Here is a 69,585-nt window from a genome sequence, read left to right on the forward strand (position 1 = left end):
GACGCAAACGGTAAACGTAGCATCACACCCCCTGGAAGCATAGCAAAGCAAAGAAGGTGTAGCCGCTCGCCACGGTGGCGCGATGCTGCTGCTGGCGAGAGTAAACGCGCCCAAGGGGGACTGTGCGAAACGGGACTCGGCTCGGCGGGCACGCATCGGCACGTCCAAGCCGCTAAAAACGCCTTGCTTTCCTTTTGACGGGTCGCCCTTTCCGCACGCGTCTCTCGACCCTCAACCCGGCGCGGCGACGTCCCGATCACGCTCGCGCCCGGGCCGGCGACGATGGCGACCAAAGCTAGTAGATGCTCCGATGCCGGCGATCCCATCCCCCCAGCAAGCAGATCGGCTGGTCCGTCCTAAAGCTGCTGCGAGCAAGTACTGTGCCCTGCACGACGCCCTTTGCCGCAGGCAGCCGAGCAAGATGCTCGCTCGCCGGCGTAGCCCCTCCCTCAGACTCCGGCCAAAGCCCAAAAGAAGGGATGCCGCGGCGCAGGGCGGGTGTTGGAAAGGGACGGGGGAAAGAAAAGAGAATTCCCCATCTGCTTCCTAAAAGCCGCGTAAAGGACGGACCCTACCCCGTCGCCCTCGTCTCCATCTCCTTCCGGCGTCGCGTCCTCCATGCTCGCCCGACCCCAAAGGCCTTCCTCTCGAAAAGAATAGACACAAAGGAGGCCACGCCATCTTTTCACGAACCCTTCAACCTTCCCGTGCAAACACTCGTGTCATTGAATTCTCTCCTCTTGCTTTCGATCCGACGTGGCAGTGTCACCACGCTCATCTCAACATTTTCCTTGTCCCCTTTGAAATTCGAAACTGCTTGATTGAGTACAACGGCATGTCCTGACCGTGAAAGCAAAGGAGGAGGAGGAGAAAGACGCGCGCCTAGTCAAAAGAGTCCAAGGGGAAAGAGGGGATTTTGCAGGCGAGGCCACGCCCGCAGCAGCCCGCACGATGCGCCATGGCAGAGCCAGCCACGCTGCTGCTCTGCCTCTGCTCTGCCCACGAGGAAAGGAACGGGGCAAGTTTAACAACCCAAAGCCAGGCTTTTTCCTAATCCCACCCCCTTTTGTCAGCCCCCCCAAGCGCTCATGCCGCCCGCCGCCGACTCGCCGTTGCCGGCCTTGACCGCTCCTCCGGCTCGCCGGCCGGCGTCGCTTTCGCCCAACGGAACTCGGCCTCCACCGCCGGTTTCCGCTGGCCACCCACGCGAAAAAAAAACAACCGGGGGTGGTAAATGTGCTACTGCAACCACTCGCATCAGCAGCCTTTACTGCTGGTACGGTCGGGCCCGGCGCCTTGGAATTGGTACGGAGGCGAGGCGAGAGCAAATCGCGGGCCGCCGTATCGGGAACGCACGCGCCGTCCGCCGCCCAGCGGCGGCATTCGTGCCGTGCCACCACGACCACAAGACATCAAATCAGAAGAAGCAAAGCACGAAACGAATCGCTAATTACTCAGAACTTGATTCTCGCTAATTACTCGATAACTTGATGATGATGGGTCAGAGTCACAGTCGACAGGGCCACCCATGGCGGAAGAAGATCCCAATCCAATCCCACCACCACACCAACATCTCTCTCCCTCAAGTCTCGACTCGCCCCGTCCAAGGCCTCTTTCTTCCTCCTCGGCGGGGGTGGCAGGGCACTGGCAGCAGCTACGCTGCCATTGCCCAGCACTTGTTCTCACGCTCACTACTACCAAAAAAATAAAAAAAATGCTATAAGAAAACGACGGAATGCAAACAAAATTGGCCGGATTAGCAGCAGCTGCTAAGCCCGGTGTTTACAGTTGGTGGTGCTACACGACGGGCAGCGGGTCGATTTGGAACAGGTCGGTGATGTCTTGGAAGAAGTCGTCCACCTGCAGCCACCCCGCCGGCGACGCCGGCTCCGGCGAGGACTCGCCGGCGGCGCTGGTGCCGGCGGACATGGACGGCAGCGAGAGGGGCTCCTCGGGGAGGTCGGCGAGGAAGTCCAGCGACGGCTCCGGGAAGTCGGCCAGGAGGTCGAAGTCGGTGTAGAGGGGCGGGAACTCGCCGCCGAAGCAGTCGTCGCCGGTGAAGGGGCAGCCGAACACGCTGCCGTCGACGCTGGACTCGTCGGTCTCCGGGGCGCGGTAGGCGGGCTGCGCCGCCGGCGCCGGCTTCTTGCCGCAGGTGTCCTCGGCGACCGCGGACGGCGGGAATGAGCGGAGAACGGAGGTCGGGGACGCCGCGGCCGCGTGGGACTCCTCGCCGGAGTCGTAGGAGGTGGCGGAGGACGACGCGTTCTTGGACGCCGCCGGCGGCGGCGGCTGCGGGAGGCGCTCGGCGACCTCAGTGGGGACGGGGTCGTCGACCTGCTCGAAGTTGGTGGTGGCGTCGGGCCCGCGCAGCTGGATGGCCGCCGAGTCGTACACCTTGGCGGCCTCCTCGGCGGTGTCGAAGGTGCCCAGCCACACCCGCACCCGCCGCCACGGGTCGCGGATCTCCGCCGCGTACTTGCCCCAGGGCCGGCGCCGCACGCCGCGGAACCGCGGCTCGGCGCCGTCGGCCTTCCTCTTCCGCCCGGGGAGCACCAGCTTCGTCCTCGCCGCGGCGGCCGCGGCGGCCGCGGAGGACGCCGCGGCCTTCGCGGCCGGCGCCTCCTTCACCGCCCGCTCGAGGCGGATCTCCTGCACGTAGCGCTTGACCCTCCGGCGCGCGGCGGCGGCGGCCTCCTCGTCGTCCTCGTCGCCGGACGAGTCGGTGGCGTCGTAGTCGTCGCAGAACACCCTGACGGTCCTCGGCCCCGCGGCGGCCGCCGGCGCCACCTCCACCGCCCGGGAGGTGACCTCGACGTGCTCCGTGCGCCTCACCGCCACGAACATCTCCTCCTCCATGGCCCACATCACTCCACTCGCATTTGATGACTCCACCTCCAAGCTCCGGCTAAAACCCCTCAAGAAACCTCCTAGAAAAACCTCCCCAAAGGGCAGAGGAAGCCGATGGCCGCCAAAAGGCGCTCCACCAACACCGCAAGATGCCAGGCACCTCCCCGCCAAAACCCCGCGGAGAACGGCCGGGGAAAAGCTCGCGACTTTTGGAGGTGGAGACGAGGCGATGAGGTGCGGGGTTCGGCGGTGGAGGAGGAAGAAGGGGCGGTGGGGGTGGGGGTGTGTGTGTGCGTGTTTGATGCGCTCGCTTGTGTTTGTTGCTGGTAGGCTCCTCCAGCACAGCGTCCCCCCACTTTTATAGCATCTCCCACCCCATTTCGGGAAGCAAGGATTTTTGTTTATTCCCTCCCAGCATTTTCCTGCCGCGCTTTCTCGCCTCTGCCCCTTTCGCAAAAATTTCCTTAAAAAAAGAACTCATTTCGAATTTTGAAAGGGGGGCTCTGGTAAAAATGGCGAAAAGTGAATGCCCTGGCTGGCTGGCTGGCTGGCTGGCTGGTTGGTTGGGTTTACAGCAGTGAAACAGATCGAACTACCTGGGCCAGTACGTTTTTTCCTCGGGCAGTAATTCTCCGGCCCCACCTGTAAATGACAGCCAGCGCTTTCCCAGAGGTTGGTTCCCAACGGCACCGGCTCGTATCTCGGCCGGACCCACCTGCAGGCGACCGGGGACGGGGAGGGGGCGGAGATTCTAGCCGGCGGCCGACGTGTGAGCGCCGCAGGCCGCCGCATCCGCTCTACGGCCAGTGGACCGGCGACGCGTGTACGTGGACCCACTTGTCAGGGTGGGTCACGTGAGGCGGAGGGGCGTGGGGTGGGGCCACGCTACGGTCAAATCTTTGGGGGTGGGGAAAGGCCTCGGCGCGGCGTGCAGGAGTTCCGCTTTTTTTTCACCGCGGTGACTCCACCACTGCAGCCCGGTCAGGGGGGTCAGGCACGGTAATTTCGGGATTAACGAGGGTGTTTTGGTTGGAGATATTTTCTGCCGGTTTTTCTCTGCTGTTAGCCGATCCTATCTTTCAGCTCGGTCCCTCGGCCTCGAAACATCAAGCGGCTACTTGCGTGCCAAGGCAACGGGAGCCTACCTAACTCCGGCTCGTGATTTGATTTTCTTTTCCCTCTCCGTGTTTGAATTTCAAATCAGAAATCTTTTTTTGGGAAGTCCACCGTAGTGCTGCGTAGCGCAGGAAGATGAAAACGTGAACAATTAAAATCTCAAGATTTGCTTCGTCGATCTTGCAGCCAGAAACATGCTGGTGTAATAAAGTTTTGCCTCTTTTTACTCACCTGAATATGATCTGTGGGCAAGTGAGATTGTGCACATAACTAGTTGTGGTGAGTAATTATAACTAACAGCTCTACATTTGTTGTGCGGGCTGGAGATTGCCAAAATTACGTTACTCTAGATTTTGTCTATAGACTCACTCATTGACGAACCAAAGAAAGGAACTCAATGGCCCGCAAAAAATCAAGGAAAATAATGAGTTCTCTAGATGTAATTTATTCAGATTTTCAAATGTGAAGGGACCTCCGATTGCCAAGGCAATGCACATGTATCATTGACCAATGTGCTCCTTCCTACTAAATTTGAAGTTCAAATTAGGAATACTAATGGTAATTGTTGCAAAAAGAAATACACGGGCATAGTAGCACACGTGAATCATATTTTTTTATCTTTCGTAGAAAAAAAAGTACCTCCAAAATATGCATTATTGAACCATGCAAGTATTTTTTTCATGATAATTTTTCATGAAAATATATCGGATTTTCAATAATGTGTAAGAACAATCAATCAAGAGAACCATTACAAAGGAAATTGGGGGAAATTTTCATTTACCCCCATCTTATTTTCCACATTTTTCCTCGCAAAGGCAAACATATATGTTGATTGCCTACATGATTTTGATACATTGGATACTGCGGTAATGAGTTGGCACGGTAGATGACATTTGGTCTGTTGGAACCACCCACGCTGTCACATGTAAATTCTTTGGTGGTTAGTTTTGTCGCCATGGAGTAGGCTCAAGTCTTTGGCTCCATCCCACTGATAGAACGGGCTGAGCATGCTTCTAAAGGAATTTGCATGTAATTGAAGAAAGTAATCCAACTATTTTGCCAAATGCACTCTAGGTTTAACAAAATATGCACATTTTGTGCAATCATGTACTTTCTAGTTGTTTTAAAATTCATCTAAGTCCATCCATGTACGGGGAGACCAGAATTGCAAACATAACTCATTTGCAATTGCAATCATCTAGGAACAAAGCAAACCAATAGAACTGTCGTGCCCCATTTGGTTTTCGGTTCATGGACGTATTAGCAGGATGTGATGAGTTGGCTCGTGCAAGGTAAATCATTGTTGAAACGGACAATTCCGTTTCGCCCCAGCTACTGAGTTTTTGTCCGCTAGGATTTTACAGGCGGCACTGAATTGGCATACTAGACGACGTTTGGCGTTGCAAATTGATTGCGTTGTCACGTGCAAATTTGTTTCGGTGGTTAGTTTTGTTCTTAGAGTATTTGTCACATTTGGGATTGCAATCTTGATCACGGCACCTTTGTGTTGGAGGTACTCTAAAGTATTGTAAGGTGGATGACACAAACCTCCTACTCTGGTGTTTTATTTTCAATGAAAAACATCTTCTAATTATGGTTCATATAGTATTCGACGATGTATATAGGTGATTTTTTTTCAACGTTACCTGCACCTTTTACAACTATGGTGATTGCAATAGGTGATTTTTTTTTCAATGTTACCTGCACCTTTTACAACTATGGTGATTGCGTGGATTATTTGCTTGGAGGAAAGAAGACATCCGATATATTCTAATCGTTGTGGGAAATGCTCTTGTCACGAGTTAGATTTATCGTTTTCTCCTCGTATAAGGAGGACAGAGTAGAACCCACCTGAAGAGTGTTAGATTGATTTGAACATAGAACTTTTCCATATCCGAGGACCTCCCCACTTTTCAAAAATCTAATTTGTCACGACTAGGAGGAGCAAGGATGCCAAAGAAACAGGAAAAAGGATCAACGTGGTAAATATCCTTTGAGCATGCATTTTCGCCTCAAAGCATGATTGAAATTTACTGCCCCCCTTGCTAGTGCATGGGCAGCACATGAGAGCTCACGTGTTCACCTCGTCCTGGCTCTCCTATCCTCCCTGCCACTGCAAAAGTTCCTCTCCACTCCTGCCTGCTCGCCGCTGCCGCCGGCACCGTGGAGGAGGAGAAGACGGAGGGTAGAGTCTGAGACCGACACGGCGGGGCGCGTTGCGAAGCGTGCCCGGTCAGATTCGAGCTCGTACCAGCGCACCCACCAGGCCACCAGCTCAAGGCGAGCGAGCATTGCGCAAGCCATGTGGATCGGCAACGCCTAGCCACCGTTCCCCATGTAATTAACCCCGGGAGACGGCCTCGTGACGCGAGCCGGCGCGGTAAATATCTCCACCGGTGGCCCTTGGCCCTTGCATTGGTGATTGGTCGGCCCGTGGTTTGGTTCGTGCCAGCCGGCCAGTCAGTCAAGTCAGTCACCGGCCTCCCTTATCACTGGGCTACAGCTGCAGAGAGGGCATCACAGCGCAGGCTGGCTGGCTGTAAAAAAACTGGGCAAGGTGCTGCCGCCTCGCATCACTGTGTCCGGCCATGGTCTGATGCTTGCTGCCGCGTAAGAGGTTTTTTTTAACTTGGCCGCCCATGTTACCTGCTGTAACACAGCAGTGCAGGCCACTGTGTGCGGTAGTGGTACGGCAACGGCGCCTCCTGCGCTCTTTCACCTCGGTGGGGGGTAAATTTCGGCTTCCCTTCCTTCCCAATCCCATCTGCCCCCTCCCTCCTCTCCGTCGCGTCCTGTGAGTGACGCTGACGTGTACGAAACAACCGTATCTGAAGTTTCCTGCCGCCCCCCAGCACAACCCCATCCCCCACCTCGGGTTTGTACCCGCCGCTGGTTAATTCTTTCTTTTCTCCCATTTTGGTTTACCACCGATTTCCTCAAAGGACGCGCTGGTCTGCTGCGTTGGTTAACGGTGATGCTTGCAGTTGCACACTCCCGTCTGCTCCTCCTGCTACCCTTCTAAGCCAGTGCTTCGTCACAGTATTTGATAGTACCATATCCAAATGTTTCTATAACGGTTTTTGTTTCGAAAATAGCGTGCTAACGTCGCATTGGCTGTTTGAGCCTGTTACGGACGGTTGGCGTTCGTCGAGTAATACTTCGGATTTCAACTAAGGTAAAAGGAGCTAGCAAAAACACTAGTAGAATTTGAAAAGGCAGCTCGGTCAAATGCAGATATCTTCTTCAGTATTTGCACCCCGGATTTATATGCCATGTAGAAAAGGCAAAGCATGAGTGAGCGTGACCATATAAAAGAGAGAAAGAAATAGTTCGGGTCGGTGCTCGAGCTACTGTACGTGTATCAATGTTTCCTCCTGTGTTTGAGAAAAACAATGTTTTCTCTTTTTGCACGGACCTTACGATCGAATACGTACAAAAGCAGAAAGCGAGGGGACACTTTAGTATAGCAGTATGAATGTTTTTTTTCCCCTAGTTTTGCCTCTTTGGACGTATAGTATAAGGGATACGGATACGTACAAGGGGAAGGCAGCAGAAAGCACCGAGCGAGCACGCTGCACACGTCGTCATTAGGCCCCCTCTTGTCTTATTACTTCGTTCCCCCGGGGGGCCCCCCGCCACTCCCGGCCAATGATAAGCCGAGCTGACACGAATATACGCTGGAGATCACGGTGTGCTTATAGGTTGTCAAAAGAGACGGCCGCGATGCTCTCCCTTCGTGTACGGGGCTCTTTTGGATGGTCTCGATGGATGCTCCGCTTGCAACAGGGCCAAGCCTGGCTAGTCGCGCATGCACGGCACCAGGGCCGTGCTTATTACGTGCCCCCACCACAAAGCCTCGCCACTCGCGCATGCAACGGCACCTACTGCTTGGCTCCATCGGGTCTCTCCCTCGGTCGCGGCCGCGGCCGACGATATGATTAACCCCGCTGTTATGGATATCGCTAGTCTATATCCGATCGATTAACAAATTAATTAACCGGCATTATACATAACATAATCGTCGGTCGCGCACGGACCGGACCTGGGGATCGACGATGGAGCCAAAAGGGTCGGCCGTGGTGGCGCATCGTGTTCATCGATCGAGCCGATGTTTGGACACAGCGCGCGCGCGGCGGGCGACAGCGATCGATGGAGCGATCGAGCGACCGAGACCCGTCGGCGTCAACGGGAAAGGGCCGGGCTGCACAGCAGCGAGCACATGAGCCTCCTGCGCCGCGCCCGTCCGGCACGGCGTCTCGTATACGGGGGGCAGAAGCCTACAACGTATACGGCAGCATGCAGTCGCGGTCACCACATACTAAAACACCGGCGCCTCTCGGCTCGGTGCCGATGGTTTTAATTAGTCGGCACCCGCGATACGGCCACCGTGCAAAGCGACACAAGTACGCTGCTAGCATGGATGCATATACATACACTATATATACTAGTGGTAGCACACGGACACTGGCATCTATCAGTATATGCATTACTCTACTCTCCAGTAGTGTGGTGGCGATGTTGAGCGGGCGACTCGTCTGTCAGTATGCACGCACGCGATGTAAGGCTTGCCCTGCATGCGGCCGTGTGCCGAGCGCGTCGTTCGCGCGCGCGCGCGAGAGAAGCAGCAGCTTAGGGGGAAAGCGGAGCGGCCGGCGGGCTCGACAAAGCGGGGTGGCCACCGGCGGCCGAACTGCCCCTGCCCCGCTTTTGTATTCGCCCGACGCAACACCACCCGGTGCCGCCGCTACGCCCGGCCCGCGCATGGACAGCACTGGTGGAGTGGAGTGGAGTGGTGGGCGCCAACCTGCACGCACGCACGTCTCGCTTCCCGCCGTGTCCTAGCTCTCCATAGCTCCGTAGCTTTGCTATACTATAGTACTCCACAGGACGGGAGCAGTAGCTGTGTACTACTCGGCACCCGTGCGCGCTCATCGAGCGAGCTAATTAAGCTAGCTGCCCGGCCAGTAGTAGGCGATTATGTAAGCGAGTGAGGACAGGGTCAATGGCTGGGTCACCGCCCCCTAGATGTTCCTCCAGCTGCGTCCCCTTTGTTCTTGTTCGTTTCGCCGTGTGCCTTTCGGTTACGTTGTGGTGGCTTTGCATTGCATGCGCCTTTGCGTTCACCTTTGCTTGGCTGCTCTGCTAGTAGGATCTTTTCACCACCCTTCAGCTAACAAAGCTAGCTTATTAGCTCCGATTAAGCAAGGCACGCACGCACCACCTGACCCCCAAATTTTTTATGTGCTCCGCGCGTATCTCCGCTCTTTGTCCTGGCCCTGTTTCACCGCTTCACGGAGGTGCCCCCGTGACCATGTCTAGATACTAAACTAAACAATGTATTCGCTACCTAGCTCAATAGTGTCATCTCAGTATTTGACTACCGGTATTAGTTCGTTTTGGTCGACGCACCACTATTTTTTATATAAAAAAAGAGAATCAATATAATGTGTTTTTTTGGTGAGCATTTCCCCACCTTTATTCGTAGTAAAATACTCCGTCAAATGAGGTAGCCAGTTACTAGAGAGCATGCAGGACAAACGTATGTAGGTCACGTACGACAAACAGTGTGCTGTTCACGTAGGACAAATAATACCACCATGCGTGGAAGTATACCCCCCCTCGTCCGTACACCCAACCGTTTTCTTCAGTTCAAATTCAAACAGTAGTCAAACAAGTGGAAAACGTACAGTAAACACATAGATCCCCAAACAAACAAATCGAGAGAGGCTGGAAAATATGATTTAAAATAGCAAATATGGATAACTGGGTTGACAAAAAAGTAAAAGTACGGGAAATGATAGCAAGATGAGGAAAAAAGATATCCACATGCACTTTGCAAAACTGTATTTACACACCGTGCGTGGATGACCCTTAATTCCATATAAACATTCTAATCAATAACAGAATGTACACTAGCATATATTTTCTCAAAAAATACACTAGCATATATGTTGCCTCCAAGTTTTCCACTTAAGCCCTTTTTTGAAGTAATATTCATTTTTGAGATGAGTAACACGCGTTTAGGTCCAAATACCATTTATTTTTGACCGATTCTAACGTTCTCCACACATTTCGGAATATGGTACACTACTCTGCCCCTCTTCCTTCCTCCTCCTCCTCCTTCTTCTTCTTCTTCTTCTTCTTCTTCTTCTTCTTCTTCTTCTTCTTCTTCTTCTTCTTCTTCTTCTTCTTCTTCTTATTTTTATTCAATTTGGGAGCTCTACTACCAAGATTACTAAAATCTAAAAAAGATCCACATTTAAGTTCACAAAACCATGCATGTTTTCGCTTAATCAATTAATTTATAATCTCAATAAACGTTCTCTTGGTTTCTCCTATCCCCTTTTTTACTAATCATTTGGATCAATGCCGGGCCATACGGCACCTAGAGCCATGTAATTAAAGTCGTCTGAATGTCTGGTTTTGTGGTAGTGAGCAAGTAGTAGAGCCTTCACCACGAGTGGCAACACTACAAGTTACCTATCTTGGGATGCATGTACTGTAACCAAATCTTTTTTACTTGTCCTTGACATGGGAATGCACAAACCAATTAAGGCGCACATGAGGACTACAGTGGCCGGGCTGAACTTGGCCGCCTCCGCCTGTTCTCCAGCTTGATTCCGGACGGTTAAAGAAGTGCCACGGAATGAAGCACGATCTCGATTATTTTGACTGCATTCAGAGAGGTAGCGTCGTCGGAAGATGAGCTCTCGACAGCAACTAAACAACTCGTGATAGTTTTTTTTTTATATCTTGGAGTAGCACCGTACTACATGGTGATCAGAAGGACAAGATGGAAACAAGCAAAACCGAGACGTACTACTTTCCTGCATACTACTCTATCCATTTTATTTTAATTCCATAAGCGCATAACTATTTCAAGATGGCAAACTTTCTATTGCTTTTACCAATAAATTTGTCTATCGGTATGGGGAATTTGTGAAGCAAATGTTCGGTTTTTTATTTGAATTTTTTTGACAAGATTTTTTTTATGCTGTAAATTTTACTTATGAGAGAAATTGGTGGTCAAAGTCTTGTTTAGAAGCTTGGCCGATCGAGTCAAATGTGACGGATGGAGTACTTACAAAAAGGAAAAAAAAAACCCCCAAAATTGTGCTTGTGTTAGTGCTATGGTGGATTTGATACTTTGAAGAGAGATTTGAGAAATTAAAAGAGAAGCAAACAACTGTGCTAGCAGTAATGCAATCATGAAACCTTTTGAAGGCTGCTTGCAGCAACAAGAGCAGGCCAAGATTATAATAGCATATCCGAAGATAATAGAGATGAGCTCGCGGTGGTACGGCCGGCGACCAGATTCGGCGACTTCCTCCCGACAGAACAATTAGGCGTCGCGAGGGCCGTACTGTTAGCTTTTCTTCTCCTATATAAACAATCTTATATCACATACTAGTAACATTAGATGATTATGCGTGGCTTTCACGGTTGGTTGAAATAGGGCTTCGATCAATCCACTGCCAGTTTAATTTGCCTCAGCGCATGCATGTCAGTACTTCCTACTATGTAGCATCATTATCTGTAATTGCTCCTTTTTTTCTCCCTGTATTTTACCTTCTCTATCAGTACAATGACCGGCAGGTTACTTCGGTTAAAAAAAAAACTATGTAGCCTCATTCCCCGTTGCTTGGCAAGAGAATTTTGAAGCTTCCGGCCTACTAGTGTTGAAGAAACAAAGAAAATGAGACCCAAGATGAGGCGATGACCCAGCAACTGGTAGAGAAGACGAGTTAGACCACTGTGCACGAGCAGTACCTGGAACCGTACAGCACACAAGTAAATGATTGCTCGTACCGAGCGATCGAGCTCGCATTCGTCGTCTGGTCTGAGACGGCAGGGACACGTTGGGGAGGACCATGCATCCTTCTCTGGATACGCACGACCTCATGATCTCCTCTGGATACGTACGTGTACTCGCAATTTAAGTTCACTCTCGATGCAACGACTTGCATTGTGGATTCGTGGGGCGACAACACGTACAGGTACATTCTGAGCTCTGGGCTGATGGAGTGCAGTATACTAGGAGGGAGGAGGGTACGTACGTACTGCCCCTAGGATCTCGTCGTCTATATCTGGCGGATACCGCCATTAATGGTGGGAGCGAGCATCCAGCGCTCGTCGTCGTCAACAAACTCAACATGCGAGATGCGTATCTCGGTTGCAGGAGGATCGCCTCAGCTAGCTCGATCGATCCAACTGTGCTGGAACAGAACAGAGCTGCCCACACCGATCATGAAATTAAACACCGCGACATGTGGGCGATGTCCGTGGACCACACCGCACGGCGGGCCCCGCCGGCCGGCCGGTTGGTTCGGTTGGCTCGCCGGTGGCTGCCCGCGCGTCCGACGACTTCGCCGGAAAGGCGGGAGCTTTCCCACACGGCCGGCCACATCAAGTTGAGCCGGTCAGGTCCCGTTCCCGGTTCCCGTACGTACGTGCACAAATATTTCCGGCCACCGTGCATGCCGTCGTGCAGCAGGGCGTCGTCGGCCGTGTGTAGTTTAAGCTCGTTTAATTTCCACGGCGGACCCCCGGGAGGCTCGCCGGCATCGTCGCCGGCGCGCGCACGTGGACTGCGTCCGTGGCGGATTGCGGCGCCCGGTTTTCAATTTTCTTTTCCCCAGCAGGAGGGTCGGCGCCGCTAGCTGCGTCCGGCTGCTGGCGACACGAAACGCATATATGCTTCATGCTCGCATGGCGTCCCGTCCGTCTGGTCGCCGCGGCGCAGCTTCCTCAAAGTTTAGGCACTATAATAGGTCACTTTGGATTGTATAACACCGCATTACCTTGCACTACTCCACTAATAGGATACTGATGCAGCCACTGTGTCTTCAGTCATCGCCCTGATGGATTGACTAGCACAATGCAATGAGCCCTGCTGACAGTGTACTTGTGTGTACTGATTACTAGAACAAATCATGCATACAGTACTCATCAATCATAATGTAAAAGTTGCCCATCAAGATGCTCGGCAGAACCATGACAAGTTCTTCTTGCTCTCTTTCTTTGTTTCCCGGGTGATGAACAACAATGAAAAGAAAAAAAAAACAAAGAAACCCAAACACAGGTTGTTGTGCGCCGCATATGCACGCAGATCAATCAACGAGCATTTGACACCTACGGAAATAAACCCACCATCACCTCATAATTGCCTTTTTCTCTCCTCATTCATGTGACGAGAAAAAAAGGCAAGCAAACGCAAGGGCAGCAGCAGCAGCAGCATAGCATCTTCCAGGATACATGCAAACAACCGCTCTGCTATTAACCATCTTTTCATCAGCTTGCTGGATCATCAGTCAGCTAAACAAAACTAAACATTATCATTAGCATTTTTATTTGCATTTCCGGGGAGTGGCCGTACCAGCAGGCAGTACAGTACACCCCCCACGGAGGGACGCACATGTCCACGGGGACACCGCATGGCAGCGTCAGCAGTGGGATACGAAGCATAGTGGGGGCGACGCGGCTGTTTGGCGCCTGTTCTTGTCCGCATTACGCTCCAAATCCTCCTCCTCCAAATTAAAGCCATCTTTTTGCGTCCTGCCGGTGGGAGATAAACTAGTTTTTATTAAGCTAAAGGCCTGTTGTTCAAGTACTATCTGCATTATTAAAGAATTATTATGGAATTCGGTTCACTGGTGGTTAAAAGGTGCGATGCGTTGCCCGCAGGCAGTCACTGACTGTGCATTATCGGTTGATCTAAAGGGAACAGATTTACAGTCTGTGATTAACCCACTAGTTTGGATGGCCTGCGCAAAGCCTGTCTAGCTGAATCAAGTTGCCTCATTGATTTACTAGTACAGGGTTGCAGAGCAACTGTTACACTCCACTTCTTGCTTTTTCTTGCTTTTTCTAGAGCAAAAACCACAGATATATGATACTCTGTATGATCCTAAATATGACTCCACCGGGACATCGACATTATAGTCAATATCACACTTTGACCAACAATATCTACAAGAATATATAACTTAAATAGAAATAGTTGTATATTATGAAAACACGATTTCATGATGAACCTGGTAACATCAACCTCATGTTACCGATTTATATAATTTTATTTTTAGCTACTGCTCGTCAAAGTTAAATAAAAATTTGACTTATGACAAAACCAAATGAACATGCAATTTAGGATAAGAGACTTTGTTCCAAATGCTCTAAAGATTTCTAACGCAATTATAAGTAGCACAACGCAAATAAATCTGTCAATTGAATTTTCAGCTAATATTATATCTAGCTAGGTGACCCGACCAGTTGCCACCCTGGTGCGGCTCGTCGTATATAGCCGAAAGCCTTTTGCAATTTTTCAATTCCCCAGGGGACACCTGGTTTCCTGGGTCCGGCCGGCTGCCCACTCGTGTGCACGAACACCTCCCCTAAGAACCAGCCTTAGCTTTTTCCTCACCTAAACAGTGCTTTGATCTCACTTAGAACATGGAATCAGGGGCATGATTAGACAAACAAAAGCGATTGCTCGTGTACGCATATGGGCAAGTCGGGCTCGCAAACAGTTTCTTTACTCCTGTTCAATCAACTATCGTTGTCGCCTTGTCAACTGAGATATTTTTAAGCTCGCCATCCACCTTTATGCCTTTTGATTCGAGTATATAATTAATTAATTATAGGACTGGAGATTCCTAAACCTCTGGTTCTTAACGGTTAGTTTATTGGAGTTTCTAGACCTTTTTTTTTTCTATAGATTCTAGTAGATGAGATCTTCGGGTAGTATTTGTTTCTGCAGGCAATTTCAGTGTGTCCAACTGTTCTTCACTCTTCAGTATGGCAGAATTTTTTTTCCACTGATGGTGAAGGAGGTGATAGAGGAAGAAAGCTAGTACTATTCACTGCCACAATGCAGGGTGTCATGGTTAGCACTTTTGCTCAAGACTTTGTGTTCAGAAAGTTCACATTACAATCATATGCATGAAAATTAATCATGAAAAATTTACCTTTAAACTTTAACCTGTACAGGGAATAACAGAAAAGAAAAATACAGATTTCATTACGGTGTGATGAGCCCATTCTAAATAGCTGTTGTTTTTCTAGAAGAGGAGGCCAGTGGCAGAGCTTGAAGAGACTTCTAGCAGGGGCCAAGCTACTCAATTCAATTAACACATAATATATGGAGTGAAGTTCTCTGTAAAGAAAATTAGCTGCGAGAAATAAGGGATTAAACAGAGAAAGTGAAATATTTAGATGAGTTTTTTTTCATCCCTTTAAAGGCACACCAACGTTTTTGGAAATACCACGGTGTTGTAAACATGGTTCTTGGCGTTGCCATAGCTTGAAATACAGTTCTTGGAGTACTATCTTTTTTCTCCTCGTTTCTCTTACAGTATGAACTTTATGGGACGTTGAAACAGACTGTAGCAGTAGGTGGCTACACTACACTGGCGAGTGGCCAAGACGAAAGACGCCATTAAACTGGACTCACATCCCCATGCATTTCTGAAGGCGGCCGAAATTTTGACCTCCATTTTCATTCTCAAAAGACAGAAAGAATTTGACCTCTATTTCAGATTGTAGCGTGTGTTGTTGAACGTTGGCAACGCCACAGACACAAAACTATTGGGGCTCTAGGTAGTGGCAAGATACTCTGCTCCCACTACTCTCACACCACCACAAAACAACACAAGTTTCAGAGACATGCACCAGTAGCATCACACTACACCTAGTAGTTTCTCAGACTTCTGAGTGTGCTATGAAGTGTATGCCTTCAGGTTCAGGAATCAGGATATGCTACCAGACTTCTGAGTGTGCAACTGTGGCAAGTAATATTCAGTGCAAGCGATATGCTACGCGTTATGCATGGAAACAATGTCAGAATAAAATTCTACGCCAACACCTCGTCAGTTGACACCTGGAATATAATTCAGAAGGAGCTCGATTGTGTGGTGGAGTTTGTAGGCTGTGATCAACGGCAGCCTCGTGCTCAGAGTCCTTTACTGTAATTTGTTTCAGCTCCATGCCGTGATGCAGGCCATGTCGCGGCCTCAACCGAGATTCTTAATGTCGATGATCCCTTTTGAAACTTTTCACAATGCACCATAATGCTTAATACTATAGCCTGTGCTGAACATGGCTATGGAAGTATCCACAGATTGTTAGATACGTTTAACATATTGCAATATGTACATAATTAAATAAAAAATGTCACCCTCGCATTAACTGGGATGGATCCAAGGCAAAAAAAAATTTATCTGTTGAAATGCTTCTAATTGTGGTCCATCAGTCTACTGTGATCATCAATGCTAGCATTAGGAAGAAATGGGGGTGATTGGACAGCACTAACACCTGAAAATTATTATACTACAAAGCTGCCTCCTTTAGGTCAAACTTTCCATTAGCTTGGCTTTAAGAGCATGCTTAGAGCCATGCTTACTAGAAAACACTTGATATTGCAATCAAAGTAGAGTAATCTATAGTGTCATAATGACTGAAGAACATCTCCCGGTTTCCAAAGGCATAGGATGTATCAGGGTCAACTAATTGACCTGCATTCTTAATTTGAAGCTGCTGTGTCACTTGCTAGGTGTTCTGAGCTGTTGCACACTGTGATCAGTTTGCAACACTGTTCTGATGAAGGTATCTGAATAACCTCTTTTCTCTTTTGCCATTTTTATGCCATGAACGAATTGTAGTCACAGAGATGATCTCCCCTGTGCATCTGAATAACATCTTTTTTCTTTTGCAATTTTTGTGCCATGAACGAAATTGTGGGATCAGTTGCCTTAGAGGTCTGACCTGAACAAATTTCTCCCAGTTCTCAACTCCATGATTGTTTGCAGCCAGTGCTGCCTGGAAGTTGATGATAGAAACCAAAACATGCTTTCTGCAAAGACAAAATTTGCAGAATTCGCTCGCCTTTACAGTGCATGCAAGCTGCAAACCTATCAAATGGGATGAGCTGGAAACTGGCCTAGTCACTGAGACACAATTATTATGCTGCCGGTAAAAAGAACAAATGATGGCAGGAGCAAAAGAAAATCACAACGAAAAAACATCTCCCACAATAATTTGCTGCTCTTTATCGGAGACATAAAGATAGCAAATTTCTTCTGTGGCAAACAAAACAGGTTAAAATGTTTTAGCCACTGTCGATCAGAGTTCAGAGAGGCGAGCAGTTTACACAGCAAACGGGGACAAGAAATTCGGTGATCTGAAGGCTTTCTTGCATAATATATCTGAAACTGGCATGCCGCCATGCACTGAACTTTCAGGTTCCCCTCCACTCCGGAGCGCAGCCATCCTTGAGCTGCATGGACGCACATACAAATTGCCCTGGCAGATGATGGACAGTGCAGGCACTTGCACGCGGCGTACCCGCTGGGATCTGATACCCCTCGTTAGGCGCAGCAGCCTCCGGATCTAGAAAGGATGATATTGTAAGTATGACACGAGCTTGCATCGTATAAGAACAACGTATACGAATCTCTTATAAAACCGTAGATGACGACGTTGAAGCAACCACGACAAGAGAATGTGATTTTAGCGAAACCGACTGCAAATTCTTTAAGCACAACTTCAAAAGAGTACAAGTAATTGCCGCTCCCTCACAACCCTACTTGACCCTCTAGGACCCTCTGATTCTTGCCCAATATAAGAATCTACTGTTATAGAACTGTCTAACCTATCCCTCTTAAACGCTTCTAATTATCTTTCACAAAACTTGGATGAGATCTTAGTGTTTGCCTTTACCTTGATTTATTCCTAGAGGTTCCACCCTTTGTTTATATAGTTCCCTTCAAGATCCTCATACATACAAGTAGGAGTCCTACACCTAGTAGTATTCTACCCTCAAGTCCTAGTAGAAATAAAAGTCCTAATAGCACACCTCTATTGAGTTCTAATCTGAGTAGGATTTGAGTCACCATACAACAATCTCCACCTTAACTCTTAGTCTTTGAAGTCACCGTTCTCCTCCAAGAATTCGCTCCAAATCAGTTTCTTTTTTATTTTTTATACTCCTACCATAGGAGTACCCCCACCACAGGGGCTTATGCAGATCACCGCAATGTGCGTGTTAGTGTCTAGACTTGAGTCCTTGGACTCTCCACCTGAGAGCTCCTTCCTTGTGTAGTTTGGTTAACCACACCGCCTTCTCCTATAGCCCTCCATGCCATAGGTCGGTCCCACCATGTCTTCCTCCTTCTAACAGATCGCAGCTTTGCCTCTACGACTGTTAGATTTTGTTGGAGGTATGCCCTTGAGGCAATCATAGAGATGATGATATTCCATTTGTATCCATGATTTGTATATTGTGTTCATTGAATATCCATTAAAGGCTACTTGAATTGATTTGCAATTATGTGAATTGTATGTGAAACTCTTTACTTGTATGGTTATTCTAAAGTTGTCCCTAGTCGGTGTTCATGTGAGGACACACATGAATATTAGACTAGCACATGTATTAGTTGATGACTATGTTTCACAAGTCATGGACATGGAGATGTTGAACTAATAATGTGGACACATGTGGAGACATGTGTTAGGACTGACCCAACACGAGAAGTAGTTCTCTCTTTAAACAACATATACGCTTTGTCCTTAGACCTGAGATTGTCGCATGTATTCTAGATGTGGATTGACCTACTTAGGGGCTATCAAACGCTGCACCGTAACAGGGTAGTTATAAAGGTAGCTTTCGGGTTTGTCAAGAAGCATGCTATGAGACATGGTCAATCAAGATGGGATTTGCCCCTCTCTGATTGAGAGTGATATCTCTGGGCCCCTCGAGTGATTGGATCCGAAAATGCATGGCCATGCTACGTGCGGTTAAGAGTTAACCTACAAAGGGATTCCGAATCACAGGATCGAGAAAGAGCGGTCGGCTTGAAGCTAGACCAAATATCGTGAGGCAAAGGGAATAGCATGTATATTATGTTGTGATGGTTCGTCTGATATGATCTTCGTATGCGTATAGGAGTTGGCACGTCTTGCTAGAGGCCGCTACCGACTATTGGGCCGAGTAAGAGTACTCGGGCCATGTCTATACGTATCCGAACCCATAGGGTCACACACTTAAGGGGCTGGAAGCCCAATTCGGATCTGATCCGAGTTGGATTAGGTTTAGGAGTACTAATGGGCCTCGGATCCAGAGGCCCATCAGGAACCCCTATAAATAGAGGGGTGGGGGCGCCCTAGGGTTTCACACCTTTTGGCTGAACACACTTGCCGCGCCTCCCACGCCCTCACCTGTTGCAACTCGCGGATCTAGCAATCCGGCTTGCGACGCTTCCTCCCTGCACGTGTGGATACCTTGGAGGTGTTGCGCCTGCAGCACTTGGACGAGCCATCGACGAGCCGCCGACGAGCCACGACGAGCCGACGACGAGCCGCTGTTGGACGTGATCGACTACGTACGACTACGTTGTTCGACTACGTACGACTACGTGATCGTCTTCACTGCACCGACGCATATCTACATCTTCCGCACCAGTAGTGCGTCGAGTGGTAATCCCGTGATCCTTATACAACAGTTCTTCCTGGTTATACGCGGTAGAAATTTTGATTTGCGCTAGCGTAGCCTACCTCGTATCCCATCAGATTTTGCAACCGCCTTTGCAGCCTTGCACTTGACCACAAATGAGATTTGAGTACCGGTCGTTAACGAGACAACTTCCTTTTCCTGATCAGTATTTTTACCAAATCTCCTAATAGTTGCACCACCTTTAAGATTTCCTATCACTCGGTATCCTCCATGAATCCAGATAATTTTCATGATTACTTGCCCTTCGTAAGTAACTCACATGACTCCACATTGAAACGATAAGCCACAATCTTGGAGTTCTAGCGACCTCACAGATATCAGATTCTTTTCAAACCCGGGATATACCGAACTCTCGTCAGTGTGCAATGTGTTCCATTATGCATCTCCAATGTAACTGTTCCCACCTCAGTGACTGCATACTCCTTGCAATCCACCAAGTGAACAATTCCATTCGTCGGGCGTAGAGATCCTTCGTCAAACATCTCCCTCGCCGAACATATATGGAAGCAACTCCCCAAATCTAATATCCATTCATGAGTAGTATCTGGTTGACTGACGATAAGTACATCACCTTCATCCTCACTTACCATTGAGCATACTACTCTCATAGTCTTCAAATTTGGACAGTCTTTTATCATGTGACCCTCTTTGTCACAAAGATAGCATGTACGGCTGCCCTTGCTCTTGCCCTTCTTCTTCCCGTGATTCTTGACTTTTCCTGCTCCACCTGAAACAGTCAATGCTTGATCACCCGAGGATGAAGATTCCAGTAGGTATGCAACTGTCACGTTGAAGTTGAGAGTAGTTTCCCGACGAGAATATTCATCACCAATTGCTCCCACGATGACGGTAAGGATGAAACCAATATGACGACCTTATCATTCTCCTAAATCTCCTCAATGTTCTCATCCACACGAATCAACTGCGTGACAAGCTTGTTGAAGACATTCAGATGGTCGACGAATCATGCGCCTTCCTCCATGCGCAACCTGAATAGTTGACGCTTCAGCACCTACCGATTTGTCAGCGACTTTACTATATACAAGTCTTCTAAGCTCTTCCATAATTTCTTCGGCGAATTTTTCTTAATTACTAAGCACTTTACCTCATCAGAGAGACATAGTTGAATTGTACTGACAGCTTTCCGCTTCATCACCTTCCATTCTTCAGCAGTTGTGCTCTCCGGTTTGTTCCCCTCAAGAGCATCAATCAACCCTTGCTGGACAAGCACATCTCTCACCACGCATTGCTACATACTGAAATTTCCTTTACTATCAAATTTCTCTACTTGATTTAACATCCCTGACATTGTCTTAATTTCATGCTTCCTAGCACTGCCGATCTTCTCACAAAATCAAATTGATCGGACCTCGGCTTTGATACCACTTGTTAGAATTTGATACGCTCGTTCCTCGTTATACGCAGCAGCCTCCGGATCTAAAAATGATATTGTGAGTACCGCACGAGCTTGCACCGTATCAACAATACCAATGTTAGAGTAGCACACTTGAACTCGTCCCAATCAACCATCCATTTGTTTGATTTGAGTGCGGAATACTGAATTGGCAAACAGAACTGAATAGCTGGATAAAAAAGTGCAGGAGCAGCGTCGGTAAGTCTGCTAGTAGTCGATATCTGCGATCTGAGAATATTGATGTGTGGTCCGGTAAAGAACAACAGACAGATAATAAGACTGCAGTGATAATGACTGATATTTTGCCTGATATTTTGCAAAGAAACATCTCCCTTTGCCCAAAAGAAAGCACAGTTAGGGACACGGTGATCCCAGGCAAAAAGCTCTGAATTAGGTTTCAAACAAAGCTCATGTAGAAAAAAAAAAGGAACATGATTTCATGGAAAGAAGGGCAAACCCTCTGAGCACAAGCACCGCCCTGGATTGGTATGTCCGAGTTCCAGGATCCAAAGCGCTAGTTGCATCTAGTACAATAAACTAGCGTACTTGATTTCGCTGTCGGCGTTTTGCGTGCAGGTCCGGAGAAAGGAGGGAACGCCAAACAACAGCCGGCCTGACTGACACCAGCAGCGGCAGAGCTTATCCATGCTGCAGCTCTACCATGCCGCTCTGCTTAACTCACGAGAGCGGCCACCGACGATTCATGTGACACTGCAGAGCTTTCTTTAGCATCTAATGCACGAGCAACGATGGTCCGGTAGTTGAAATAGCTATCTATCTTGTCCTGTCTGAAGAATCGATATTCAGCTAGCACAACATCAGTTCTGGATTTGTCAGCAGTTTGCACATTCTAAGACCAAGGAAACTAGGATTCAATGGAACTGGTTCGCCCCAGAAATTAAAAAGAGTGGAACCTATAGCCTTGGAAATTGTAGCGCTGGCTCCATTGGTCCACTACGATCATCGCGAGCGCTGGGCTCCATTGCCGCCACCGCCACCGAAATGGTCTTGAAAGCAGCCTGCAAGTCCACACTTGCGATTTTCAGGATCAGTCAGACATCTCTCAGCTCGAGCGGTGATTGTGTTACAGGACAGCGCACCTTAGCACACAGCGATCACATCACTGAGCAACTGCCTGTCTTTGCAAAACATTATCCCCAGCTGGTTCAGTCCAGGCCTTCAGCCCATGATGCCTGGAGCACAGGAAAATGGCCATGATTCCTGAACTGCCATGTCATGCATGATGCATGATGGCCAAACGAAGCTGCAGGCGGTCAAAACATGGAGGTGGAGGAGGGGAGCAGCGAGGAGTGGAGCGAAGCAAGCATGCTCTGTGATCTCTACTAATTGAAGCTCGGACAGGACGGCTCCAAGCTAACTACTGTTGAGCTCAGGAGTACGGCATGGGGAACATCAAATCAACCTGAAACAGGTATCGCCTGCTACTACATTCAGGTTGACTGTTTGTCTTTATGGGTTCACTTTAATTCATCTTTTCTGAGGGCAAGGGAATCACTGGCACAAAAAAATGGGTAACAGAGAAGATTAGAGAGACATAATACAATAGAAATTGAAAAGCAAGATTCACATTAGTGTGACATGGCATGTTTAGAACTTTGGCACGAACTATTTGCGTTTTTGAAGCAAGAAGTGAAATTACCATGACTGTTCTTTTTTACACGTTATCACTGATTTTTTTTATTTCTTTCACTGGTTTTGACAAAAGAAAAATCCGGAACAAACGATGAAGGCGGGCCCATGGAGACGAGGCCTCGTGGCCCTCCTTGCACAAGGGCCTTGTTTGCCCTACAATAGTTCAGCCCAAGATTATGTTGGGCCAGTGAAGTACATTGATTTAGCCCCAACACTATCCATCTGAGGCCCATACGAGAGAAAGCCCACGGGAATGGAATCCATGCCAGGCCCAACAAAGAAAAAGGAGCAAGCGGGATTTCAGTTGCTTTCATGGATGGAATCAAGCATGGTCTTTTGACTGGTTTGTCTTTGTCCAAAGTTCTTCATATCTGCTCTGTATTTTTCTTTTTTATTAAAAAGCTGCCACGTGTTTCTCAACTTGTAAGACTTTTGTACCTTTAGAATAGTTTGGCCAATGCCTACCCAATAAAAATAAATAAATAAATAGCCACCACTTTTTTTTTTTGGCAGCCAACCGGGGGGCAAAGGCTCCCCGCCTGAAACTTCCATTGATCACAGGCCATCGGATGGCCAATCATAGTTTGCTACAGCATGTTTGGGGTTCGGAAGAGGAGATTTGCAGAATGCAAAATTACATTGGCGATAAATCTTAATCTAAAAAAATTGGCGATAGATGCAGACACTAGAAGTTACCACATCAGTTGCAAGCGCGCATCAGCCTGTCAAGAGATGGTGCTACCGCTTCGAATACAGACGCTGTTACCACATCAGTTTTAAATGCTGTTCCAGCTGTTTGTTTCTGGGTCTGGTTTGCATACATTTCTCATGTATTAAATGATATGATTATACTCCCTCCGGTTTATTTGCAAAACTAAAATTTTCTCTTTTGATAGTTACAGTCTCGGGTTCGAGACATATGACTGTTAATTCCCGTGCAGAATACCTCATCTAGAAAAATAACTGGTGTATATACTCCCTCCGTTCACTTTTGATAGGCATATTTCTAAATTAAAAAATTCTTTTTTGATAGTCTTATTTCAGTCCAACTATCCATCCATTTCATGGTTGTCTCGGGCCTGATTTATTTCAATCCAACTATCCATCCATTTTATAGTTGTCTCGGACCTGATACGTGACTCTTCATTCTTCCTATTGAGATTGGCTACATGGGAATCGAGAAGTCTAGGTTTTAATGAATCGCTTGTTTACGAGGACTAGTTAATGGCATGATTAAATGGATGATAGGTAGAATTGTTTTCCTCGGCCATTATGCCATGAGGAAATAGTACTAACAAAATAGAATGGAGGGAGTATATAATAACATCGATACCGAGGTGCCAGTCCCAACCTCGGTGTTCATAAGTAGTGTCAATCTTGTCAAATCATCAAGACATCAGTTCTAGAACTACACCCCAACCCATGATTTCTTGTTTTCTCTCCTCTCTCCTCTCTCTTATTCTTCGTTGGAGATCTTGTCAAACCATGTCTTACATGAGATCTGATTTCTCCATCTTTTTACATCTCTTCTCGTTAACTCTCTTGCCACGCTAGTTTTTTGTCTACATGGCACCATATTTAATGTTATAAAAATCAGCTGAGGTGTAGGGTTGGGACTAGCCTAAGCAGGTTCATTCTGCTTGTTCATTGTGCCAAGGTGAAATAGGTACATCAAAAGAGAAGGAAGTATATGATAGTACTTAGTTATTGCTAGGTGCGGTAAGAAATCTGGGCACGCATTTAGGCACTAATCCACTTGCCTCCACTTTTGTTGGCATAAAATTTAACATGACTGATTCATCACTATCACACCAAACTTCGTTAATACCATTTGCCCAAACCAGCAAAAGTTGCATTTTTTTACTAATATTGCAAAGCATGTGAGTGGTAGTGACAAATCGCCAAACTGGTTGCCAAAAGAGCCTGCCCATCTCTTTCTCTGCTGCTGCACAAAACAATACTCCCCTTTTTATGAAGGGAGAAAAACCCCATCGCGGCAATGGCTAGTTGAGTGCCAATCTCTTCGCCCGTGCCCTTTTATCTTCAGGGAGTCAAAGAGAAGCGACACCGTGACTGCGCGAGGCAGGAGATCCGGCGGTGAAATCATTTTTACAAATCTTAATCTACAAGGATTTCTTAGATTTACTCGGTTGAACCAGTTAGACCACCTAGCTAAACCGGTCAGACCGACCGATCAGACCGGTCAGGGAAGCCGGTCAGACCGATTTGCACAGGAGCAACACGAAAGTCTAAGATCACCATCCCAGGAGGGATCCCGTTATGGATGATGCGCCTAGGGTTGCTCTGAGATCGGCAGGCCACTCAGAACCTCCTCAGCCGCCGTGAAGACGAAAGAGGAAAGCAAAGAGGTGGAAAAGATTAGGGTTTGGAGATAAAAGTGAGGTCTTGCTCGCTAGAAAATCTTTTTACAAATCTTAATCTACAAGGATTTCTCAGATCTACTCAGACTAGGATTGGACCGGTTAGACCGCCTAGCTAAACCGGTCAACCGGTTGGTCTTGCTAGACTGGCTACAAGACACAGGACTGGTCAGATCGCCTTGAGGAACTGATCTGACCAGTTGGTCCCAGCCTGATCAGCTTGCTGCCAATTTCGGGCTCCGATAAGAGTAAAAGGGTGTTTGGATCCATGGACTAATTTTTAGTTCGCGTCACATCGGAGGTTTGGGTACCGATTAGAAGGACTAAACATGAAAACTAATTATAAAACTAATTGCATAAACCATGGCTAATTCGCGAGATGAATCTATTAAACCTAATTAATCCATGATTAGCACATATTTACTGTAGCAACATATAGTTAAATCATGGACTAATTAGGCTTAATAGATTCATATCGCGAATTAGCCTTCATTTATGCAATTAGTTAATTAACCTATATTTAACACTTCTAATTAGTATCTAAATATTCGATGTGACAGGACTAAATTTTAGTCTCGTGGAACCAAACAGGCCTAATACGTGTCCCACCTCTGTTTTACCAACTAATGACAGAGTTTACATAAATGCATCCAGAGAACCTTAAACAAGCATAGAGTGAACACAATTTCTTAAGACTCTAGTGTACGCCAAATGTGTTCCACGGAGTTCAGAAATACAAAGAAGAAAATGTTCACATTGGACTAATCGAAATGTTCAAATCTTCAGAGATGGAATCCTCAATTCCCACATAGTTTTGCAGTGACCTGGGAACCGGAGGGACCTCGACATCCATGACACCCTCTAGCATGCGAACAACTTGCCCCATCATTGGCCTGTGGTCTTCAGCATCCTGAATGCACCAACAGGCGACTCTACAGGTTCTGTTCAGCTGCCCCACTTCAGCGTTGCCCTCCAGACTACTGTCCAACAGGCACATAACATCACCTTCATTCACCTTAACTGCAGCATATATTGGAAAGTAAGTAAACTTTCCTTCCTTAATCTTCTCCGAATTTCTTCGCCCTGCAATGATTTCTAGAAGCACCATTCCGTAGCTGTAAACATCAGCCTTATGTGTGATTGGTAGCCCTGAGATCCACTCCGGTGCAAGGTATCCGATGGTCCCTCGCATTGTTGTCAGTGCCCTGCTGAAATCTCGACAAAGAAGCTTTGCCATGCCAAAATCTGCAATTTTGGGACAGAGTTCTGCGTCAAGAAGTATATTATCTGGCTTCATGTCACAGTGTACAATACAGTCCCTGCATCCCTCGTGCAGATAAGCCAGGCCTCCTGCAATTCCAAGAGCAATCGAGTACCGCAGCTCCCAGCTTAACTTAGAGGATCTCTTGGAAAACAGGTGGTTACTCAAAGAACCATTTGCCATATATTCATACACCAGGAACCTTCTACTGTCTTCAGCGCAAAACCCAAGCAGACGGACAATATTGATGTGCTGAATCATACCTATGGTCTGCACCTCTGCTCGAAATTGCTTGTCTTCCTGTCTAAGGCCTTTTAGCTTCTTCACAGCCACAGCAGTGCAACCTGGCAGCATCCCTTTAAAAACGCAGCCAAAGCCTCCTTCTCCAAGTTTTTCAGAGAAATTTTTGGTACAGTTCTTGATCTGTACAAACGAGAATACCACAAGGCTTCCATTGTCAACCACCGTTCTAGCCCTGAAAAGCTTTCTTCTGCATCTCCACAAGAGAATCAGACCAATAACAACAAGGGCTAGCATCGATCCAAAAACTAGTCTTTTCCAGAAAGAAACTAGAGGAACAGTCCTAGGACCTGATTGTTGTTTGGTTGCTATACGTATGTACATATGGTTGCCATTTGGACCAGAGTCAAGCACTAATGTATTCCGCAGGTCCGAAAACCACAGCAAGCAACTTGTATTGTAAGCAAAGGCAGAACAAGTACAGTCCCTTAAGCAAGAGGATTCACACTCACTCATGTCTGAAACGTTCAGCATGAAAGCATGCTGAGGATATCTATGAATGCCATGTATTGGATAAAATGTCACTTCTGGACGTGCAACAATGCTTTTTTCACAATTCAGAGGTTCCTTTCTTGAACAACCTGCAATATTCCATTCTTGGGTATATGGTGGATCAAAACCAACAGGGCATATACAAGAGCCCGACCTTGTGCAGAGACCATAAGGTCCACAATATGAGTCATAGTCGCATAATGTATCTGGAGCGGACCATAATACAGTATCGCATTCCCCTTGTTTATAAAATGTCACAAATCCAGAGCTATTTAATTGTATGTAAGTACGTGCATCATTGAATGTTAGCGCATAGTGTCCATCTTCACGAATATCCATCCATCTAGGAAAAGTACCAGTAAACATAAGACCATCATAAGTACGCTGGATAATAAAACCTCGCCTCCTAGTTGCATCCAGTGACAGAGTATATTCGGCAAAAACATAATCAGAATAACTGTAAAGGGTGATGTTCATGCAGGTGATTTTACTTAATCCCAGGAGTCCTCCAGAGAGCAGTACATTCGTCGGGCTATCAAAACTCTGCCAAATCACCATGGAATTGTTTGCTTGGTCTCTTATTACAAGATTTCCGTTGTCAAGAAGCACTGCAGCAGCGTTCACAGAAGTATTCCACATGTCCGATGAGTACCAATAGTAGCCACAGTATGTGGTTAGATTTAGCACGCCATTCTCTGTGAGTGAGAGGGTAGTACCTTCACAACCAAGCCGCTCAGGATGCCAAACAGGAAAATATTCACGATTACAAGATGATGGTTTAGCAAACCAGATACCCAAACCGCAGTATAAGTTATAATCATCTTCATGAGCGGAGGAGCAGTCAAAACCCAACTTGAAGGCGCCGTTTTTTGAGACGAGGCTGTGGTTTGCATCTAGGAATTGTCCTGGAAGGAGGGTGTCTGATGCGTATGCGAATTTGCAGCAGGAATATACAAGGTTGATCAAGGGTGGAAATAGTAAAACGAAGGAAGATGAGAACAAGGACCTCCAGTTGTTTGCCTTCACCATTTCAGGGTATCTCTACTTCATGCCACTTTGGTAGTGCTCTCAACCCGCTCCAACAGCTCTAGATCCTGCTCCTCGTCGATCCGCGCCTCAAACATACAGCGCCCTCCTCGGCTCCTCGACTCGGACCGCGCACTTCGCCGCCGGGGACCGCAGACACCCGCAGCAAGCGCTGGTGTCGGAGTGCGGCAAAGTGGGACGATGCGGCCTAGATATATGGAAACCAGGAAGAGATCTGGTCAACAGTCGAGACTCAAGAGTACCCGTCGCCAGCGTCTACTTTCTCAGGTCCAACCTGGTAGGCACCAGTGCATATGGATCCTATCGTGACACGACATTCTTTGGGGACGAATCGGGGTCCACGTTTAGTAGAAGAATCTTAGGTGTTTGGAACTGTAGACTAATTTTTAGTCCAGATTACATCGTATGTTTAGATTCTGATTAGAAAAGAAATAAACGTGAAATAATTATAAAATTAATAGTATATCGTGACTAATTTACGAGAGAAATATATTAAGCTTAAGCTTTGGTCTAATACCGAGGCGGCGACGGTTCTTGCTTGCTGGAGTCCGGAGTCATCAGGTAAGAGTACACTCAGCTCATCTCAATCTGCTCCACACCGCTTATTCATCTTGTTCTTAGCTTGTGTCGCCCTGTGCAGTTGTGCAATGATTTTTTCCATGCCGTTTTCGTTGCCGTACAAGTGACGCTCGCCAATGGAGGCGGCGAAGCGCGTCTGCTCGCTATCCCGTCCCCGCGAGCCCGCGCCGCCCACCTTCCTCCTTGTCCTGCTTGGTGGCGCATTCTTGGCCCTCGTTGCCTTCGCCGGCGACACCATCGTCCCCGGCGAGGGCATCTCCGGGAACCAGACGCTGGTTTCCAAGAACGGCGAGTTCGAGCTGGGCTTCTTCGCCCCGGGCGCCGGCATCCAACGCTTCCTGGGCGTTCGATTCAAGAAGATGCCGAGCACCAGCCCCACGTTCTGGGTCGGGAACAGGGTCCCGATCACCGACCTCTCCGCCGCGGCGCTGGAGGTCTTCGGCGGCAGCCTGTGCATCAAGGAGGCCGGGGCTAGCCTCTGGTGTTCGAGCGTGGCGGCGGACGGGCCCCCGCCGCCCGCCGCCGCCGCGGTGCTCCTTGACACCGGCAACCTGGTGGTGAGGGATCGGGCGAACTCCTCCCGGATCTTGTGGCAGAGCTTCGATTGCCCCGGCGACTCGCTGCTACCCGGCGCGAGGCTCGGGTTGGACAGGGACACCGGGAGCAACGTCTCCATGACGTACATGGATTACCCGCACGATGGCAGCATCAGCGTCGATCAGAGCAGGAGGAACGGGTTCGTGCTCACCACCGATGGGCTCGATAGTCTGGGGACCTTCCCGGATTGGATGGTGACATCTCAAGATAATGGCAGATCACTGGTGCTGAATCGTCCAGGACCAAACGTGACCGAATTCTTGCAGTTCCATCTGGGACAAGTCAGCTTGATGCGGTGGTCAGAGGATTCTGCAGCAGCAAATGGCAGTGGTTGGGTGGCTCGTTGGACCTTCCCTTCAGATTGCAAATCCAGCGGCTTCTTCTGTGGTAATTTTGGTGCTTGCAAGAGCAATGGCAGATGCAATTGCCTCGATGGATTTGAGCCTTCATATCCAGTTGAGTGGGGGCTTGGATACTTTGTCACCGGTTGCTCGAGATCTCTTCCACTGAGCTGCGAGGCGAATGGTCGGACTGAACAAGATGACTCGTTTATCCTGATGGACAAGCTGCAGGGGCTCCCCTATAACCCTCAGAATGATTTAGCAGAAAGTGATGGGGATTGTAAACAAGCCTGCTTCAGCAAATGTTACTGTGTTGCGTATGTTTATGACTCCGGATGCAAGCTATGGTACGATAAGCTGTACAACGTGAGTTTTGCTTCTAGACCTCCATACAGCAAGGTTTATGTTCGTTGGGGTTCCAAGCTCCGGGCCAAAAATGGTCTCCACAAAAGAGCAATTTTATTGCCTGTGGCAGGATTTATAGCATTGGCTTCTGTGATATTGATACTGGCACTTCTATGGAGATACAGGAGAGATTTATTTACTTGCAGAAAGTTTGAAGTAGAGGGTTCTCTTGTTTTCTACTCTTATGGGCAAATCAAGAAAGCTACAAGGAATTTCGCTGATAAACTTGGCGAGGGAGGTTTTGGTATTGTTTTCAGGGGAACAATGCCAGGACCAGGATCAACCGTTGTTGCTGTGAAGAGTCTCAATGGCCGCGGGCACGCAGATAAGCAATTCAGAGCAGAAGTGCAGACAGTCGGAGTGATCAAACACACTAATCTTGTCCGTCTTCTCGGATTTTGTGTTAAAGGGGACATGAGATTGCTGGTCTATGAGTATATGCCTAATGGTTCTTTGGATTCACACCTCTTTTCGGAACGATCTAGTTTTCTGAATTGGGATCTTCGCTACCAAATTGCACTAGGTATTGCCAAGGGCGTAGCCTATCTTCATGAAGGGTGTGAGGACTGCATCATACATTGTGATATCAAACCTGAAAACATACTACTTGATGAGGAATTCTGCGCTAAAATCTCAGATTTTGGCATGGCCAAGCTTCTTGGACGTGAATTCAACTCTGCATTGACCACCATCCGAGGAACCATGGGATACCTAGCGCCAGAGTGGATATCTGGACAGCCTATCACTAAAAAGACAGATGTTTATAGCTTCGGCATTGTGCTTCTCGAAATAGTTTCAGGGAGAAGGACTACAAAGAGATTGAAATCCGGAAGTCATCGATATTTTCCTCTTTATGCAGCTGCTCAAGTGAATGAAGGAAATGTGTTGTTGTTACTGGATAGTAGGTTGGAAGGGAATGCTAATGTCAAGGAGCTTGACATCACCTGCAGAGTTGCCTGTTGGTGTATCCAGGACGAGGAGAACGACAGGCCATCAATGGGGCAAGTTGTTCGCATGTTGGAAGGCGTCGTGAACACTGAAATTCCTCCAATTCCATCTTCCTTTCAGAACCTTATGGAGGGCGAGAACAGCTGTATATATTCTGACGAAGGATAAAGTTTTAGTTAGAGTGGGGATAATGTGTAGGGTGCATTCAAGGCAAACAACACACATGCTCCAAGCTTACTTCAAGTTTAATTGTTTTTCTGTTGCTAGAGCAGTAAACTAATTTCTTTCTTGACCTACTAGATATTGATAGCATATCCGTCCAGCTCATTATGAATCAGTTTGTAGGGATTGTATGTCTATACCAGGAAATGCAATGGGAAGCTGAAAATTCTTGTCCTGCTGTCACTTGTCACCCTGCTATAGTATTATTCAGAAGTGCGGATAATCCAAATGTAAATGAGAGGCGTGATTCTATGAGTTAAGGTAATTATAGAACATTATCGTGCAATTAGGCCAGCATCATGGAAAACTCAATATTGTCAACAGTACTGCTTTAGATTCGAACAGCAATATTGGCCATATCATTATCTGCACGGGTTGGATACAGGGATTCCATGTATCTCCCCAAAGTAATCTATATGCCAATGCTCATCTGGTAACAATATTCAGTTTCAGTATCACGTTTTTGCCCTTTTGTCAGAGAAACTGTTTGCATGGGCAGCCACTATGGGAACTCGGTTATTTATGCCTGTAAGTGATGATCGGGTTCGATCGCAATGAAATGTGAAACACGTGCCTTCGGAACTTGTGCTTGTGGCAGTGTCTTCTTTTGCATGGGCAGCTAATGTGTTGTGATTTGTGAACCATGCTCCAAGAGTTCGTAAAAAAAGAGAGGTTTAGATGGCATCGATAGAAGTTTAAAGGGAAAATTGGTTTTTCACAACATCGGCAGATCCCAATTTTTCAAGTTTAATTTTTACGATATTCAGTTTTGTTGGGTTAACTAGGTCCTTCGTTTTCGAATGTTACTCATTATGTTTTCAAAATCAACCGGACGCCTGATTTTGCTCTAGTTAAGGTAGACAACCTAGGGAGTTAATTTCAAACGCAAAAGCATGCAAACGGCCTATGAGAATGAAGCTCATAAGCTGGTGATTCAAAACCATAGTTTACATTACCACGTTGACCTTATTCCTAGTAGGGTTATCTAGCTGAGATATTACTAATTACACCCTCCGTTCTAAATTTGTAGGCATTTTAGCTTTCTCTAGGTCAAATTTATTTAACTTTAATTAAAATTATAAAAAACACCAACATGTGCAACATCAAATTATGTATTGATTGTGTATTTATTTCGTAATATGAAAATTACCATATTTTACTATAAACTTGATCAAAGGTGGAGATTGTGTATTTATTTCGTAATATGAAAATTACCATATTTTACTATAAACTTGATCAAAACTGGAGACGTTTGATCTAGATAAACCTAGCATAGCGCATAATTATCCTTATGGTGGAATCATTGGCGGAGCTTGAGCCAATAGTAGGGGTGCTAAGTATTCAATAAATTAGGCTAATTATTTGCAGTGTAATCATATTAGTATCTTTAACATCTCTAGAGAAATGCAAATGGCTAGGGGGCGTTGCCCACTTTGGAGTTTGGTGTGTATGAAGCTCCATCCCTAGGTGGAACCTATCCATCCTGATGTGACTCAGCACAATTACTTACCAAGCCCTTGTTTACTTCGCGAATTTGGGAGGTGCCAAATTACTGTAGCAACACTGTAGCGTTTCGTTTGTATTTGTGAATTATTGTCCAAATATTGACTAATTAGGCTCAAAAGATTCGTCTCGCAAAGTACAACAAAACTGTGCAAATAGTTTTTGATTTCGTCTACATTTAGTACTCCATGCATGTACCGCAAGTTTGATGTGATGGGGAATCTTCTTTTTGCATAGTGTTAAAGTTGGGAGTTTGGAGGTAAGAGAACAAGAGCCAAATCAGAACTAGAATAAGTGTCCATACTGGATCCTGCTTCGAGGAGGTATCGGTGTACCACATAGCATGTCATTTTGAGAAGTCCTGATGCCTCACTTTAGGTTGCAATGTTTTGTTAGAGGCCGTCCAACGACCTAGTTGATGTCTCTTAGATGCTGTGGAGGTTGAAGAATAAAAAAAAAGACACTAAAAACTACAGTACTCAATATGTCAGTGCGACGAACCATGTGCTTTGAGAGAATGGGTCTCGCAAATACTATTGGGATGGGTTCGAGACTACCACGCTAACGTGCTCTGTTCGCATTATTCATAGAGTAAACGGTCACATCAAACCTGAAAACATACTACGACTAGATTTGTTGGGATGAAAATTAAAATGTATTGACCACATGTATATCAAAATTACAGTTATTTGGAGACAAGAGGGAATACCTGCCAAGAACCCAAAGTACTTAGGACAGATGCGGATAGCACAATCGGGCTGGATGGTTAATTGATTATCAGAAAAAAAAAATCCAACCTCGTTCGTCTTTTGATTTGGGTCTTTGCGCTTTAGGGATAAGCTAGATACAAGGTTGATTACTGGTCGATCTGCTATGGCCTATATGGGTGCCCATTTTACTTTCTGATCAGAAAACTAAGGTACGTTGAGTTGGTTTATTACCGTGTAGCACAGTTGCTAGCTGTTGCCAAGGTTTTTTACCTGCATGAAGAAGAATGCAATGATCGCATCATACAACACTGTGACATCAAACCTGAAAACATACTACGGCTAGACTTACTGTGTGGAGTTCTGCCCTAAGATAGCAGATTTGGTATCGCAAAATTATAAGTTTATAAACGAGAATACGGCCATTCATGTCTGTGCGTGCTGCTTACCATTGCTTGTCTTGCATCGGATGCCGATGGAGTGGCTATCACATTGCTTGTGTTTTTTAGTTTGCTACTCTGTTACGGGGCACTGATTATCTCTAGTTGCTTGAAGGAAATGGGGTGTGCTTACCAGATGGCACTAGGAAATCTGGAAATGCTAATGCCACCGGTACGTGAACGTGACGGTGTGATGCCCTTCCCTCCTTCGTCCTCGCCGTGCGATCCCTATGCTTCTTCGGTACTCCCTTCGTTCCAAATTGTGAGTCGTTTTGACTTTCCTAAATTTATAAATATTATTATGCATCTAGACATACACTATATCTAGATGTATAATAATATTAATGAATCTAAAAAAACTAAAACGACCTACAATTTGGAATGGAAGGAGTACTTGCTTTCGCAGTGTCCAGCGGCTTGATCTAGACAATTTGCTTCCCTACGATATTTCGGTGCAAATCGTCAGCAATTTACCTCGAGTTGAGTTCGCCGCCTACGCGGCCGTGAGAATGCCCTACTTCGGGTGGAAAAGTTGGTAGCAGGATGAAAGCTTGCTGCAATGGTGGAAAGATGACCTTTCATCCTCAACAAAAATCTCGGTTGTTTTTGGAACTGGGACTAAAGATATTTTAATCCCGGGTCTAAATTTCGTAGTCATGAAAACACCTTTAGTCCCGATTGGTGTTACAAATCCGGACTAAATCCCTCGAAGAACTTCTAATATCTTTTTGGCGCAAAACCCTTTAGTCTCGATTGGTAATACCAACCGAGATTAAAGATGTGCCTTTAGTCCCAGGACTAAAGGCAGACATTTAGTTCCACTCTATTAGGAAAACTAAGATTAATTAGGTTTTTCAACTGAGATTACTGCTCGTTTCTCTACCAGTGCGGCTGCTCAGGTGGGTGGTAAAACTGCCGAATTGCAGTAACCAGTAATGAAGCTTGAGTTCGCGGAGCATGCGGTTTCTCAAGCACAGCCAAGGCACGACCGTACAAGTCCGAAATGGTGCATGAAACGACGCCGAAAAATTACAGCAAGTCCGACAGTAACTTGACCCATCTTCTGATGCGGAAATCTGCACGGAAAACACTACCTGCAACTGCAAACGGATGCTAAAAAAACCTGCTCCGTGTTGATGTCACACACTCACACACGTCACTCCCTCTGAAATGGAGGGAGCATTTGCTAATTCTACGCTAAAAATGTACCAGCGTAGTTAAACTGTGAGCGAGGAGAATGTACAGTGCTTCTAAGGGTCCTTTTGCCAAGCTTCAGCTCCGACTTCTCCTGCGGCTCCGGCTGAAGCTTTACAGGTAGGTTAAAAATAGCTCCACACCTGGAGCATTAAAGGAGATGGAGCCGTTTTTACAGAGAAACCCGAGTACAAAAAAGTAACTTCTCTAGATTCACCCCGTTTTACGTGGAGTCGGAGCTTTGCCAAAAAGATCCTTATTGTAACTGTTCTAGCGTGTAATTGTATGTACGATCGAAACATAATACAATACAAATGAAAAGTAATATTCAAATTAGTGTGACATGGCATGTTTAGAACTTTGGCATGAGTTATTTTGCGTTTTGAAGCAACAACTAAAATTATCATGACTATTTTTTTAAACGTATCTGGTGCAAACCATCTACCCCGTGCAACCTTAGAAACTATAAATCAAGGTCACAAGATGCTAATCCAACGGATAGGATTAGTGGTGAGATTATTTTACAGTTAAACCCCCCACCCGCCGGCCACTTTTGCGAATCCCCCTGCCCCTTCGGTTCTAACCCCCTTGCTCCTTACCCCATCGCGAGTAGCCCGCCGCCGCCCGTGTGAATTGCGGGATCCATCGCTACCCGTGCGTCCCTGGCGTGCCGCCGGCCCCGCGTGCTCGCCGCCCTCCACCCCTGCCCCCGTGGACTTCAGATTCAGATAAGATACATCATCGCTCTCGCTGTCCGCCCATCCTCATGCCCACCGTCGCCTCTACCCCCGCCGGCCTCCTACCCACCTCCACCCTCGCTGGTCACCTTGCCCTCGTGGCCCTCGCCGGTCTCCTACCCACCTCCACCCTCGCCGGCCACCTGGTCCCTGTCACCCCCACTCGCTTTCTGGCCGCCCCCGACCCCCACTCGCACACTGCCCCTACTGCTGGGCACCGCCGCTTGATGGCGAGGCTGCTGCCCTCGCTGGCCACAACCGCCTGATGGACAGGCTGCTGCCCCCACCTAGGATCTCGCGATTCACAGGGGCGGCGGCGGGCTGCGATGGGGCAAGGGCCAAGGGGGGTTAGAACCGAAGGGTAGGGGGGATTCGCAAAAGTGGTCGGCGAGTGGGGGGCTTAACTGCAAAATAATCCCACCACTAACTCTATCCATTAAATTAGCATCTTGTGATCTTGATTCATAGTTTTCAAGGTTGCATGGGGTACGTGGTTTGCACCATATACATTCCTATTTTTTTTTGTCCCATTTTTTTTTTGGACACGCTATCACTGAATTTTTGTAATTTCTTTCACTGGCTTGACAAAAATAAAATCCGGAACAAACGACGGGCGGAGGACATAGGCCGAATGAAGGCCTGTTATAGGGCCCATGAAGACGAGGCCTCGTGGTCCACTGTTTGCCCTGCAATAGTTCAGCTCAAGATTGGGCCAGTGAAGTACATTGATTTATACAACAATAAAAAATCTAAACTGAGAAGCCTCTCGATTTAGAGAGCACTCCGAGTTTGGAAAGGAAGAACATGTTAGACTAAAAAAGGAAAAAAAATAAGGAAGGTAACGATCAAATCGAATCGGCAGCTCAAACTCTAACGACCTCCTCTTCTCCTTCGACAAGCTTCTATTCGTGTTAAGGTTTATGTTTGGGTTTTGTGTGGGCGGGATGGTGAGGCGGCGGTGTCACCGTCCACCACGGTGGCGGAAGATGATGGTTGGGGGAATCATGTTTTGGCCGGCGAGCCGTCGAGTGGTGCTGGAGTTGGAGCCGGAAATGATGAGGAGCTCATCCAAAAGAGAGTAGAGTACGTGAGGAGCAGGAGGGAAATATGGAGGGGGAGGGGAGGGATATAGGTAGCGGAGGGTGATCCTCACCGACAAGGGGGAGGCTGGCGGTAGCCGGTGGGGTGGGGTTTGCCATAAGCAAGACAAGCCAACAAGGCTGCGAGAGACAGGATGAGCGGATGAGAGAAGAGATGCTTATTCATTCATTCATTCATCCATTGCAGAGCTCATAGATGAATAAGGCACGGGGTTGTGTGAGGGGCACTTGACGAGTGCTATCGAGAGATCCCCTCCACGTAGCTGCCTCCAACTTACTGCAACAAAGTGGTGGGTGGTTTCGCGGGCTACCGACTACGGAGTTTGCTCTTAGAGATCCCCTCCACGTAGCTGCCTCCAACTTACTGCAACAAAGTGGTGGGTGGTTTCGCGGGCTACCGACTACGGAGTTTGCTCTTAGGTAGTCGATATGGGTTCGAGACCTGTGTTGTTCTTAATTAAAGCGCAGGTGGTCTGCACCTCTTGCGCTTCGTTTTTTGCGTTGTTTATTTCCACTTCTCTCAGCCATGCTTGATTATAATCTAAGCGAAGATTTCCTCGCTTCTCGCTTCTTGTAGTTTAAATTTTCGGAATCACCACATAACCGAGAACCTGAAAAAATAAGGAAGCCGCTGCTTATAAACAGAAATAAACATGACTCTTAACTTACCACAACAAGCAAGCAAGCGAGCTAGCTATCCATCCATCATCCCATGCCCGTCTATATACGAGAAGAAGCCCATGGGAAGTGGAATCCATCCCGGGTCCGACGAAGAAAAGGGGCAAAAGAAGTGGGTTCAGACATTCGGTTGCTTGCATCGAAGGAATCATTGCATGGTCTTTTTGACTGGTTTGTCTTCGTCCAAGTTCTTCGTATCTGCTCTGTATTATTTTTTTTAAAAGGCTGCTACTACTTGTTTCTCAACTTGTAAGACTTTTATAGCTTTCGAACAGTTTGGTCGATGCCTACCCAATAAACATAAATAAATAAATAAATAAATAGTCACCACATCTGGTTTGCAGACATTTTCCATGTTTTCTGTCCACTGGCTTTTCTCCACCAAATAATAGTATAGTTGCTTGCTGGAGCTACCCGCAAGCACGAGTAGCACCTCAATCTGCTTCACATCGCTGATTCATCTTGTTCTCAGCTTGCGTCGCGTTGTGCAGCTGTACCAGGCCACACATTGCTGATTTCTTCCATGCCTTGTTCGTTCCCCTGCTAGTGAGCAGTGACGCTCGCCAATGGGGGCGGTGAAGCGCGTCTGCCCGCTGTTCCGGCCTCGCGAGCGCGCTCTGCCCACCTTCCCTCTTTTCCTGCTTGGTTGCGCATTCTTCGCCGTCGCTGCCTTCGCCGGAGACACCATCCTCCCCGGCGAGGGCATCTCCGGGAACGAGACGCTGGTCTCCAAGAATGGCGAGTTCGAGCTGGGCTTCTTCTCCCCGGGCGACAACATCCATTTCTTCCTTGGCGTCCGATTCAAGAAGATGCCGAGCACCAGCCCCAACTTCTGGGTCGGGAACAGGGTCCCAATCACGGACCTTTCCGCCTCGGCGCTCGAGGTCTTCGGCGGCAGCCTGTGCATCAAGGAGGCCGGGGCTAGCCTCTGGTGTTCGAGTGGGGTCGCGGTCGGCCCCTCGCCGCCCGCCGCCGCCGCGGTGCTCCTTGACAACGGCAACCTCGTGGTGATGGATCGGGCCAACTCCTTTCGGATCTTGTGGCAGAGCCTCGATTACCCCGGCGACTCGCTGCTACCCGGCGCGAGGCTCGGGTTCGACAGGGACACCGGAAGCAACATCTCCATGACGTACGAGCATTACCCCAACAACGGCAGCATCAGCGTCGATCAAAGCAGGAGGAACGGGTTCGTGCTCACCACCGATGGGCTCGATAGTCTGGGGACCTTCCCGGATTGGATGGTGACATCTCAAGACAACGGCAGCTCACTGGTGCTGAATCGTCCAAACCCAAATGTGACTGAATTCTTGCAGCTCCATCTTGGACAAGTCAGCTTGAAGCGGTGGTCAGAGGATTCTGCAGCAGCAAACAGAAGTGGTTGGGTGGCTCGTTGGACCTTCCCTTCAGATTGCAAATCCAGCGGCTTCTTCTGTGGTAGTTTTGGTGTTTGCACGAGCAACGGCAAATGCACTTGCCTCGATGGATTTGAGCCTAGATATCCAGTTGAGTGGGGGCTTGGATCCTTTGTCACTGGTTGCTCAAGATCTCTTCCATTGAGCTGTGAGACGAATGGCCAGACTGAACATGGTGACTCGTTTATCCTGATAGACAAGCTGCAGGGAATCCCTTATTACTCCCAGAATGATTTAGCAGAAAGTGGTGAAGATTGTAAACAAGCCTGCTTGAGCAATTGTTACTGTGTTGCGTATGTGTATGACTCCGGATGCAATCTATGGTACGATAAGCTGTACAACGTGAGTTTTGCTTCTAGACCTCCATACAGCAAGGTTTATGTTCGTTGGGGTTCCAAGCTCCCGGCCAAAAATGGTCTCCACAAAAGAGCAATTTTATTGTCTGTGGCAGGATTTATAACATTGGCTTCTGTGATATTGATACTGGCACTTCTATGGAGATACAGGAGAGATCTATTTACTTGCAGAAAGTTTGAAGTAGAGGGTTCTCTTGTTTTCTACTCTTATGGGCAAATTAAGAGAGCTACAAGGAATTTCTCTGATAAACTTGGCGAGGGAGGTTTTGGTAGTGTTTTCAGGGGAACAATGCCAGGACCCGGATCAACAGTTATCGCTGTGAAGAGTCTCAAAGGCCATGGGCACGCAGATAAGCAATTCAGAGCTGAAGTGCAGACAGTTGGAGTGATCAAACACACTAACCTCGTCCGTCTTCTGGGATTTTGTGTCAAAGGGGATATGAGGTTGCTGGTCTATGAGTGTATGCCTAATGGTTCTTTGGATTCACATCTCTTTTCAGAAAGGTCTAGTCTTCTGAATTGGGATCTTCGCTACCAAATCGCACTAGGTATTGCAAAGGGCCTAGTCTATCTTCATGAAGAATGTGAGGACTGCATCATACATTGTGATATCAAGCCTGAAAACATACTACTTGATGAGGAATTCTGCGCAAAAATCTCAGACTTTGGCATGGCAAAGCTTCTTGGGCGTGAATTCAACTCTGCATTGACCACCTTCCGGGGAACCATGGGATACCTCGCGCCAGAGTGGATATCTGGACAGCCTATCACTAAAAAGGCAGATGTTTATAGCTTCGGCATCGTGCTTCTCGAAATAGTCTCAGGGAGAAGGACTACAAAGAGATTGAAATCCGGAAATCATTGGTATTTCCCTCTTTATGCAGCCGCTCAAGTGAATGAAGGGAATGTGTTGTGCTTACTGGATAGTAGGCTCGAAGGGAATGCTAATGTTAAGGAGCTTGACATCACCTGCAGAGTTGCCTGTTGGTGCATCCAGGACGAGAAGGACGACAGGCCATCAATAGGGCAAGTTGTTCGCATGCTGGAAGGCGTTGTGAACACTGAAATTCCTCCAATTCCATCTTCCTTTGAGAACCTTATGGAGGGTGAGAACAGCTGTATATATTCTGACGAAGGATAAAGTTTTAGTTATAGTGGGGAAATTTGTTAGGACGACAACCTACATGCACTGATAGAAGTTAATGTTGGTATTCAGAGTGGAGATTAGGCCATTCACAGTGCTGAGTTTCATTTCACAGTTTCTAAGACTGCCATGTCACCCAATGTGGAATGACACTGTTAATGAAACAAGCCCTACAATGCTTGGTTTCACTTCACTGTTTTCAAAACTAGTCATACCATTAACTTAATTGATTATGTTGTGATCTATTGCTCCATATGAATTATGTAGCACTTTTCTATTCTTTTCAAATACTAGATACAAATGACGCATGAATGAACGAACGTGACATCTCTTTGAATTGAAATATAGTTGCATTCATTTCAATATTCATACGATACATGGCATATATAAATATGGCATTAGCAAATAAAATAGGCGACGCAAAGATAGTTTAATTCACTTTAATTTCCATACATCATATGGTAGTAGACGGCATATATAATATAGAATTCATATGTCATGCTTTAGCTAAGTTTATCGCTGTCCATACTTTTGCCAAATATGCTCAATCAAGTCCTTCTTAAGCTGGAAATGAGCTGAATGATATTCAATATCTTCATTCTTGTCTAGCACTCTTTCGAATGTAGCGCATTCTTCAAGGGAGAATTCCGGTTCTTCAACAATCAATGTACTTGGAGGCTCGTTCAAATCAAGATTTTCTTCAATGTCCTCAACCTTTTCATCTTCAACTATCATATTGTGAAGTGTGATGCAAGCTAGCACAATTTTCTCAAGAACTCCTCGGTCATATAGACGAGCTGGTCGCTTCAAAATGCACCACCGACGTCGCAAGACACCAAATGCTTGTTCAATATCCTTTCGCTCTGCTTCTTGATGCTTTGCATATAACTTGCCCTTGTCCGTAATGGGCATTCTTATTAATTTCACAAATACAGCCCACTCCGGATATATTCCATCGCCGAGATAATAGCCTAGATTGTACTGATTTCCGTTGACCATATATTGCACTCGAGGAGCTTGCCCCTTTAGTTCTTTGATAAATAGTGTCGATTGCTTAAGAACGTTGATATCATTGTTAGCACCAGCAACACCAAAGCATGCATGCCGTATCCAAAGATCATGCGAAGCCACGGCCTCCAGAATTAATGTTGAGACTTTTTGATCACCCCAAGTGAATTGGCCCTTCTATGCATTGGGACATCTTTCCCAGTGCCAATGCATGCAGTCAAAATGCTCCCAAACATGCCTGTAAAACCTCAGCTCTCACTAACTTTGAGCAAACGCTCAATATCTGCCACGGTGGGGCGCCTCAAATATTGCTCACCAAAAACAGCAATAACACTTTCGGCAAACATCTTCAACACCTGTAATGCAGTAGTGTCACCAATCTTCAAGTACTCATCTAGATGATCTGCGGCACTACCATTGGCCAATTGACGAATAGCTGCTGATGTTGTAAAAGCCGGACAGCTGCAGTAGTCGTCACCATTAATTCACAGCTCTGCAACAAGCACAACTGAAATGCAGTGGTTCCACCTCCAAGGGAACATGTCAATCATCAGCAAATGCGGCTAGCCAAGTGGACCAAGTCTCACACCGTCACACGTAAAGATAGGTTGGACAAGGCCAAGACAGGTGCCTAACTAGACAGAGCTAGAGTCGACAGGTGTGCTTCTGTAGTTCTGTGGTCCGAGTACAAGTTTGATGAGTATGCTTAGAGTTGCTTTCGGAAAGATTGTTCTGGTTAGACTGGAAGGCTCTCGTTTCAATTCCTAGAACAGAAATGGAGTGCAACAAGCACAACTGAAATGCAGTGGTTCCACCTCCAAGGGAACATGGCGAAGGATGAAATTTTCCTACCTGGGGTATGTATCCCAGTTACTTTCAATCCAGCAGCTTCAAATTTATCGCTTCTTTAGTTCCTTATTATCCTTGTTTCTGCTCTGACCCGTCGACGATGCTTTCCCATGAAGATGATGATGAAGCACAGGCATCCAGTGTCTTCCAACTTTCCAACAATATTACTCTTCATCGTCCTACTGTTTGCAGGTAGCCTAGCTGCTCCTGTGAAGGACACCCTTCTTTCTGGTCAGTGTATTTCGGCAACCGAAACATTAACATCAAAGAGTGGTACATTTGAGCTGGGACTGTTTGCTCAAACATTTTATCACAGTGAGCAGTACTACTGCTGGGGTTGGGGCATACGTTACAAGAGCATGACACAAGGTCCAGAGTTCTTGGTGGGATATGGTAGGTATTCCAGCAACAGTTCAACATTGTGTTTCCTTGCAGGCAAGCTATATATTGAGGAACGGGGCTCTGATTCTGCTATCTGGCCCTCGGACTCTGAAAGAAATGGATCAGTTGCGTCTGTTGCGATTCTTCTTGACACAGGTAATTTTGTAGTAAGAGATGAGATGAATCCTTCCGTGGTCATGTGGCAGAGTTTTGATCACCTACGTGGTCCGAGTGATGCAAAGCTACCTGGGGCAACCACTGGAGCTTACGCAATGGCGCAAATGTACAACTATCCTCCTTATAATTGTACTCTGGAGATTGACAAAAGCAGGAAGAGGGGATTTGCCATTCACGTTGGCGGTGCCTCATATGGGTCCTTTCCGGACTGGATGGTTGCCTACCAAAATGTTATTTCTGTACAACTGAATGTTCCCAAAAGGCCCAACGATATTGAGTTGTTAAAACTGGACATGGGACAGATGAGTTTGTTGAGGTGCTTGGCAACCTCTATGGAGCTTTCCCTCCAGCTGCAATATTAGTCCATTTATCTGTGGCGCTTTTGGTGTTTGCACTCAAGCCGAAGAATGCAAGTGCATTGACGGTTTCAGACCGGCACTTGCAGATGAATGGGAGCTGGGCCGTTTCACGAGTGGTTGCTTAAGTGTGAAAATGGTGATACCACTGACTCATTTGTTTTGGTGGACCATCTGCAGAGACTCCCTGACTATGGACGGGATGAGCCTGCAGCAAGTAGTGATGAATGCAAATCAGCTTGCCTGAGCAACTGCTATTGCGCTGCATACTCCTATAGTTCTGGGTGCAAGATTTGGCCGTTCAAGTTGCATAATTTGAGTCTGGCTGATAATCCTATCTGGGCAGGCTGTAACTTACAAAGTAGATGTCTACAGTTTCGGCATCGTGCTCTTTGAGATAATTTCGGGGAGAAGCACTGCTAAGAAAATGAGATTCCAGCTTCGTTTCAGTGCCTCATGGACTATGATGACAGTGGCATATATTCTGCAGAAGGGCCAGGTTCCAGGAAACACTGTTAGCACTATGTAAATTTCTCATGTGCTGCTTGCCATATTTTCATCTTCATGCTGGGCCTACTTGGTAGTTCAGCTAGGCATTTGGAACTGCTACATGGAGTTTTATATATTTTTTTCCTAGCATTTGTTTGGTACTGAACTGCGTTATGACATTGTTCAATTCTAAAGAAAATAAATAAAAAGGTCACCCTGTCACGAAACTATGCAGAAGCACATTTCTTCCGGTGGTGTTTGGAACCAAGGTCCTGTTTGGATACTCCTGCTAAATTTTAGCACATGTTACATCGGATGTTTGATGCTAATTAGGAGTATTAAATATAGGCTAATTATAAAAGTAATTGCACAGATAGTCCATGATTTGACAATGTGGTGCTACAGTTCCATTTGCTAATGATGGATTAATTAAACTTAATAGATTCGTCTCGCAAATTAGCACAAGGGTTCTGCAATTAATTTTATAATTAGCTTATGTTTAGTCCTAATTAGAATATCCGATGTGACACTACTAAAGTTTAGCAAACACCCTCTAAATACATACGCGCTATGCCAATGCCAATGTGTGGGTTCCTTGAGCTTTCACGGTTTATGGTTTAGTGCAATATTCGTTGAGATCTGTATTATACGTACACTGACGAAGGCCAGGATGAAAATATCCGGGCGGATTTCTGCAGCGGATCAGCAGCAGCGACGCAAATTGCGTGCTGTTTCGTCCGCAGGCACCGCATCACCCAAAATGATATGAAATGAAATGGCAGTCACACACTGGCGTTGCGATCACGGGCGAGAGATGACAAAGCGCGTTTCGGCCCCATCCATGACCATGATGATCGCCTGGCCTTTTTCCTCACGTCGCGCTCTCACAGCACAGGCAGCCAGGTCCAATGCTTGTCCTCGACGGGTCCAAGTGCAGACAGGTCCAATGCTTCGCAATACTCTGCAATAGCGTCGCCAGTGCAGTCAGCTCCCAACTGTGACCGAGAAGATAGATGGTCTACTGGTCTAGCATGCATGATTGCATTGTCACTAGATAGCCAATGGTTGCTGAATGCTGATGGACGCTCCATGGTGAAAGGGAAATGCCATGCCAGTCCCCCAGCTCAACTCCAAACAAAAGTGACACGTGACAGGACCAGCGACCAGGACGACACGACTCACCATTTGAATCTGCGGGTGTTGGCATGCTACTCTAACCCACCAAAATCCATCATTGCATTACTCTGCTCTTCGAAAAGAACAAAAGAGGGAAAAGGAAATAGGCCCGTTTGATAGCCCAGCTAAAGTTAAAGCACCTATCACATCGGATGTTTATATAAATATAGGTTAATTATAAAACTAATTGCATAGATGGAGTCTAATTCACGAGATGAATCTATTAAGCCTAATTAGTTTGTGATTTGACAATGTGGTACTACAGTAATCATTTGCTAATGATGGATTAATTAAATTTAATAGATTCGTCTCATAAATTAGCACAGGAGTTCTGCAAATAGTTTTATAATTAGCTCATATTTAATCCTCCTAATTAGCATCCGAACATCCTATATGATACTGCTAAAGTTTAGCACTAGAACAGAACTGAGCTAGCCCGCCCAGAAGTAACACCTTTTGTGCGTGCATGGGCGAACCCAAAAAAAGAATGCCCGCCAATCTACTCCTGTGTACACGGTATATGCATAAAAAGAGGTTACAACAAGATACCACACCCCGTTCGGTGGCACTGTACGTATGCATACATACGCATGTGCCTACGATTCAAGATGCAGGTGGTCCATTCCCTGCACGTCTTGTTACCAAGCAACGAGACGTAAAAGGCCATGCCCAGGTGCAGCTCTGGACCAGAACATGTCCCCGGAACGCGCGTAGCAGCGTAGTACATGTACGGGCTATACACTGAAAGCACGGACCACAGGGGGAGCACGGGACCGGTGCGTAGGACACACGCGCCATTATGGATAAAAAGACGCTCAACAGTAGCCGCATGGCGTCGCGTCGGTACTCCTGTAATCGTGTATCCCAGCAGAACGTACCACCCGTATTCTTGGGCAATGCACGTATGTGTACGCGTGTACCGCGGGGGGTTCCTGCCATGCCCTGCCAGCCTGCATCAATAATTCCGTTATAAATGTCAGCTTCAGATCGTACATTACATCTACATATAATATGCTTCCGTCAGCTGTATGGTATTGGTACGTATGGGTAGCAGGTGGTGGTGCAGAGCGGCGCCAAATTGGTAGTGCTGGAATGTCCTGTGGATTACTGCCAAATCGGCTTCATAATTAACGAGGTACACCCATCACTGTTAGGCGATTAGTGAAGGTACGGTGCGTAGCCGTCTTTTTAGTTGCAGTGTTAGTTTGAACCCCGGAAGAGATCACTCCTAACCGGCGTCGTGCTGCCTTTTTGTTAGCTCCAAGCAAGCAAGCTACTACAGTGCCGTTTATGCTACTCATGATTCACACTGCAGCTGGTCAGCTCGTCTTCGCCCCCGGGTGTCTTGGCTTGGCTTGGCTTGCGGGCTTGGGATGTTCAAACAAACGAAAAATTGACTGGCGCTGGCAAAAAGGAAAAGTGAAAGCCAAGTCAAGCGGGCAGCTCACCTCAGCTGTGGATGGATGGACGCAATCATCAATCGCCCACACCGCTGCCGTCTTTTTCCTTTGCCGTGCGTGCTGGATTCACATCCCTTTCTTTCTTCTTCCCGCCGACCTAATCCGAAGATGGCTCGTTTCTCTGCTGCTCCCCGTTGGTCTGGTCGCCGATGCTGATGGGAGCAGTTTTGTTTCTGAGTTTTACTAGTTGCTGGTCAGAGGTAACAACTTTTTGTTAGCTTGTGCTAATAACCCTGCTACCGCCTGTCTTGTCTTGCGTTCCATCTCCCACCACGGAAGTGAAGCTTGTTTTTGCTAGTCACATCATCACATGGCTTGTATTAAAATAAATGCAAAGATTACCGGATCGGATCACCAAACGACCTTGCTTGCCACAGCCGAGGCGGCGATGGTTGCCAGGAATCTCAACTACAGAAGAGGAATGGCAGACAAGAAATGCTCAGAAATTCTATTGCCGCCCACCATTCCAGCTGAGGGTCACATGCAGCAGCGTTGCACCTCCCCCACAAATCCAGCAAAAACACGGCGCCCCAGCCGGGAGCGCCGCTCACTGCACACCACCCGGCAACCCACGCCATCTCTCCCTCCCCCGCCTCCAGCGCTCGCGCACGCTTCCCCACGACGCCAAGCTACCAGTCTACCGCAGCTGGGCAGCCAGCCAGCCACCACCTCGGCACCTCCTCCTCCCTCCCCCCCTTCACGGCTCCTCTGCTCCCCCCTCACTCACTCACGCGTCTCGCCTCCCCTCCCGTTCCGTACCGTGCTGCTCCTCGCTTCACTTCAGATCCAACGAACCGTCCGCCCCCACCGCCCACCGCCGGCGGCAGCACACCATGCCGCGGCGCCCGCCGCTCCGCGTGGCGGCGGCGGCGCTCCTGCTCTGCTGCATCCTCTGCCTCCGCCTCGCGTCGGCCGAGCCCGACGCCGACAAGGCGGCGCTGCTCGCCTTCCTCGCGGGGGTGGGCCGCGGCGGCGCCGCCCGCGCGCGCATCAACTGGCCCACCACCCCGCTCGCCTGCGCAGGCCCCGGCTGGACGGGAGTCACCTGCAGCGCCGACGCCACCCGCGTCGTGGCGCTGCACCTCCCGGGGCTGGGCCTCTCCGGCGCCGTCCCCTCCGGCACCCTCGGCCGCCTCGACGCGCTGCAGCTGCTCAGCCTCCGCGCCAACAACCTCTCCGGCCGGTTCCCGACGGACCTCCTCAGCCTCCCCGCGCTCACCGGGCTCCACCTCCAGCGCAACGCCTTCTCCGGCGCGCTCCCCGCGGGGCTCGCCGCGCTGCAGAACCTCCAGGTGCTCGACCTCTCCTACAACCGCTTCGAGGGGGGACTCCCCGGCGCGCTCTCCAACCTCACCCACCTCGTCGCGCTCAACCTCTCCAACAACTCGCTCGCCGGCCGCGTCCCAGACCTCGGCCTCCCGGCGCTACAGTTCCTCAACCTCTCAAACAACCACCTTGACGGCCCCGTGCCCGGCTCCCTCCTCAGGTTCGCCGACGCCGCGTTTGCGGGCAACAACGTCACGCGCCCGGCGGCGCCGGTGCCGCCACCGGCGCTCCTGCCGCCCTCAACGCTGGCCCCGCCTTCCACTAAGAGGCGGGTGCGGCTCAGCGAGGCGGCCATCCTCGCCATCGCCGTCGGCGGCTGCGTCCTCGTGTTCGCCGTCGTCGCGGTGTCCCTCATCGCGTTCTGCAACCGGGACGGCGGCGAGGAGATGGGCGGCGGTGCGGTGTCCGGGAAGGGCGGGGACAAGATGGGGAGGGAGTCGCCCGAGTCCAAGGCCGTCATTGGCAAGGCCGGGGACGGCAACCGGATGGTGTTCTTCGAGGGCCCGTCGCTGGCGTTCGACCTAGAGGACCTGCTCCGCGCTTCTGCCGAGGTCCTCGGGAAGGGCGCGTTCGGGACGGCGTACCGGGCGGTGCTCGAGGATGCCACCACGGTCGTCGTCAAGAGGCTCAAGGAGGTCAATGCCGGCCGCCGCGAGTTCGAGCAGCAGATGGAGCTGGTCGGCCGGATTCGGCATGACAACGTCGTCGAGCTCCGTGCTTACTACTACTCCAAGGACGAGAAGCTGCTCGTGTACGATTACTACAGCAGGGGAAGCGTATCCAACATGCTTCATGGTATGGTGCTTGCTCCCAGCCTCACCTTCTCTTGTGTAACTTTCATAGTTTCAGTGCTCATTTTGGATACTGCAATTTGCTTGATAACTGCCACCGTTTGTTTGTGTGCTAGAACTGTAGCAATGATGATACTATGATTGTGACAGAGAAGTGGCACTTAAGAAATGTGTTAGGAGATGTTGCAAACAATTTAAAAAGGAAGAAGATTTGTAATGTAGAGTGATTGTGGTGAGCTGGAGATGTGGTGTTGCTTGTTGTTTGGGAAGGGGTTAATGGTTCGATAAGCTAACTGATTGTTTAGTGTAACAAAGTTTGGTTGACTTTATCAGATGCAGGCTAGGATGGACAATTAGGATTTGGGGGTTAACGGTAAAGGCAATACAGGATCAAAAGGCTAGAAAATGTTGGATAGGTCCTTGTTTGTGCTCTGTTTATTGTCTAGGTCCACATTTTAATTTTCTGACCGTAGCACTTGAGGCCTTTTGACCGATATATTTGAAAATAACTCCTCTCTGTTTTCTCTCTTTTTATCGTATCAGTCAATATCTACCCCCTTTTTCTGCTTTGACAAAATTTTTCATCATGTGGCATTACATTGGCAATGAATGGGAATGATTTCCTCAGCTTTGTGTTGGTAGTGGGATGAACAGAATTTTCCCTCTTGCTGAACATGCTATTTTTGACTCTACTATTCTAAGGAAAAGATGAACTCTAGTGTTCCGCGCTTTGGTTCACCAACCAAAAGTAACACGTGGTGCTGATTTCTTCCTTAATTCTGGTTTAGTGACTTGCTATCCTATACTAATTTCCTGTGTTCATTTAGATCTAGCTGTTTGGTGCATAGTGCTTAGCTGTCTTCACTCGCAATTTTTTTTCAAACTTTAATCCGTTTCAATTCAAGTTCACATGGCATGCTTGGTGCGTGGTGGTCAACTCTGGTCACATCAGTGCCATCTTAGCACCAAGACAATCTGTTTCCTACCTCATCCCATGAGGTTAAGTGGACCGTGAAATCTTGTTGATGAAGTGTATGTGTACTTCAATCACAAGATGACAAGGAATTCGAATAACAAACTGTGTGGTTAATTAGTTTGTAACTGGCGAAATATGCCGTCGATAGTTTACTAGCGAAAAAAAAAGATGGAGCTATAAGTGGTAGCGGGCAACTGTGGAAGAAAATTGGATGATGGATGCATTAAGAAGTAGGCAGTAGTTGAGTGTTTTCGCCTACTAAAAAGTAAATCTTTTCAAGTTTAATTGGTAAAATCCTTCAATTAGTTAGCGTTGGTGTTCTGTTCACTATCATGGCCCATTCCTCCATTTCAGTGTCAGAATCTGGACCAGAGGAGGACCACCGTTAGATATCCTATGGAGTACTATGAATGAACAATTTGCAACCATGTTAGTTGTGTATCTGTATCATGATGGAGCACTGCAGCTAACAGTAGGAACTTAAACTGTAGGAATACTTGATTATAAGTATTTAGGCCATATGGAGTACAATGTTATCCAGAAAACAAACATCAATTCAACCTACCATGTTAGTTTGTTATCTGATGCTTAAAGTATAAACGCTTCACATGATTAAAGCCAACATGCATCTCATAGTTCTTCTCATTTTTTCGCATTTTCAGGGAAGAGGGGAGAGGACAGAACGCCATTGGACTGGGAAACCAGATTAAAGATTGCCCTGGGAGCAGCAAGAGGAATCGCACACATTCACACGGAGAACAATGGGAAATTTGTTCACGGCAACATCAAGGCCTCCAATGTGTTCATCAACAGGCACGACTACGGCTGCATCTCAGACCTCGGCTTGGCACAACTGATGAACCCAATCACCGCAAGGTCCCGTTCTCTAGGCTACTGCGCGCCAGAGGTCACCGACACGAGGAAAGCGTCTCAGGCTTCAGACGTGTACAGCTTCGGCGTCTTCATCCTCGAGCTCCTCACGGGGAAGTCGCCTGTCCAGATAACCGGCGGCGGCAACGAGTTCGTCCACCTGGTGAGGTGGGTGCAGTCCGTCGTCCGGGAGGAGTGGACCGCCGAGGTGTTTGACGGCGAGCTGCTGCGGTACCCCAACATCGAGGAGGAGATGGTGGAGATGCTCCAGATCGCCATGGCGTGCGTGTCGAGGACCCCGGAGCGGCGGCCCAGGATGGCGGACGTGGTGAGGACGATCGAGGAGGTGCGGCGGGGCGACACCGGGACGCGGCCGTCGACGGAGGCGTCCACCCCGGCCGTGGAAGCCGCCGCCCAGACCAGGGCGGAGAGCTCATCATCCGCAGCACAGTGAGTGAGTTCAAGTTCATTCGCTGGATGATCCTCGCGGATGGTATTCGTTGTTCTTGTGTTGTTGCACGGTAGGGAGCACGGATGGGGTCGATCCCTGTGTGCTCCGGCGGGTGCTGTACCATTCTTTTGTGTTAAGATTCCATCAATGTTACGAAATTGTAACAGAATGTCATGTGGACTTGGTTCGATTATGCAGCAATTGCTCGCTGCTGATTGTCACTGAGCGAAGGATGAAAAATTGCTCGCTCCTGTGCCTGCTGCGTTGCTTCTTCAGCTCCGGTTTGCATTGCTAGATCCGATCTGATGCACTTGCACCGTTGCACGTGTGGGCGGAATGGGTGGGTATGTTGATTTGATTTTGTGGGTCCGATTTATGGCCCATGGGCTCTCTCGTGGCCCAGGCAGCACAGTTTTTGAATTTTGACCCATATAGAGTTATAGACCTCAAGAACCGGCAGCAAGCAAAGAGATATGCTCTCACCTCATCTCTTCTCGTTCTTCTAGCATTTGGCATCAAATGATCAAATGGATTAGTACGTTGACCACACAACTAGGTGTTTAGGTTTGCCAGCCAGCCATCAAATGAGCAGCATAACTCAAGATGAGACAGGCCACCACAGAGACAGGGACTATCAAGCAAAGTATGCTAGCTAGAACATACAAGCTCAGACACTAAGGCAAATACGCTAGAGCACGGACACATGTCCGATTTTCACGGCATGCAGATTAGAGGTTGGATGCCCACCCGATGAACCTGACCAAACTGCAAAATGCAGCCCATAATGTCCTGCAGCTGAACATCTTCACAATATATGACAATAAAAAGATGTTTTTGATAGCTTGTGCAACTCTATTTTCGTCGTTATTGGCACTAATAACATTTGCCACTGTTTTAGTCTTCTCACATCCATTTGCAAGAGCAATACCCAAACCAGCCAGTTGCATCATCTTTAGGAACAATATAAGATGTAAGGGGTGCATATGCACCCACATCAAAATACAAAACTAGTGATCAAGATCAAAATTTCACCATATATATACACTCACATGGCTCAACTCCACGGGCTCATAAGGTAGCCACACCACCTCCAACTTGCTCCAGATTTTAGCCGCCGCACCTAAGCTCCTAATATATAATGTGTCTAATTTACCTTAGAAGGCCAAACTAGTAGCCCATGGATTGGCTTCAAGGATCTGGCATTTTAACCCATCACTACCAGCAAATAGTTTGCGAAATATTGATTCGCATATTTTTGCATGATTTTTTAACTCCATATGTAGATCCCACCCAAATGTCATTCGCAAGTTGCAAGGGAGAGTTATGATAGATCCTAGCCGTTGTGATCCGTACTCCTCCCTTTAATTACCTGCATTCAATTCCATGTCAAATTTAAAAACTATATTCCAAATCCTTTTTTTTAAATGAGCCGGAAAGTAAACCTATCGATTATATTAAAAAGAAGATGAAACCTAAACTGAACGATACATCCAAAGAAAAAAAACTACCAAACAACTCCGACAGGTTGGATTGGGACATATCAAAGATCCGCCGCACAACACCATTACCTTATCCAACTCAACTCAAACAAACAACACCGGCCGATTGAATTAGGATATTAACACTCCCTTAGCTCAAGTACAAATTCAAGATGGTTTTGGCTATTTGCACGTGGCAAGTGATTTTTATTCACTACTACGAGCCTTACTTTAAATAGCAGGCTTAAAAAAGCTTTATTGTTTCCTTTGGAATATAGTATCTTAAAATTTAGTATCTTCTTTTCGTTCCAAGTCATATTTGCGTTGTGCCGCTGGCCGGAGTGCACGCAGCACCAGACGAAGCAGTAACACCTCCCGGCTCGATCGGTTCTTCGTTTTCATGTCCATCTACCGCGGACGGAGCAAGCAAGCAGCTCCCGGGTCGATCGGTTCTTCGTTTTCACGTCCGATCCGTCTACCGCGGACGGAGCAAGATGCATGCGCAGATCATGTCGCTGTTGTGTGCCGCCGTCGTGCTCGTCCTCCTCTCGCCGTGGGAGCCCATGCTCGCATCCGCCGCCTCCTCCGTCGGTTCCCGGCGCTACGACGCCATCTTCAGCCTCGGCGACTCCTTCACCGACACCGGCAACAACCCCACCGTCTTCGCCTATTACTCCATCGCCGACCCCGTCACGCGGCCGCCGTACGGCAACACCTTCTTCGGCCGCCCCACCGGCCGCAACTGCGACGGCCGCCTCATCATCGACTTCATCGGTATACATGCACGCACTCAATTCGCATGCCATGTCGTTGCGAACAAATTAAACTGTTAATTGTCATTGTCGAATTGATGTTTTTGGAGCACTACGTACCTGTTGTGTCGTGCAGCCGAAGGCCTGGGGCTGCCGTACGTCCCGCCTTACTTGGGCCCGCCGTTCGGCTCCCCGTCGCCGTCGGCGGCGAGCTTCCGGCAAGGCGCGAGCTTGGCCGTCGGCGGCGCCACCGCGCTGGACGTGGAGTTCTACCACTCGAGGGGAATCCTCTCGGCCTCTAGCAAGTTCCCTCTCAACGCCAGCCTGAGCGTGCAGCTGGAGTGGTTCGGGTCGCACTTGAAGCCTTCCCTGTGCCGCACAACCCAAGGTACGTACCGCAACAATTCACAAAAGCGCATCATGCAACCGCAAGTGACCCGGCACGTACGTCGATCGTGCATGCGCGTGTGCAGAATGCGACAAGTTGTTCGGCAGATCCCTCTTCTTCGTGGGAGAGTTCGGCGTCAACGACTACCAGTTCTTGTTCGGGAAGATGAGACTTGCTGACATCAGTTCCAACGTCGTGCCGACTGTCATAGACACCATCCGTCAGGCCATCGAGGTACATACTTGTTCATTTCCTGGATTGTGCATGCCATTAGAGTACGTGTTCATCCAATTCACGTACTGCCAATGCGAACCAGAGGTTGATCAAGCTCGGCGCCAAGACACTGGTGGTTCCTGGGGTGATTCCATCAGGATGCACACCGCTGATTCTCGACATCTTCCCTGAGCCAAACCCTTCTGGATACAGCACCAAGACGGGCTGTATGCTACAGTACAATGAGCTAGGGCGACACCACAACACACTCCTGCAGGAATCGCTGCAGCAGATCCGTGCCAAGAACCCGGGCGTCAAGATCATCTACGCCGATTTCTTCAGCCCTATCATGGAGATGGTCCAGTCGCCTCGCAAGTTTGGTCAGTGTTCATTCCTTCTTCGATCTGTTGCATTACTGTTAGATTGTATGTATCTAGTGCAGTTGAAGGCCTCGATTAAGCTGGCGACGACGCTGATCGATGATGAGATGTCTTGCATAACCAACGAACTGCAGGGTTCAGGGATGACATTCTTTCGGTTTGCTGCGGAGGAGGGTCAGGGAAGTACAACTACAACATGAGCGTTCCTTGCGGCAGTCCAAACGCAACCACATGCAGCCATCCATCCGCCTCCCTGAACTGGGACGGCATCCATTTCACGGAGGCAGCTAACCGCCACATCGCCAGTAGATGGCTGAGCAGCATCACCTAAAGCGTTCATAAGCCGTCCGATCGAGCTCGGCTGAGGGGCTGAGCCGTCCTCTATATATCATCTTTTTTTTCTCTTTCGTATCATTAGAAGATTGTTCATGTCTTCATTAGGTTCGGATCGTTTTATACACATGGTGTGGTAAGACTGGCAATTAACTGATGACTTTTACTATTGGTCTCACCATTCCGTGATATGTTTTCGAATTGTTTGAGTTTCCGTGGCATATATATTTTGTTTAGTTGTAATAGCGAAAATTCAATTGCAAGGCCCTTAAATATTTATAAAAATTATATGATATCATTTATTTCATTAAAAAATACTTTAAGTATGGTTTATATATCATGAATAAATTCTTGAATAAGACGAATGATAAAAAAAAGTCAGCGGTAAGGAATATTTGGAGTTGGAGGGAGTATTTTGCATGAAATTTCAACTACTCCATGTCGACCCCACCCGACAGCCCACATGCAAAGTCTCAAACAAGTTCCATTCTGCCCGTTCATTGTATATTGATGAGGTTTGAGGGACTCGTGAGTTGTGACGCGTTCTTCACCTCCTGTCCATCACCTCTCGACCCGGCCGGCTCGCTGCCACCGTCGTCAAGATGAGCAAGCGCTTGCCGTGCGCCGCGCCGGCGCTGCTGCTGCTCCTCCTCCTCCTCGTCCACCTCGCATCGCTGGGACAGGCCGTCTCCGCCTAGGACACCCAGCGCTACGACGCCATCTAAAGCTTCGGCGACTCTTTCGCCGACACCGGCAACAAGCCATCGCCTTCTCATGGGACTCCTTCCCGGTCACCGTCATGCGGCCGCCCTACGGCGAGACCTTCTTCGGCCACCCCACCGGCCGCACCACCGACGTTCCTGTGACAGGACAACCAATCTATCTGTATATATATCCTGTGAACTTCCGGAACTGAATGTTTGATGAATCATATGGGGCCTAGGCGCCTAGCTTGTCCTATACTTCTGCAAGTCAATGCTTCATTGCTTGTGTGCTCTCTAATATTACCTATCATCCAAGTCAAATGCCGCAAGAGCTGCAATTGGAATCTTTGACAATGAGGCGTTCAGATCGATGATTACTCTGGTCCAAAACTATGCCAATGGATAATGATATACGTCTATGCAGCATGCTAAACAAATTCAGCTGACATCGCCGGCCGGCGCCTTACTAATCCTGCAACTGCAAGCAATATAAGATGGTTCCATACTGCAGGTCGCCGATGCCAGCCTGCAGCACCAAAAGAAAGAAGCATGGCGCTAGCTCCTGGCCGGAGCAAGATGCGGATCATCACGTTGGCAGTCTGTACCCTCCTCCTCCTGGCGTCAGCAGAGGCGGCCACCTCCTCCGCCGTCGACCGCCGATACCACTCCATCTTCAGCTTCGGCGACTCCTTCGCCGACACCGGCAACAACCCCGCCGTGTTCGCCTGGTACTCCTTCTTCGACCCCGTGATGCGGCCGCCCTACGGATCCACCTTCTTCGGCCGCCCCACCGGCCGCAACGCCGACGGCAGGCTCATCCTTGACTTCATCGGTAAGTACGCGCCGCGCCGCCCCGCCCCGCATCCGGCCATTCCAAGTTAAATGCTAGTCATGGCTCATCATTTGGAGTGCAGCTGAAAGCCTGGAGCTGCCGTACGTCCCGCCGTTCCTGGGCCCACCGTTCGCCTTCCCTTCGCCGGCGGATGACTGCCGGTTCCGTCAGGGCGCGAGCTTCGCCGTCGGGGCAGCCACCGCCCTCGACGTGGAGTTCTTCCGCGAGAGGGACATCCCCGGCGCCCCTAGCAAGTTCCCTTTGAACACCAGCTTGGGCGTGCAGCTGGAGTGGTTCGAGTCCATGAAGCCTTCCTTGTGCCGCACAACCCAAGGTACGTTCAAGTCATCATCAGAATTCAGATATACAAAGTACGGACGACACATGCTGACATGTGATGGCTTTGGATCTCGATGCTCTATTGCTCTGCCGGTAGAGTGCAAGGAGTTCTTGGCTGGATCCCTCTTCTTGGTTGGGGAGTTCGGAGTCAACGACTACCACTTCTCCTTCCAGAGAAAGAGCGTCCGGGAGGTCAGGTCCTACGTTCCTCGTGTCGTCAGCGAAATCTCAATGGCCGTGGAGGTAATTTCTTGACCAACTATCCAACCGCACCTAAGTACACGGCATTGCTGGATTTGTATTCGAGCCATGACTGATGTCGTCGGAAGTTCCTACTGACAGAGGCTGATCAAGCACGGGGCGTCGACATTGGTGGTTCCCGGGGTGATCCCGTCGGGATGCTCGCCGCCGGTGTTCACCATGTTCCCCGACGCCGCCCCGGCAGAATACGACTCCCGGACCGGCTGCCTGAAGGCGCAGAACGAGCTGGGGCGTCACCACAACGCGCTCTTGCAGGCGTCCCTGAAGAAGCTCCGGGCCAAGCACCCGCATGCGAGGATCATCTACGCCGATTTCTTCGGCCCCGTCATGGAGATGGTGGAGTCGCCTCGCAAATTTGGTCAGTACTGTCACAAACTCACAATGATAGAATCTGTCTGATTGCAACTAATCGGCCGTCTCATCTGTCTGACTGACATGGTTGATCGATCTTGATGCTGTATGCTGGCGGCAGGGTTCAGGGACGACGTGCTCACCGTTTGCTGCGGTGGGCCCGGGAGGAACAACTACAACGGCAGTGTCTACTGCGGTGATTCAGGTGCGACCACGTGCGGCCACCCGTCGGCTTCCCTGTACTGGGACGGCGTCCACTTCACGGAGGCGGCCAACCGCTACATCGCCGCCGGCTGGCTGAGCAGCGTCGGACACTGGGATGGCGCTGGTACTGGTGCAACTGCAAGCGGAGCAGGCCATAAAAATTGATCAAGTAGACCCAAAACAATTCGAGCATGTGAAGGGGGTATATGTTGTTCTGGTCGGAATTTGAGGCGTCTAATTAGCAATCAAATTGCAGAGAGGATCATCATCATCATCAAATACAGTTGAGCTAGCTACTTACTAGTACTCCCTCCGTATCGCTTTAGTTGACGCTGGTAGTTCAATTGGAAAAGAATCAGAATATTTGTCGCCCCAGTTCAAGGTAAACGTTAGCTTCCGCTTTCACCCTTCCCTTCGACGCCCGCTCCCCGGACGATCGGACGAGTTGCCGAGCTGAGCGGCGGCTTGGGCAAAGGAATACGGGATGAGTTCGGGACAAAAGGGTAAATGCAAGTCTTCCTTAATTCTCACCAAGTGGTCCGAAACGTCGTTTAAATCGATAGGGAGGGAGTACTACTCAACGATTTTACCATATTGTGGTATTGGGCTGAATCTGTTATGGGAAAACTTCACATTAGACGCTCCGTTGGTCCATCGCAATATCAAAAAATAACGTCTGGAAAGTGGTCGGAAACGTCATTTAAATCGATATGGAGGGAGTACTACTCAACGATTTTACCGTATTGTGATATTGGGCTGAATCTGTTTAATGCGATGTGGATCGGAGCGTCCCTACATGCCTTCTAGAATGTGTATAAAAGATTGAACTATAAGGTGCGTTTGGCAGAGCTTCCAGATCTAATTTTGAGCTCTGCCAAATATTTTTTTTCAAAGACAAATGATTCTCTATCAATTCTGTGAAGTGATTCTCTGAGATGAACTAAGAGATTGGGAGTAAAAAAATAGATTCTCCTAATTTTGTGATGTGATTCTCCATCCTGATTTTAAGAGTTTAAACCATAGAACCACTTTCAGTCACAGAATCACTTCTTTCGGAGAATCAGCTTCCAAAAAAATCAGAATCAGATGGAGGTCTAGCAAACAAACTCATAATATATGTGTAATTTTATGTTTTGGAAAGAGGATTAATTGTTGCGGTATAGCCCAAGGTGGTAGGAATGCCACTTATGGCTAAAGATGTGCCTTAATGTCTCTAAACCTTCTCTCTGTTTCTCTATGTCCATGCATAATGAGAGTATTTCCAATAGTGCCTATAAAGTTAAGTTAAAAACATGTGGTTCTGGGACCTTGCCAAAAATTATTGGGAAGGAAAAAATATCCCTCCACCAACAGTTTCCAAAAATTAGTACCCAAAATAAATTAGTTGCTGACACATCATCCATATGTGTGGACCCTTCACCTCTCTCCCCTCTGTTCCCAGGTTCCCAGCAAGCCGCCGCTTCTCCCTGCTCCCTTCTTTCTTCTCCACGAAGCAAATCTCGGCAGCAGCTTGACCTTCCTCTCCTCCGAGCTCAGCCTGTCATCTCCTCCTCTCTTCTCTCTCAACAAAAGCACCAATCGGCAACTAGCAGGTAGCAACTATCCTATCTTCCTTTCCAATCCGATCACCAAATCCATAAAAAACAAGCATGCCTGCTCCTCCCTGTTTGCTCCCCATCGATCTCCGCTCCTCCCTGCACTACTTGCAAATCCAAGTAGCAAGCCAAAAACCAGAACCACCCACCCACGCCATCTCCTTCCTCTGAATTACTTCCAATCCAAGCAGCTTGAGCTCCTCTCTCTCTCTCTCTCTCTCTCTCTCTCTCTCTCTCTCTCTCTCTCTCTCTCTCTCCATCCACCGAAGAAATCAGCAGCTGCAGCCATGCGCCACCTCTCTCATCCCTCCTCTCTCTGCTCCACCGAAACAGGCAGCCAATAACGGTAGCTACTCAATCCGCTTTCCACACAACCATTCATCCACCTGCAAGCAGTTGTCTGGGTAGCGGCACCGCTGTGCCGATGTTGCCTGCGGACGACCCGTTGCCGCCGACGGACGGATGGTAAATGACGCGAGGGAGAAGAAACCAAGCGGGAGGAGGAAAAATTGGCGGGACTGGCAGGATTGGGAGTGCGAGCGGGCGGCGCAAAAATGGCTCGGAATGCCAGCTGGGCGTGCGGGAATATTGGGCAATTGTTGGAGCTGTTTTTTATGAGCTTGTTCCTAAAATATTTTTTTTTATATTTTAGGCATTCTTGAAGATGCTCTAAGGCATACCATTATAAAAACAACATGATTTTATATTTGTTTTTGTCTTTGATCATATTTGTTTGGAGAACTCTAAAATTCTTTTAATATTTTTTTGAAACATTTTGTGGTTATGTTTTCCACCATGGGCTAAGACCAAATTTCATTAGTTAACAAGTAACAAAATTAAAAAAGTTTACCGCAGATAGAATTTAAACTAACATCGCAAAACGACATAGATAGACTACAAAGTTTAATTTTTTTAGGCACAACATGAAACCAACAGCTAACAAAGACTACATCTAAACGCCAGCTTGCATTTCCATTTTCCAGATTTTGCATTCTCCACCTTATCTGCACCCTCTTCACCTCTTTTTGTCAGCACCCATTCTTCACATCTTTTTTATCAGCACCCATTCTTCTACTGAAGCAGCACCACACCTGCATCACTCGATGGAGCCTCCTGAGGGTGAAAATATAAATCCATCGCCTTGAGTGCTTCCGCCCCTTCTTCCAGCTTCCCCTTTATCTTCCTCCTTTTGTAATTCTACCCATAACATGAGAAATGTTGAGACAGAGCAAATGATCTCAGTAGGAGATTGAATAATTTTTCTATCAAAACACACACTATTTCGTGCTTTCCAAATGGCCCAGCAAAGAGTTTCGTGAATCCTGAGGGCAGTCCCAACCCAAGACACTAGTTATAGTTTTCATAAGCTCCACATCGTCCAGAAACTAGCATTAGACACTACTCTTCCAATGCAAACATCAGTGTTCCATACTTTAATTTAATACTACTTATTTTTATTATGTCTTGGATGGTGTTTAGAAACTAGGTCTCATGCAAGACCTGGTTTCCTTCTCTCTCTTCATTTACTCCATTGACACATCATCTTTTATCCTAGGTGGCAGCTCATTTAATTTTATGAACACCATCCTAGTTATTGGGTTGGGACTGCCCTCATAGTGATAATGCCATAGTATTTTGAAATATGTTAATAATGGAGCATGAAAATTCCTAATAGTTGCCATCTCCTATCCCAATCCTGATCTGTCACACTTGGTTTTAAAGGCAAAATCAGATGCATAAATTACATATGCGTCAGGATAAAGTTACACACATGCAACGACTTTAGCATATACCATAGGCAGTTACACACATGACCGTCGGGCTCTTGCCCTTTTGGTAAGACCACTTCAAACTAGAGTCTATAATTAATTAGCCAAGACTAGAGCCATATGGTTCTTGTGGTTGTACTATTTTCTTGGGTGGTCGCTCCATGTTCCAATTAAGCATGGTGATCTTGTATTAATGAAAGGTATAGCATAAATAAAATAGGTTTAAGCATTGGTTCATTGATACCACCATACCTAGCTAGAGCAACTGAGCATGAACTACCCAACATTAAAGCAACCCAGGTTGATCAAGGTACATGGATAAAACTAAGCACACCTTAAATATGACCTATCATGTTTATAAACTTAATGTGCATAGCATATGTGTATTGAACATGAAAGTAAAGGTTGCATAGGATCAAGTTGTGATCAAGAGCACGACTTGCCTTCTTGGACTTGCTCCTACTGCTCGAAGTCTTCAAAGTCTTGACCTTCGAATTCCTCGAACTGTGGTCCTTCTATACGCATCACACGAGCACATACAAGCAAACAAGGGAATAAAATAAGAAAACGATACACCAAACAGTAGCAACAGAGCAAAACAAGATCATAAAACTAATATGTGCATTAACACGAACTCATAGACGCAAGAATCGCTTAAAACATGTCTAAAACGCTAAAGATATGAACTAAACAAGGTGTACAGGTTTATCGACAACAAAACTAAACTTCAGGGGCTAAACTGCGAGAAATCAAGAGCTAAAACATAAATACGCATATAAACTGAAGGTTTAACGCGTAAAAGAGTGGGTCAAGGACACCGAGCGCTATTTTACCAAAGATCAGGGGCTAAAATAGAAGAAAAAGGACCTAGATCTAATTACTTTTGAACTGCAGTGGACCTTAGGTGCAAAAACTATAAAACTCAGGGGCACTTTAGCAAAAAGAACGGTGCGGCGCGGGGTTGACTGGTATTGACCTGAGTCAGATCTAATCCGGACCGTCGGATCGAGATCGGGCGGCTGCAGTCATTTGGAACACGGGCGGCGGCGTGTGAGCAACGGCGGACGACGGTGAGTGGCGGCGGAGCAGGGAACTCGCCAGAACTCGCTCGAAAGCAAGCATCTGGACGCGGTTTGCAACGAGATCTGGCCCTGGAGGGAGCAGAGCACACAGCAAACCGATCTAAGGTGTTCTCATGGTGGTTGGAGCGACTACAGCACAAGGTGACGCGGTGGAGCGGCTCAGCGCGGCGGCGTGTTTCTCTGGCGAGCTCGTCCATGCAAAGGAAGACACGGGAGAGCACAGGAACTTCACAGACGGCCTCCTCGACAGCGACGGAGGAGATCGACGGTGGCTGGCGTCCACTGTGCTCGGGCTCGGGCGGCGGCGGTGCTAGAGCTCAAGGCGGTCGCTTAGTGTTGGGGGGAAATATTAACGATCTCCTAAATACCGCTTAAAAGAGGAGACGCGAAGGCCCGGGCCCACCCAGCATAATCAAAACTCCGCCTCGCCCGACCGCAGTCTCAGGGTCGGGAACGTCCGACCTCCCGCCAACAAGGCACCGCCTCGCCCGATCGCGGTCCCAGCGTTGGGAGCGTCCGACCTCCCTCCACGAGGCTCCACCTCGTCCGACTGCGACCTCGGGGTCGGGGGCGCCCGACCCCGAGCTCGGGGATCGGACTCGCTGGGGCCCCCAGGACGGACGTCCCCCTCGGGTGCGGACCGGGTGGTTAAAGTAACGATCCCGCGGGTCCCACTTGTCGACCTCGTCATAAATGCGCTGCAGGCCTGGCAGGGATGGTCGCGCTCCTCACGCAACCCGCTGCAAGTACCCACGCACGACCATACTGTAAAAGCTACAGTGCTGGCAGCTTCCTTCCATTCGCCGCAGGGTACTCATGGCCTGTGCCGACCGGAGCAGAGGGAAGACTCGCGCGCCCTCGGGCCCCGCGCGCCCTCGGGGCCCACGCGCTCGGCAGCGGGGATGTGACGCCCCCTCTCCAAGAGCCATCATCAGGACAGTGGCATCCGCCGTCCTCCCCAACGGACACCGAAGAGACGACGAAACGCTTTCATCATAACCTGACGCCTACGAACGCCGAAGGGGCTATCTGAAGGTCGCAACGACAGTTGGCACACGGCCGCCCTCTCCTCCGGCATGCACGCCGGCGCTCGTCAGGGGCTGGTGGAGGCGCCGGGCATCTAGGAACTTGTTCCTCCCTTCTTGCTGCGTTTTACCGTACTACATTTACACTCTTACTGTCTCCTTCGCCCGATCTCAACTGTAACTCCGGCCGCCCCCCTTACGATATAAAAGGGAGTACCAGGGGTCGGAGAAAGGATCGGCTTCTTCTCCCACAAGCCACAGCACACTAATACGCTCCCTGAGAGCACAAGCACAAAGAGACTTGGGACCAGTCCCTCTCTCGTGGATCTGTAACCCCTACTACAGAACCCCGCGTGGGCAATACGAGCATCCACGATACTGGACGTAGGGCTTCCTTTGCCCGAACCAGTCTAATCCGTGTCTCCCACGCCACCACCTGAGGCTTTACGCGCATAAAAGAAATTTACTAGTCTAAGTCTTGATCCGCCAATCTTGACAATGACAGTTGGCGCGCCAGGTAGGGGACCTTTGTGCGTACATTCCCAGCCTCAGATGGCCAATTATGATAGTAGCTTTGCTCCGGGCTCCCTGATCCGATTCGGGAGCCTGGACTTCCTCGCCACCGGGGAAGGGATCAAGCTGATCCCTGTCCTCGTCCTACCCGCTCGCCCAGCTGCCCCCGACCCCACCGCCGGGACGGCGGCGAGCGGCCGCTCGCTTACCGAAAGGACCTCACCAGGGGGACGGCCCTTCGGGCTACGCAACACCACGGGGGCTTACGGACGCCTCCTAGCGCGGTCCATGACCGCGTCGCCCGCGAGCAACGAGCTCGTAGGCGCGACGAGGACGATCTCTGACGCTGGCTCCAGCAGCGGGAGTCCCCACCCCTCGCGCGAGTGCCTCGTGGTCGACGCGCACTCCGAGGGATCCAACGGCAACGATGCCGAGGGGAGACAAAGGGCTCCCCCCTCGCGCGCCGCGGCTACAACCGGAGCCTTACCAAGGGCCCCGGAGTGCTCTCAGCAACCAGAGGCGCGCGCGGGCGCCCACCAAGAAGTCGAGCACCCCCACCACGAGGGAGGAGCGCGACAACGGGCGCGCGACGTCCAGCAACGCATTTGCGCGGACGAAGATCGTCCGCAGCTCTTCGCCCGCGCTAGCCAAAACGTCGTAGCCGCGGCGGTGTTACTCCGACAGCTCCTCGAACCAGCAACGCCCGAGGAGCGACGGGCACGCCAAGAGATGCGCAACCTGCTCGAATGCGCTGCCGTCCAGCAGGCGAAAAGTTCCGCGTCCCGGCGACGCGGGCAGAACGCCAGCAGGGCGACGCCCGACGTGCCCCCGGAAAGGCGGGGGGAATCTGTCCATCAACCCCCTCCGGGGGTGAATCAGGCCGCGTCCGCCCGACGGACTCCACCACCTGCGGGAGGCGAGGCTTGACCCATCCACCAGCGCGTCGGCCTCGTCCGCGACGCCCGCGACACCCTGAACGCGCGGAGACGCTCCCGCGTGGACAGGGAGGACGGGGTAGATCGAGGCTACCACGTCCACCGTGGCGGGCACTACGATAGCGGGGAAGACCGCAGCCCGAGCCCCGGTCCGGCTAGGCCCCGGGCCTTCTCTGCGCGCATCCTGAACGCGCCTTTTCCGCCGCGCTTCAGGCAATCCACGAGTATAGCCAAATACTCAGGGGAGACGAATCCTGGAGTGTGGCTTAGCGATTACCGGCTTGCATGTCAAGCCGGCGGGGCAGATGATGACCTGTTTATCATCCGCAACCTACCCCTCTTCCTGGCCGACTCAACGCGAGCTTGGCTAGAACATATCCCTTCGGGACGCGTTCGCAGCTGGAACGACCTGAAGGAGGTTTTCATAGGAAACTTCCAGGGCACGTACACGCGCCCCGGCAACTCCTGGGATCTCCGGAGCTGTCGCCAGGGGGCGGACGAGTCCCTCCGGGATTACATCCGGCACTTCTCCAGAAAGCGCACCGAGCTCTCCAACGTCGCGGACGCCGATGTCATAGGAGCCTTCCTAGCAGGAACCTCCTGTCAGCCCCTCGTCCACGAGCTGGGGCGCCGAGGCCCGCGAACCACGGAGGAGCTCCTCAATATCACCACTAGCTACGCCTCGGGCGAAGAGGCCGTCGGAGCGATCTTCGACCGCTCCAAAGGTAAGGCGAAACGGGAGGAGGATGCCGACGAAGGCACCTCCAACCGCCAGCAGAAGAAGAAGGGCAAACAACGGCGCGAGGCCCCCCTCGTGGCCGCGGTCGAGCGCAAGCGGGGGCAGCCGCCCCCCGAGGGCGCTCCCGGCTTCTTCGACAAGTTGCTTGAGGGACCGTGCCCGAACCACGAGTTCCCCGTGAAGCACGCCTACAAAGACTGCAACCTCATGAAGAGATACTTCGTGGGCAATCCGGTGAAAGGCGACCGGAAGCGGAAGCCCGATGAGGAAAGGAAGGGCGACGAAGAGAAGGAAGACGGCTTCCCCAAGGTGGACGGATGCTTCATGATCTTCGGCGGCTCCACGGCATACGACACCAAGCGCCAGCAGAAGCTGGAGCGCCGGGAGGTCTACGCGGCCGAGCCTGCGGCTCCGACCTTCTTGGACTGGTCGGGGCCGGCCATCACCTTCGACAGGTCCGACCACCCTGGACGCGTCCGGCATCCGGGGCGTTACCTTCTCATCGTCGACCCCATCGTCGACACGACGCGCCTCACCAAGGTACTCATGGATGGGGGCAGCGGCCTCAACATCCTCTACGCCGAGACTCTCGACGCTATGGGGATCGACCGTTCCCGCCTCCGTCCCAGCAAGGCGCCTTTCCATGGCGTCGTGCCAGGGAAGCAGGCGACGCCTCTCGGGCAAATCGACCTGCCCGTTACGTTCGGGACCCCTTCCAACTACAGGAAGGAGGTCCTCACCTTCGAGGTGGTGGGGTTCCGCGAAACCTACCATGCCATCTTAGGACGGCCGTGCTACGCAAAGTTCATGGCTATCCCCAACTACACCTACCTCAACCTCAAGCTGCCGGGGCCCAACAGGGTCATCACCGTCGGCACGACCTTTCAGAAGGCATACGAGTGCGACGTAGAGTGCTGCGAATACACCACGGCCATCACCGTCACGAGCGGCTTGGCGGTCCAGCTTGCGGAGGCCACCGAGGATCGGCCCGACTCCAAGCAGCCGAACATCTCCTTCGAGCCCGCCGAAGGTATCAAGGAAGTCCCTCTCGATCCCGGCTGTTCCAACGGAGGGGTTGTGCGGATCAGTGCGGCCCTATCCCCCAAATAGGAAAGCGCGCTCGTCGACTTCCTCCGCGCGAACAGCGACGTCTTCGCGTGGAAGCCCTCGGACATGCCTGGCATCCCGAGAGAAGTCGCCGAGCATTCCTTGAACATCAGGGCCGGCTCCAAGCCAGTGAAGCAAGGATTGCGCCGTTTCGACGAGGAAAGGCGCAAGGCCATCGGCGAAGAGCTCTAGAAGCTTCTGACGGCCGGGTTCATCAAGGAAGTGCGCCACCCCGAGTGGCTGGCTAATCCTGTCCTTGTACCAAAAAAGAACGAGAAATGGAGGATGTGTGTCGATTATACCGGTCTCAACAAAGCGTGTCCAAAGGACCCGTTTCCTTTGCCACGCATAGATCAAATAGTCGACTCAACCGCCGGGTGCGAGACCCTCAGCTTCCTCGACACATATTCCGGCTACCATCAGATCGCGATGAAACAGGCCGACCAGCTCGCTACCTCCTTCATCACCCCCTTTGGTCCCTACTGCTACGTTAAGATGTCGTTCGGCCTCAAAAACGCGGGGGTTACCTTCCAGCGATGCATGCTGAAGTGCTTCGGAGACCTCATTGGGCGGACTGTTGAGGCCTACGTTGATGACATCGTGGTTAAATCCAGGAGGGGCGACTAGCTCGTTCCCGACCTAGAACTAGCCTTCGAAAGGCTGAGGGATAAGCGTATTAAGCTCAATCCCGAGAAATGTGTGTTCGGAGTCCCAAGGGGCATGCTATTAGGCTTCATCGTCTCCGTGCGCGGCATCGAAGCAAACCCGGAGAAGATAGCAGCCATCAGCGACATGGGGCCGATCCGAAACATAAAGGGAGTGCAGCGCGTCATGGGATGCTTGGCAGCTCTAAGCCGCTTCATCTCGCGCCTCGGCGAGCGAGGGCTTCCTCTCTATCGGCTCCTGAAGAAGACTGACCGTTTCGAATGGACCAGCGAGGCCCAGAAGGCACTTGACCGACTCAAGGACCTCCTGACGAAGGCCCCGATCCTAGTCCCGCCTACCGACGGCGAGTCCCTCCTGCTCTACATCGCGGCGACCACCCAGGTGGTTAGCGCGGCCCTGGTGGTGGAACGGGAAGAGGAGGGACACGCTCTCAAGGTGCAACGTTACCCACAAATCCAGAAGCTCGTCTACGCCATCCTTACCACGAAGAGGAAGCTGCGTCACTACTTCACCTCCCACCCGGTAACGGTCGTTTCATCATTCCCGTTAGGCGAAGTAATCCGGAACCCAAATGCTACGGGGAGAATCGCGAAGTGGGCGCTTGAGCTCATGGACCAGGGTATCACCTACGTCCCCCACACCGCCATCAAGTCCCAGGCACTTGCCGATTTCGTGGCAGAGTGGACGGAGGTTCAAACCCCATCGGCGCCAGAGAAGCAGGAGTACTGGACAATGTACTTCGATGGGTCACTGATGAGGGCCCGCGTCGGAGCGGGTCTCGTCTTCATCTCTCCATTGGGCGTGCGCATCAGGTACATGATCCGCCTCCATTTTCCTGCATCCAATAATGTCGCCGAGTACGAAGCCCTCCTCAACGGACTCCGCATCGCCATCGAGCTGGGTATCCGTCGGCTGGACGTCCGGGGCGATTCCCAGTTAGTCGTCGAACAAGTCATGAAGGAGTGGAGCTGCCATGACCCCAAAATGGCAGCCTACTGCAACGAGGTCCGTAAGCTCGAAGACAAGTTCGACGGGTTAGAGCTCAACCACGTCGCAAGGCACTTCAACGAAGCCGCCGACGAGCTGGCGAAGGCGGCATCCGGCCGAATGCCCGTCCCCGACGGCGTCTTCGTTAGCGACCAGTTGAAGCCTTCAATCCGTTATCCAGAGCCAGTAGGGGTCGGCGAAGCACCCCCAGCCCTGGGATCGGGACCCGAGCCAGGGGAGGTCGGCAACGCGCCACCTGTCCCAGACCCGAGCACCAGTCCCGAGGGAATCGACGCCGCTTTGCCCGACTCGGCCCCGGGAGCCGATCCGTCCGACCCCGTGGTCATGGAAATCACGGCAGACCCCGCGGTGGGGGCCGACCCCCCGATCGACTGGAGAGCCCCATACCTCGACTACCTCGTCCGCGACACGCTCCCGGCAGACAAAACAGAGGCCCGTAGGATCGCGCGCCGCGCCAAATCCTTCACCATCATCGACCGGAAGCTCTACAAGAAAAGCCACATTGGGATCCTCCAGCGCTGCATCCCGATCGAACAGGGAAAGGCGCTGATCCAGGATATCCACGTCGGAGCTTGTGGTCACCACGCCGCGCCAAGGACCCTCGTTGGCAACGCCTTCCGACAAGGTTTTTACTGGCCGACCGCGGTCGCGGACGCTACCCAGGTAGTCCGCACCTGTGAAGGATGCCAGTTCTTTGCCCGCCAGACTCACCTGCCCGCACAGGCGTTGCAGACCATCCCCATCACGTGGCCGTTTGCGGTCTGGGGGCTGGATCTCGTCGGACCCTTCAAGAAGGCGCCCGGGGGCTTCACCCATCTGCTCATCGCCGTCGACAAGTTCTCCAAATGGATCGAAGCAAGACTAGTGGCGCAAATTAGGTCCGAGCAGGCGGTACAGTTCTTCACCGACATCATCCACCGCTTCGGGATCCCAAATTCCATCATCACCGACAACGGCACGCAGTTCACCGGGAAGAGATTCCTCCAGTTCTGCGACGACCACTACATCCGAGTGGATTGGGTGGCCGTGGCACACCCCCGCACGAACGGGCAAGTCGAGCGAGCCAATGGCATGATACTCCAGGGTCTCAAGCCACGGATCTTCGACCGCCTTAAAAAGTTCGGTGGACGGTGGGTTGCGGAGCTTCCCGCAGTCCTTTGGAGCCTGAGGACGACCCCCAGCCGGGCGACGGGGTTCACCCCATTCTTCATGATCTACGGGTTAGAGGCCATTTTGCCCACCGATCTAGAGTACGGGTCGCCGAGGGTCAAGGCATACGACGAACAGGGAAACCAAGCATCACTCGAGGACGCACAAGATCAACTCGATGAGGCGCGAGACGTAGCCCTACTACACTCGGCTAAATACCAGCAGGCCCTACGGCGTTACCACAGCCGCAAGGTACAAGGCCGAGCCTTCAACGTCGGTGATTTGGTGCTCCGCCTCGTCCAGGACAACAGGGGTCGGCACAAGTTGACTCCCCCATGGGAAGGCCCGTTCATCGTCGTACAAGTGCTACAGCCAGGCACCTACAAGCTGGCAACTCCCGACGGGCAGGTCTTCAGCAACGCCTGGAACATAGAACAGCTAAGGCGCTTTTACCCATAGCTCTTATTTCCAAGTTCTGCATAAGCTTGTCTTCAATTCCGATATTTCCTTTAAGCTCAGGGTCATCCGACCCTGGCCTCGTTCCAGGGCCGCATACCCCTCGGGGGCTACCAGTTTTGCTCTTCTGCGAAAATAGAAACCCCGAGCCGTCTAGGTTCAGGCTTTTCCCTTTAAGCTCAGGGGCATCCGACCCTGGCCTCATTCCAGGACCGCATACCCCTCGGGGGCTATCAGGGGTTCCGACCCCAGCCGCTTGGCACCATCTAAAAGAAACGTTTTTTCTTTTCAAACCGAACACTCCCCTTTCTAGACTTTTGGACGCAAAAAGGAGAAGAATGCGCGAACGGTGCTCAGGCAAGATTGATCGGACTGCGAAAAAACCTATTCCCCATCGGCTATGGCACCTTCGCTCATCAAAACTTACTGACGCACCCGACAACGCATTCTAAACTTTCAAGCCCAAAGGAACAGCAAAGGGGATCGGGATCTTTCGCACAATGAAGTCATAAACAGGCCCGTGTGGCCATCGCAAAATAAGTTCGAGACTGACATAATTACATTTTTGGGCACAAGCCTCGTACAGTTAGCTGGACGGGGGGTCGGCAGGAGGG

General features: G+C 49.4%; 7 protein-coding genes across 8 annotated transcripts; 5 read left to right on the top strand and 2 right to left on the bottom strand.

Annotated features, from left to right (window-relative positions):
• Positions 1-1,450: 1,450 nt before the first annotated feature.
• Positions 1,451-3,202, bottom strand: LOC117854882 (ethylene-responsive transcription factor CRF6). Its single transcript, XM_034737144.2, has one exon. The coding sequence runs from the start codon at positions 2,866-2,868 to the stop codon at positions 1,798-1,800; it is 1,071 nt and encodes a 356-aa protein (XP_034593035.1). The 5' UTR covers positions 2,869-3,202; the 3' UTR covers positions 1,451-1,797.
• Positions 3,203-25,670: 22,468 nt separating this feature from the next.
• Positions 25,671-27,674, bottom strand: LOC117859112 (G-type lectin S-receptor-like serine/threonine-protein kinase At2g19130). Its single transcript, XM_034742299.2, has one exon. The coding sequence runs from the start codon at positions 27,609-27,611 to the stop codon at positions 25,671-25,673; it is 1,941 nt and encodes a 646-aa protein (XP_034598190.2). The 5' UTR covers positions 27,612-27,674.
• A 762-nt stretch (positions 27,675-28,436) lies between these two features.
• On the top strand, positions 28,437-31,289 carry LOC117857874 (G-type lectin S-receptor-like serine/threonine-protein kinase At2g19130). Its single transcript, XM_034740769.2, has 2 exons — positions 28,437-28,580; positions 28,660-31,289. The coding sequence occupies exon 2, from the start codon at positions 28,715-28,717 to the stop codon at positions 31,055-31,057; it is 2,343 nt and encodes a 780-aa protein (XP_034596660.1). The 5' UTR covers positions 28,437-28,580; positions 28,660-28,714; the 3' UTR covers positions 31,058-31,289.
• Positions 31,290-37,550: 6,261 nt separating this feature from the next.
• Positions 37,551-40,627, top strand: LOC117857875 (G-type lectin S-receptor-like serine/threonine-protein kinase At2g19130). The gene has a single exon (XM_034740770.2). It carries the CDS (start codon positions 38,037-38,039, stop codon positions 40,377-40,379), a length of 2,343 nt encoding a protein of 780 aa, XP_034596661.1. The 5' UTR covers positions 37,551-38,036; the 3' UTR covers positions 40,380-40,627.
• A 6,052-nt stretch (positions 40,628-46,679) lies between these two features.
• On the top strand, positions 46,680-50,943 carry LOC117857942 (probable inactive receptor kinase At4g23740). Of its 2 annotated transcripts, XM_072294145.1 has the most exons (4): positions 46,680-48,404; positions 48,685-48,699; positions 49,880-49,939; positions 50,039-50,943. In XM_072294145.1, the coding sequence occupies exons 1-4, from the start codon at positions 47,112-47,114 to the stop codon at positions 50,693-50,695; spliced, it is 2,025 nt and encodes a 674-aa protein (XP_072150246.1). In that variant the 5' UTR covers positions 46,680-47,111; the 3' UTR covers positions 50,696-50,943. The 2 variants fall into 2 exon arrangements, with proteins under 2 accessions (XP_072150246.1, XP_034596764.1); XM_034740873.2 differs by lacking the exons at positions 48,685-48,699; positions 49,880-49,939 and having other exon boundaries at positions 46,706-48,399; positions 50,034-50,943.
• A 1,661-nt stretch (positions 50,944-52,604) lies between these two features.
• LOC117855891 (GDSL esterase/lipase At5g45910) lies at positions 52,605-54,263 on the top strand. The gene is made up of 5 exons (XM_034738286.2): positions 52,605-52,944; positions 53,059-53,310; positions 53,396-53,544; positions 53,627-53,903; positions 54,038-54,263. Exons 1-5 carry the CDS (start codon positions 52,665-52,667, stop codon positions 54,232-54,234), a joined length of 1,155 nt encoding a protein of 384 aa, XP_034594177.1. The 5' UTR covers positions 52,605-52,664; the 3' UTR covers positions 54,235-54,263.
• Positions 54,264-54,777: 514 nt separating this feature from the next.
• On the top strand, positions 54,778-57,233 carry LOC117855890 (GDSL esterase/lipase At5g45910). The gene is made up of 5 exons (XM_034738285.2): positions 54,778-55,772; positions 55,855-56,106; positions 56,209-56,354; positions 56,454-56,730; positions 56,845-57,233. The coding sequence occupies exons 1-5, from the start codon at positions 55,490-55,492 to the stop codon at positions 57,090-57,092; spliced, it is 1,206 nt and encodes a 401-aa protein (XP_034594176.1). The 5' UTR covers positions 54,778-55,489; the 3' UTR covers positions 57,093-57,233.
• The last annotated feature ends 12,352 nt before the right edge of the window (positions 57,234-69,585 follow it).

The sequence above is a fragment of the Setaria viridis genome, chromosome 5 (genome assembly GCF_005286985.2).
Source record: "Setaria viridis chromosome 5, Setaria_viridis_v4.0, whole genome shotgun sequence".
NCBI classification, from domain to species: Eukaryota; Viridiplantae; Streptophyta; class Magnoliopsida; order Poales; family Poaceae; genus Setaria; species Setaria viridis.

What these genes read in the sequence shown, in the direction of transcription:
- LOC117854882 (XM_034737144.2), bottom strand. Translation starts at nt 2,868, where the DNA reads ATGTGGGCCATGGAGGAGGAGATGTTCGTGGCGGTGAGGCGCACGGAG.
- LOC117859112 (XM_034742299.2), bottom strand. Translation starts at nt 27,611, where the DNA reads ATGTGGAATACTTCTGTGAACGCTGCTGCAGTGCTTCTTGACAACGGA.
- LOC117857874 (XM_034740769.2), top strand. Translation starts at nt 28,715, where the DNA reads ATGGAGGCGGCGAAGCGCGTCTGCTCGCTATCCCGTCCCCGCGAGCCC.
- LOC117857875 (XM_034740770.2), top strand. Translation starts at nt 38,037, where the DNA reads ATGGGGGCGGTGAAGCGCGTCTGCCCGCTGTTCCGGCCTCGCGAGCGC.
- LOC117857942 (XM_072294145.1), top strand. Translation starts at nt 47,112, where the DNA reads ATGCCGCGGCGCCCGCCGCTCCGCGTGGCGGCGGCGGCGCTCCTGCTC. An exon ending in ACATCAATTCAACCTACCAT is followed by an intron (nt 49,940 to 50,038) that starts GTTAGTTTGTTA and finishes TTTTCAGGGAAG; the next exon opens with AGGGGAGAGGACAGAACGCC.
- LOC117855891 (XM_034738286.2), top strand. Translation starts at nt 52,665, where the DNA reads ATGCATGCGCAGATCATGTCGCTGTTGTGTGCCGCCGTCGTGCTCGTC. An exon ending in CCTCATCATCGACTTCATCG is followed by an intron (nt 52,945 to 53,058) that starts GTATACATGCAC and finishes TGTGTCGTGCAG; the next exon opens with CCGAAGGCCTGGGGCTGCCG. An exon ending in CCTGTGCCGCACAACCCAAG is followed by an intron (nt 53,311 to 53,395) that starts GTACGTACCGCA and finishes GCGCGTGTGCAG; the next exon opens with AATGCGACAAGTTGTTCGGC.
- LOC117855890 (XM_034738285.2), top strand. Translation starts at nt 55,490, where the DNA reads ATGGCGCTAGCTCCTGGCCGGAGCAAGATGCGGATCATCACGTTGGCA. An exon ending in GCTCATCCTTGACTTCATCG is followed by an intron (nt 55,773 to 55,854) that starts GTAAGTACGCGC and finishes TTTGGAGTGCAG; the next exon opens with CTGAAAGCCTGGAGCTGCCG. An exon ending in CTTGTGCCGCACAACCCAAG is followed by an intron (nt 56,107 to 56,208) that starts GTACGTTCAAGT and finishes CTCTGCCGGTAG; the next exon opens with AGTGCAAGGAGTTCTTGGCT.